Source organism: Anarhichas minor, unplaced genomic scaffold (genome assembly GCF_050575085.1).
Source record: "Anarhichas minor isolate MPS153535 unplaced genomic scaffold, ASM5057508v1 ptg000136l, whole genome shotgun sequence".
Classification (NCBI taxonomy): Eukaryota; Metazoa; Chordata; class Actinopteri; order Perciformes; family Anarhichadidae; genus Anarhichas; species Anarhichas minor.
Window position 1 is genome coordinate 6,560,532 of NW_027466582.1, and position 60,888 is coordinate 6,621,419.

General features: G+C 41.6%; 5 protein-coding genes across 8 annotated transcripts; 2 read left to right on the forward strand and 3 right to left on the reverse strand.

Annotated features, from left to right (window-relative positions):
* The first annotated feature begins 556 nt into the window (after window positions 1–556).
* On the forward strand, window positions 557–28,297 carry ylpm1 (YLP motif containing 1). 4 transcript variants are annotated; one of them, XM_076084647.1, is made up of 22 exons: window positions 560–1,523; window positions 2,153–2,368; window positions 4,088–4,276; window positions 4,530–5,041; window positions 5,793–8,336; window positions 9,288–9,411; window positions 9,550–9,685; window positions 9,783–9,872; window positions 9,975–10,155; window positions 10,266–10,289; window positions 10,402–10,592; window positions 10,758–10,912; window positions 11,008–11,070; window positions 11,228–11,347; window positions 11,465–11,641; window positions 11,734–11,817; window positions 11,924–12,007; window positions 12,097–12,171; window positions 18,236–18,287; window positions 18,795–18,916; window positions 19,263–19,438; window positions 20,010–20,324. In XM_076084647.1, exons 1-21 carry the CDS (start codon window positions 909–911, stop codon window positions 19,407–19,409), a joined length of 5,901 nt encoding a protein of 1,966 aa, XP_075940762.1. In that variant the 5' UTR covers window positions 560–908; the 3' UTR covers window positions 19,410–19,438; window positions 20,010–20,324. The 4 variants fall into 4 exon arrangements, with proteins under 4 accessions (XP_075940766.1, XP_075940762.1, XP_075940764.1 ...); XM_076084649.1 differs by having other exon boundaries at window positions 10,761–10,912; XM_076084650.1 differs by lacking the exon at window positions 10,266–10,289 and having other exon boundaries at window positions 561–1,523.
* Window positions 23,029–30,846, reverse strand: LOC142942363 (prospero homeobox protein 2-like). Its single transcript, XM_076084652.1, has 5 exons — window positions 30,792–30,846; window positions 29,135–30,533; window positions 28,601–28,702; window positions 27,829–28,020; window positions 23,029–24,492 (listed from the first exon to the last, which is right to left on the reverse strand). The coding sequence occupies exons 2-5, from the start codon at window positions 30,464–30,466 to the stop codon at window positions 24,325–24,327; spliced, it is 1,794 nt and encodes a 597-aa protein (XP_075940767.1). The 5' UTR covers window positions 30,467–30,533; window positions 30,792–30,846; the 3' UTR covers window positions 23,029–24,324.
* Window positions 30,847–31,261: 415 nt separating this feature from the next.
* Window positions 31,262–36,508, forward strand: LOC142942364 (dihydrolipoyllysine-residue succinyltransferase component of 2-oxoglutarate dehydrogenase complex, mitochondrial-like). Its single transcript, XM_076084654.1, has 15 exons — window positions 31,262–31,409; window positions 32,565–32,598; window positions 32,848–32,890; window positions 33,011–33,075; window positions 33,169–33,243; window positions 33,367–33,422; window positions 33,505–33,613; window positions 33,776–33,916; window positions 34,059–34,126; window positions 34,223–34,320; window positions 34,557–34,687; window positions 34,806–34,879; window positions 34,971–35,054; window positions 35,159–35,326; window positions 35,436–36,508. Exons 1-15 carry the CDS (start codon window positions 31,347–31,349, stop codon window positions 35,568–35,570), a joined length of 1,344 nt encoding a protein of 447 aa, XP_075940769.1. The 5' UTR covers window positions 31,262–31,346; the 3' UTR covers window positions 35,571–36,508.
* A 3,253-nt stretch (window positions 36,509–39,761) lies between these two features.
* On the reverse strand, window positions 39,762–42,881 carry LOC142942365 (uncharacterized). The gene is made up of 13 exons (XM_076084655.1): window positions 42,725–42,881; window positions 42,449–42,624; window positions 42,158–42,265; window positions 41,931–42,024; window positions 41,771–41,820; window positions 41,577–41,658; window positions 41,293–41,378; window positions 41,012–41,206; window positions 40,805–40,900; window positions 40,534–40,662; window positions 40,269–40,373; window positions 40,043–40,128; window positions 39,762–39,813 (listed from the first exon to the last, which is right to left on the reverse strand). The coding sequence occupies exons 1-13, from the start codon at window positions 42,879–42,881 to the stop codon at window positions 39,762–39,764; spliced, it is 1,416 nt and encodes a 471-aa protein (XP_075940770.1).
* A 1,222-nt stretch (window positions 42,882–44,103) lies between these two features.
* Window positions 44,104–54,448, reverse strand: LOC142942011 (jun dimerization protein 2-like). The gene is made up of 5 exons (XM_076084155.1): window positions 53,988–54,448; window positions 52,782–52,834; window positions 45,662–45,879; window positions 45,416–45,520; window positions 44,104–45,208 (listed from the first exon to the last, which is right to left on the reverse strand). Exons 3-5 carry the CDS (start codon window positions 45,854–45,856, stop codon window positions 45,017–45,019), a joined length of 492 nt encoding a protein of 163 aa, XP_075940270.1. The 5' UTR covers window positions 45,857–45,879; window positions 52,782–52,834; window positions 53,988–54,448; the 3' UTR covers window positions 44,104–45,016.
* Window positions 54,449–60,888: the final 6,440 nt, after the last annotated feature.

Consider the following 60,888-nt stretch of genomic DNA (forward strand, 5'->3'; position numbering starts at 1 on the left):
GTTATTTCAATCAGGTGCCTGACAAATTTGCATGAACATGAGATCTTTTTAGAGCTGAAAATTAGTTGGAATGGATCACTTATATCATTTATATTATCACTTTTGTGGATATGAGGCAAAGACCTATACTAAGTTTTATTTGTTTTTTTTTGTTTTTTACAGACAAAGGTTCCTAGTTGAGTAGAAATGTCTTTGTGCATGTCTCCCTCTTGTGGTGAAAGCTCAGATCCACGGTCAGCTGCTCAAAATCATATATTTGCAGTGGCCGCCTTAAAACCTAGCCTTAAAAGTATCCAGAGTAGGCTAATTACCTCTTTACATATTTTGACATACAGTTTGTGTATGTGTGTATAATAACAAAAATGATAACAATAACAATATACAAATATACAAATAATAACAACACTAATAGTTATTGTTGCTATTATTATTATAATTGTTATTATTTATATATTATTTATATATATATATATATATATATATATCCTAGAAAAACTGTATTTGTGAATAAAACATTTTCACCACTACCGGAACTGGTCGCCTGATGACTAGTGACGTATTTCCGTCATCATTGAGTGCATTGCGCTGTAGCATCAGCAACACACGTTCAACGATATCACCGTCTCGAAACGTTTTTGTAGCTTTATTTTCACAACACTAGTTCTCTTTATACACCCGTAGGTTAGACGTGCACGTTTCTTTATCTGACGGATAACAGTTTCCTGCTTCAGAGTTGGTGTTTATACTCTTTGTTTCATGCGGCCTGGCACCGTTGGGCAATGAAAATGTAACGTTAGCTATATGTTAAATACAAGGTAGGTTAACGTTAGCTGTTAGCTGCTAGCTACTCAGGCCAGGCTGTATTTAAGCACAAAGGCCGTGGACACAGCCTCGCTTTTTTTTAAACAATGTATCCTTCCTGGGGGAATTATGGGGCACCCCAGTCGCAAAACTTTGGAGGCTCTGGAGCTGGGCCCCACAGGCCGCCTCCTAGTGGCGGACACGCCGGCCCGGCACCGGGGTTCGGCGGCTTCGACGCCTCATCCGGCGGCTCGATGTTCTCCAGTCTGCAGGAGCAACACCGACAGCAGATGCAGCAGCTGCAGATGCTGCACCAGAAACAGCTCCAGTCTGTGTTGCACCACGGCAATAGTACTAATGCGTACGGTGGTGGAGGTGGCGGCGGTGGCGGTGGTGGAGGTGGACAGTCGGGTGGATATCCGGGATCAACATGGCATTCAGAAGGAGCAGGACATGCAGACAGCGGTGCTGCGGCTCAGTCGTACTTTCAAAAAGACGAGACTCCTTCTCAGCCGACCAGAGGTCCACCTGCTCCTCAGACGGGTCACCCACCGCCTCCTCCCCCTCCAACGCAACCGCACCCCAACGATCCCCAATCTGTTCCTCCTCCTCCAGAGCCCCCCTCATCCAAACCACCAGAGAACACAAGTGCTCCCAAAGCCCAAGAGGCCAACACGAAAGATGTATCCACAAAAGAAGAAGACAATTCCTCAATTTTGCAGGTATTGTATCCGTTTGTGCTCTGTGATAGTCAGCTGTTATACATTTTATATATAAATATTGATTGGATTTTGGACACGTTTTGGTATTTCTGATCAAAGACTGATCTGTTGTGCTGTGATGGACAGTAATGCAAGAAACTGTCCAAAATCTTGGATGTCATACATATGCACGCCCTTAGATTACACTAATTATTACTTAGTAATAACATTCAGGTAATTTACAAATTTTAGCTTTAAGAATTAAAACAATGTAGAACATGAATACATACAAAACAAACTACCCTAAGTAATGTTAATCAGAAATAAATGTTGACCCATTTGGTTGACTATGTATTTTTTCGTTATGTTTTCAGAAAAGTTAACTATGACCAGGTAAAAGAACATTTACTCACTGGTATGTTTAAGGTACAGTTCAAGGATTTAGTTTAAAATAAATGTGAAGCCACTGTTTGTTGCAGGCCACTGACATAACATTGTTAACTGTAATCCTATTATCGTGTCACATTGAGCTAGGATTGGCCAGGTATTACAAGGAAAGCAAGATTCCCCAAACACTTGCATCGTGCAAGTGAGAACACGGTTTCTCGTGTGCTTCGTCTGACAGATGTCCTTGTTCTTGTTTCACACAGGAGCAACAGCAACGGTGGTACAAACAACATCTTCAAAACCTACAAAAGTTGAAGCAAGAGAAAGCCAAACAGAACAAGAATGAGGGTGACGGTCCTTTGCCGCCACCACCCAAAGCGGTTCCTCCTCCTCCATCAGAACCACAAAAAGGCGCACCTCCTCCGCCCCCTCCAAAAGAGGAGCCCCCAGCACCACCTCCACCACCTGACGAGGCAGGGGTAAGCGCTACTATGTTACAGAGGTGTGGACACACAGTGTTTCCACTGGTAACGTCCCTTGTTCCCTCTTTCTCTTTTCCCCTCTCTCTCTTGATGGGTGCACTAAAGAAAAGGTCTAGAAGTGCAGTCTGGGAGTATTTTACTCAACCAACTGTATTTCTGTTCCGAATATCGGTTATCGATCTCCTTGATTAATGAAAGTATTAGTCCCCCTCTATCAAATGAATCAGCGTTGCTTGTAAGTTTACCAGACCTGTGTCGTCCGCTCCTCATCTCTGCTTGAGGCTAGCAGCCCGAGGCTACCTTAGCCGCTACTCGCGTAACACACCCAGATTTCCCAACTGTTGGTGGTCAAATTGTATTGTGGGTAATGTAGGTGCCAGGTTTTGACAAGGGCGAAGACAGAAGGTGTGAGGAGCTGCTGTTCTATTAGCACTTTTAAATCCAACTTAAAAAGTATTTTAAAAGCTGCACAACACTGCACACACTGACCTCAATTCTTGTGGTCTTTTCTGACTTGATTTTATTGACAAACACCAATTTTTGATGTGCTATTTGTGTGTAGCGTTGTATTTGGTGTCTTGTATGTTCTTTATGGTATATCTTTGTATTATGTCTTTTCCTTTTACTGTGTTATTGTCTTGTCCTTGTTGACCTGCCAAGGGACTGCAGATGCAAATTAGCTACAATCTGGTACAGTGCATTGAATGGTGACATTCATGTTTAAACTATACATGGTCCCTTTTAAATAAATAAATAATGTGTACACAAAGGCTGTGATGCAGGCTTGTGACAAATATTCTGCATTGGGCTGTGATTCTTGTGGTGAGCGATTGTAATTTTGTTGGCATTTTAAAATGAATCAGTCTTGTTAACTGTTTAAACGCAATGTCAACAACAACCGGTCAACACTGTCTTGTGATTAGTTCGGCTATTTAGTTGTGGAATAGGGCTGAATTGTTTCCGTCAAACTGTTGTGACAAAATATCCATGACTCTCAACATATTCTATTATATCTATTCTTTAATGTCCATGTAAAACTGAAAAGTTTTTTCATCTTTATTGATTTATCGGATTCATCATGGATGTATCTCTACTGGTACTGAGTCATGAAGGAACGTCAACAAAAGCACTAGATCTATTCCTGTGCTTTTGAACCATTCAGGAAGCCTAGATTGGGGAAAAATACTCTTATTTTTTATTTAAGTTTAGAATTTACAGTAACCTAATCCCAGGATTTAATTTTTTTTTGTGCAATGAATTAATTGACATTACGTTAATCATTTTTACTTTTTTTAAATGTAATATTTATGTTTTTTTGGTATTTGTTTATGTTTTTGTAGGTACTGTATTCAACCGCCTTTAAGACTGTACCAAATCCAGTTGTACTATGTACCAGACATAGAAGAGTATTGCTGCATCCAAACATAGTATATATTGTTTGCATGAATATAAAGTGTGAAAATTTAGGAGCGTCTCCTAAATATACGGACACAATAAGTTCCACGACCATCAGGTCTATAGATAATTAACCCAAATTTCTGAAATAACTGCCATGTCATTAATGTGTGAAATTCATAGTACTCGAGCACATTCATTGTAATTGTCCTACATGCACAGTGTAATTTACAGTAGTACAACCTGCCCCCAGTTATGTCAAAAATAATCTTTGTGAGTTTTTAAAGAAATGGCTTGCTCCAATCTTGTTTATGTCTAAAGCCTGAAGTCCCACAAAACCCAGAGGAGGCTGCCCGCCTACAGCAGTTACAGGCTGCAGCAGCGCAGTGGCAAAAGGTGCAGCAACAGAGAGCGGGCTTACAATACCAGGCTCTCATGCAACAACACGAAAAGCTTCAGCAGATCCTGGAAAAATACCAACAGCTGATTCCGCAACCTGCAAACCTTCAGGTAGGTAAATGGTAGTTGCTTTGACAGCTAATTTTTGTTCCTAAGATGATCGGTATATAAAATCAAAAGTGAAAAGCATAGTATGTTTAGTGGAACCAAAAGGGGACATTAGAGTGAGTTTTAGCTGCAACTACTCTGATCTGTAACCCCAGCAGCAGCTTGGAGGCCAATATGTTTTCATGTCTTAGTGATTTCTTTGTTCTGCATGTACCTGTATAATAATTAACTAAAACCAAATGTCCTTTTTTTGCAGTCAATGTCTGCTGAAATGCAACTGAGGCACTATGAAATGCAACAGCAGCAGTTCACCCCTCTATTCCAAGACTGGGATCACTCTTTCATCCTGTGGTATGAGCAGTTCAAGACTTATCCCCACAAAGACCAATTGCAGGACTATGAGCGCCAATGGAAGCAGTGGCAGGAGCAGATGAACGCCACCAATGCCCATCTTCATGAAAGGGTGGCCACTCTCACTGCCATGGTGCCATTTGCCTCAAGCCAGTTCAGTAGTGGTATGATGGGACAATTTGGCCAGTACCCTGGACAAGACATGCAAATGCAGCAGCCAGCTAAGCCGGCTATGCAGCATTCCCCACTTGGCGTTGGACCCAACGCTCAAGGTCCACGGCCCGCTGGCTTTGGGACACATTCAGAATCACCTGCTGGACCCTCTGTGAGAGGAGCGGTCCCTTCTAGCATAGGAGTCAGACCCCCAGGTCCCCCCACCATTCAGCCACCAAGCATCAACAGCGTCAGAGGTCCACGGTCAGTAGGGTGTTTTTGTATGGCTGTGATTAGGGTTTTATTTAAAGTTACTACAAGGAACTTTTGAGTAGTTATACTTATTCTTTATGTCTTGTCATTGGGTACAATACCCCACGGAATTAGACAAAACGATTTACAGGTTACGTAGGTTCACCAGAAACTCCTTAAACTCAGACTCCAGCAGGGCCGCCTTCGACCAGCAGTTGAAGCTCCGGCAGGAGGTGGGGAGCTTTGAAACCCAGCAGCAGCGGTGGCTCCACCTCCAGCCAGGAGCAGAGCATTTCCTCGCTGCTTTGCCATTCCCCACTGGCAGCCCACACCAACACCACACTGCTGAAGGCCCAGGCCGTATCGCTAGGCCTGCTGGAGGGAAGGGGGGCACGGGACAAGCAGAACCTAGACTGCACAGGGCAGAATGTCAGACCCTGCTGTAGTAAAATGGGAGGTTTCCTAAAGGGTATCTGGTACTCGGAAACACTACAGCCTTTGTCCACATGGACTGCCAAAATGAACAATAAATGAAAGTTCCTTGTAGTAGCTTAATGAAATTAAAAGAAAATTTCAAATGGAAAATGTTTCATAAAATTGGTATTTTAATTTAGGTTGGTTATTACAGTACCTCGTGTTTACAATTAATATGTATTGTTTTATATTGATAGCCTGTCACTGGGACGCTAATAGAAATCTTTCTTATTAATAATGTTATTAATAATAATTTTTTTTTTTACTTTTTTTTTTACAATTTCTCTAGTCTTGTTGGTCCCAGCGGAAGCAACCCTAGATTTGACCAGCCACAGCAAAGTTTTGATGGTCCTCCAAGATTTGAAAAGCCACAGCAAGGTTTTGATGGTCCTCCAAGATTTGACCAACCACAACAGCGCTTTGACGCTCCCCCAAGGTTCAATCAACCACAGCAGCGCTTTGATGGTCCCCCCAGATTTGACCAACCACGGCAGCGCTTTGATGGTCCCCCCAGATTTGACCAACCACGGCAGCGCTTTGATGGTCCCCCCAGATTTGACCAGCCACGGCATCGCTTTGATGGCCCCCCCAGATTTGACCAACCACGGCATCGCTTTGATGGTCCCCCCAGATTTGACCAATCACGGCAGCGTTTTGATGGTCCCCCCAGATTTGACCAACCTCGATTTGGACAGCAGCCTAGGTTTGAGCAGGCCCCAAGGCTCCCTGGCCCCCCAACTCTTTTTGAACGCCCACCTGTACCTCAGCAGAAACAACAACAACAAGGTTCCCAACCTAATGCCCAACCAGCTACTAAACAACCTGCCAGTATGGATTCCAAGACTTCTGGAAAGTCAGCTGGACCGCCTCAGTCCGAAAAAGAAAAAGTTGAATCAAAACCAGCTGATAATGCCAATGCTGAGGATTTGACAGATGACAACTTGCTTGGAACAGAGGGCTTTTTTGTCCAAAATGACCCCATTCCTCAAAAAACAAAACATCCGGAATTAGATGACAATAATGCTTCTAACGATGACAAAAAACTCAAACCTGGAAACAGCATCCCTTCTGTAACTACTCCTTCTAGTAGTGCACAAAATCCTCTCAAACCAGATGGACCAATGACAAACAACAAACCCCCACTGGTTCCAAAGCCCCCTGGAATCCAAAAGGAGCCGCAGGCATCTGGCCATATGCAGTCAAGACCAGATCCTCCAAGGCTTCCCCCAGGGAGGGGATGTGGTCAGCCCCCAGTATCTGTTCAAGTGCATGGACGAGGACGTGGGCAGAGGGGCCCTGGAGAGTTCAGGGGAACGAACACTGTACCACTTGGGGAGGGTATGGGAGAAATGTCTTATAACTACATGCCACCTGAAGAGAATGTGGAGGTACCTGAAGAGCAGGAAGAATATCGGTGGCAAGATTCTTCATACGAGCAGTGTGACGGTGAGGAATTAGAGGAACCCCCTGAAGAAATGTGGATGCCAGGCGGACATCACTTCTCAACAGAGGAAGAGTATTATGAAGAGCCATTAGGAGGACCCCCCATGGGCAGAGGAGGACCCCCCATGGGTAGAGGGGGACCCCCCATGGGTAGAGGGGGGCCTCATATGGGTAGAGGGGGGCCTCATATGGGTAGAGGAGGACCGCCTATGGGCAGAGGGGCACCTCCTATGGGCAGAGGGGGGCCTCCTATGGGAAGAGGAGGACCAATGGACAGGCACTGGGAAGAACCTGAGTCAGCAGACTACTCAGAGGAAGGGGATCCTTACTGGGGAGAAATGAGACCTCCAATGAGAGGCATGAGACCCCCGTTTCCACCTGGCCGGGGTCGTCCCCCACGTGGTCATCCTGGTTTTATGCACCAAGGACGAGGACACCCCCCTCATCCAGCACATGGGCCAATGGATCATGAACAATTAGGACATGGAATGGACATTGATGATAACGAAATGGATCCAATGCACCATGGACTTGATCCTCATAGCCATCCGATGCATTCTGACGTAGGAAGAGGCAGGCGACGTGGGCCACCACTACCTCACGAAATGATGGATCCTATGGAGGAGCCATCGTACAATGAAGGGAATGAGTTAGGGTGGCAACCGCCACATGGCAGAGGCCCTCCTATGCCTCCACATGAGATGATTGATTCGGGAGGAATGAGGAGGAGACCTATGGGTCGAGGGATGGCAAGAGGCATGTGGCGGCCAGGTCCAACACATGAGGAATATGAAGAGAGACATAATGAGGGTTTTGTTGAGGATTATGGTCATGGGGAACATGGTCATCACTGGCGGCCACCACAGGACTATCGTCCTGATGACAGTGGGCATGACGCCAAATACTATGAGTCTGAATGGGATGGAGACCGTGCTCCTCCTGAGAGGGACTATCCCCCTCGCATGCCACCATCACAGCCTTACAGAGATGGCCATTGGCCAGAGGAAAGAGGTAAGCCATATCCTCATGGTGAACATGATCGGGGAAGAGGAGAACTTAGAATTCGGGAATATGGGGCTGAGCCACCGTACCGGCAGGAAGAACCATCGTACCCACCACCCGCAGCACCTTCAGAGTGGGATAGGCCTTCAAGACTTCCTCCACCACCAGAGAGAGGGTATCCCGCTGACTATGAGGTTCGCAGAGGTCGCTATGAAGAGCCTCCTTTGGATATACGTCCACCTTTATCTCCTGCTTCAGCTGTCACAAACTTGCCAGAGAGCTCAGTTGATCCGGCATCCCAAGGAGCAGGTGGGGCGAATGTACTTGCGCTCTCCCAACGTCAGCATGAGATCATCTTGAAAGCTGCTCAGGAGCTTAAACTTATAAGGTAATTAACCCTTGATTAATGCATCATTATTTTAGGTTCACACATTCTGACTTATCCATAGTGGAATCTAGCCGTGCAGTGTTGTAAGTAATTGCTCAGGTGTGGAAATATCCACCCATAGAAATAGAAGAGAAGTAGAACTGACATTCCTATTTAAATTAACGTAGCAGGATGGTAAGAGCTGCGTCCATTTTTATGTATACCGTTGCCATTGCGTCTGTTGTAGCAGGCTTAATTCCATATAAACTAAATCAATTTATGGCAAGTGGTGGACTCATTGAGTCAAGGTTTTACAGAAACAACTGTGGACCAGTAACCGTATGAAGTGTAAATGAGTCAAATTGAACAACTTGCTGCTTCATCTACATACTCTTGTCACAGCGTAGAAGAGCACAGATGATAACTCATTATCTGTAACCAGTGTAGCATTATAGCATGGTGGAATTAAAACGCTTTATAGCTAAATAGCTGGCTAGCTTGCTAATTCCGCCATGCTTTAATGCTACACTGGTGACAGAAAATTAGCTGACTGATGGCCAGTGGTCTCCCCGGGGCCGCGTCCACCGTCTTCCTGGTTAGCTGCAACAACACCATGCGTTGCCGGGATGTGTATTGTCAACATAACAACAAACAACAATTGATATTTTAACGGAAACCAGTTAATTTTCCGCTTTACTCCTATTACATTTCTATGTATCCACCGCTGAGATTTCTGCCACCACACAAAAACGGTGGAGGTGAATGGAATATTATTTGTGGTGCTCAAATCATTCAAAAATTGTTATTATGCTTGGCCGGCCTGCCTTTGCACACCGTGATTGAAGCAGAAGGCTGTTTTATTTTAGTTGCAGCTTTGCCATTTTGCTAGCATATTACCTACTTTACTTTATGGTCAAATGGATTTTGGGGAACTTTTATGTGAACTCCACTTCTGTTATTTTGGGTCTACAGAGAGTTGCAGGAGGGGAAGACACCGGGTACCGAACCTCCGCCTGTACCAACTGACATCCTGTCTGAACTCCCAGCTGGTCTTCTTGGTTTGGAGATCCCACCAGACGTCAGGAACGTTCTGAAGGTAATATTTATGAACACTATTTAAGCCCAATTAATGAGAGTGCATTGCACAACAATATTGCTGGTTATGTTAGAGGACACTAGGGAGACTTTTACAAATTTCATTTTTTCATACATTTTCACAAATCTTCATCCTTAGGGCATGACTGCAGCCGCACAGACGGCTTTGACCAACCCTGTGTCTTGGGATACAAAGCCTGCTGCCACAGATTACCAGCAATCTCTTCCCAAACCTTCAATGATTCCAAAAACTGTGGATTACGGGCATGGGCATGGTATGTGCAGTAAGATGAACATATTTGATCATTTTAAACAGATAAAACATGGTAAGTTTCAGGACCTTGTTGGTGACATTAAAAATCAATGCTTCAGAGCCCGGAGCCACTGTTGAGCGGATGTCTTATGGTGAGAGAATTGTGTTGAGGCCTGACCCAATACCATCAGACAGGGGCTATGAAAAAGGTGAGTCTCAGTATTGTAAAGCTTAGCTTTCTCTACTCAAACAGAACTTCCTTTTGCAATTTTCTAACTATTGTTCATTTGTGAACTATTTCATTGTCCTAGAACCTCTTGGTCCCAGAGAACCTTACAGCAGAGACCCATATTTCGAAAGACGATCAGACCCGTATATGGACCGCCGGGAGTACAGCCGAGAGAGGGAATCATACAGAGAAAAGCTGCCACCTGAATATGAAAGGGACAGATATGAGAGGGAGCGATATCTCCCACGAGATAGAGATGACAGGTATGGTGTTTCCTCAGTAGCTCTGACCCCATTTTTTCCTAACTATAGGGAAGCACGCTGCTTCCGTACATATGTAATATTGTTTTCTATTTGTCTGTTTTTGGTTCAAGCACACAGTCCATGGTTGATGAAAGGTACAATATCACATTGTGTCAATACATTGTGATTAGTCGTCAGTGTGTGCCAGTTTGAATCAAAGAATTCTGACGACAAAGCAAATCTTGACAACGCTCCTCCTCTGTGTAGATCTCCACTGGCACCTCCTCCACGCTCGGCATACAGGGACAGAGAGCGGGATCTTCGAGAGAGGGAGAGAAGTGACAGTCGCGATCGAGATGAACATTATGGGAGGCCTGGCTATGATAGACCTCCATACGAGCGCACCGGACTCGATCGCAGTGGGCCTGAGCGTTACGGCCATAGCTCCTCACCTTACGGTATGTTCAATCCCGCATCTGTTTACAGATGTGTACTTTGTTTGGTAGAATTTCACTTCACACTTAAATCACAAGTTAATTTCCCAATTACTTTAAGTAAATCTACAACGGGAAAGAAATAATGCCATTTAGAGAAATGTTTGAATTGCAATGAATATCATACAGTAGAAAGAAGAAGTTATCCAGAAGACCGAGGGCCTCCCACTGCACCACCCCTCCCACCTCCACCTCAGCCACCCCCACGAGTCGAGAGGAAGCCAGAAATCAAGAATATTGACGATATCCTCAAACCACCTGGCAGATCATCTCGTCCTGAAAGGGTGCTTATTACTGCTGCAATGTTTCTTGATGTAACAATATCACTTTTTTTAGTTGTATAATATTTAGTGCTCATAAATGTGATGCATTTTAACAGATTGTCATCATAATGAGAGGGCTTCCAGGAAGCGGAAAAAGTCATGTTGCAAAGCTCATACGGGTGAGTGGTGTCCTACCAGCAAATCATAGTGTAATTATAATGTATACTCATAGAGCCTGTTTAGATGTCCTTTTTTGACTTGACAAATATCAGCTTTTGGAACAAATCAAATTGAAACATAAAAACTTTGCTTTTTAATTTTGTTGATGTTATTAAGGATAAGGAAGTCGATTGTGGCGGTGCACCTCCGAGAGTTCTTGTTTTGGATGATTATTTTATGACGGAGGTTGAAAAAGTAGAAAAAGATCCAGACACAGGGAGACGGGTCAAAAACAAGGTGAGTGCTAAAGTAGTGCTGTTGGAAATCAAATTCAGCAGTAACTGGCAGATGTATTACAATTATTATTGTGAACATTATAAACAATGTAATACAATACAAAAATCTGTGTCGCAGGTTCTTGAGTACGAGTATGAGCCAGAGATGGAAGATACCTACCGGAACAGCATGCTTAAAACATTTAAGAAAACTCTGGATGACGGCTTTTTCCCCTTCATCATTTTAGACACTATTAATGACAGGGTTAAACATTTTGATCAGTTCTGGAGCGCAGCCAAAACAAAAGGCTTTGAGGTGAGTTGTGTTTATGAATGTCTCAGAAAAAAAAAAAAAGTTTTTGTTCCTATCGGCCCTGTGCTAAAGAGGTTTGTTTTTCTTATTTCAAGGTGTATCTTGCTGAAATCACTGCAGACACTCAGACATGTACGAAGAGAAATGTCCATGGGCGCACTCTTAAGGATATATTGAAGGTCTGTAATATGTACCTTCTGTCTCAGATACATTTGTAATAAGAGGACTGTCTACTAAAGCTCATACATGTACAATACACTTCTTAATAGAGCATTCTGTCCACAGATGTCCAACAACTGGGAGACTTCGCCACGTCATATGGTGCGCTTGGATGTCCGGTCCCTGCTTCAAGACGCTGCTATAGAGGAGGTGAGGTCTTCAAGACTTAACGCTTCTTATAATATTATAGTCCTTTTTTCCAGTAACTGAGCTGAACTAACGTGTGCTTGTGTTATTAGGTTGAAATGGAAGACTTCAATCCTGATGACGAGCCCAAGGAGCTGAAGAGAGAGGAGGAAGAAGAGGGTGATCTGGTAGGACATGAAAAGCTTCAATTTATAGCCACATAGTTTCCACAATCATTTCCACTTATTTGTATTCCCATCTTCCACATAAGGCCTATCTAGTAATTAGATTTATTGTGTAGGAAATTTCAGATTCACGAGGAAGACCAGAGCAGAACAGAGAAATTATAAAAAAATATATAAGGGAGAGAGATAGAGACAGTTAAAACACTGTAGGGAATCTGTCCTGAAATGAAACGATGGGTGCAATAGTCTATTAACAAAAGGAGCAGTTTCAAGGCCTCCTGGTTAGTTTTAGTTTAGTAGATTTCGTTGTTAAGAAGTTCAATTTTCATCTTCACTTCAAAAGGTTTTACAAAAAAGTTGGACGTTTAAAAATTCATATTCTTGTTAAATTACCACCATCAAGCAAAGTGTTCCAAAACTTTATCCTCCATCATTGTGGATGACTCTGGACCATTCTGCCGAGTTTAGATTTCCATTCAAGGAAAGACAAAACTTTTTATTTTATTAAAAGACATGAATTTAATTTAAATCCAAAAATCTAGTTGAAAAAATAATAATGTGTTTATTAAATCATGTGCGAAACATACTCATGGGTAATACATTTCTAATTAATTTTGATTATGAAAACACCACATTTTTCTAAATTCTGTGATTTTAATCATATGCCAAATTTTAATCATATGCCAAATTAAGGTAAATATTGCCTTTGACATAAAGGAAAATGTTTACAGACGCATTTATAATAAGATTGTTTTGGAGCTCAGATTTTAAAACATTTTTAAAGCAGATAATGTGATTATTTATCCAGCTCTAAAGATGTTGTGCAACTACTCCGGTGAAATTTTAACAAACTTTAAAAAAAGTAAAAAAATTGCCATTGGTGTTGATAAAATCAGAGTGATGGACTTTCTAATATCCACCAGGCTTCAGTGAAAGATTCTCTTCTTGTGTCGACATTTTGATGAAATCTTTAAAGCTGAAGAAACACATTTTGAAAGTTTCACAATTTAAATGTTTCCTACGGTACCACCTTCAGGGGGATTGTCTCCACATGGAGTACACAAAGCTTGGGACCAAAGTGGACAGCGTGGGAAAAGTTAATTCATTTGTGACCATTTAAGTGATTTCATCAGGAAGATAAAAGGATCTGCAGAAACAATATGCAACTGGCCTCAATAGCACAGTTACCTAATAATCAAAGGCCTAACAACAAATCTGCTTTACCTTGAAGCAGCTATTATCAATTCTATAATAATGTATCACATGTCGATGCAAAAAGATGTGGAGTCCCTTGTAGTGATCAACCAAATCTGCAGCCTGCAGCTTTACTGTTTCTGTTCACTCTCACTGTTCTCATACCCCACTGTGTACTACCTGCTCAGCAGCAAACATCACACACAGTTGACGACTAGCTAGTGAACATGGCGGAGAATTTAGCATTCAAAGAGACAGAGTTTTCATTCAGGAGTTGGTGGAGACAAAGAAGCAGAAGAAATATAAAAATCAAGAGATTCATCCCATTAAGGTTCAAGCAGTGCCGTGAAGCACCATCTGTTAGCACGGTACAGCACTAGCATGATATCCACTGGTGAGAGATCACATACTCAAGCTCTGCACTGACTGTTTATTATATGCCTTATTATTTACAAACCAAAAAAACAGATTTCACAAGTTGGCCTTTACATGACTAGTTTGTGTAAACAAAATGTTTGTAAAAGTCCACTGTGAAGTTTGAGATAGAATTTGTTGGAGAACAAAGTGTTGGTATGGTCAATGAACACAACAAAGTTGAAAATGTCTGATGTTTTAGAGACGTGTTAGTTATTCTTTGATATATGATATAATGATACTGCAATTGCTACATCGTCATCATCATTGATTTAACTGTGCAAAACCTCTTTGTGGATGGTCCTCCATTTAGTAAATTTACGGATGGAATTGGGTTTTGCACAAAATTTGAAATAGTGACAAAATGGGGGGGGGGGGGGGGGGGTATATTTAAAAGTAAAGCTGCTGTAACACAGCAGTGAGCAGTGGACGCAACACACAAGGCAGAGGTCTGGTGGTCCGTTAACAAAAGTCAAGAAAAGTATAAATTATTTGTGATAATGGCTTGTTTTAAATTGTATAAAAAGTTACAGACAGACTGATAACAAATAGTCCTGAAGCTTCACGTTAAGTGTCTGTATCTGTACTGAAGTTTTTGTCAAGCTTTCCTAAAACCCAGTCCCCCGGTGGACTTCTCCACACTTATACAAATGTGTAAATACAAAAGCAATGTTCTTGGTTTGCAGAAAGACGATATTTATATTGATGCTTTAGATGAGCAAAATCAAATCATATAAAATAGGGCTCATTTCAGTCACAACAAGAAAGTATAGGTTACATTTGAAAGCTTCACTGACATCTCCAGAACAACTTTATCCAGTGGCATAAACCACTTCACCTAATGGGGCTACCTGTGCCCTTTTGCACAAGGGGAGTCCCCAATATGTTTGGTTTCTCTAGGGATGGACTGTTTCCGCAAATATTCCCCCTATATTGCAACACGTTAAAAAGATATGACATTCCATCATGTCTGGCCCGTGCGTGTCTAGACCGGAAGCTGCCAGAAGTGTTTTTTTATTCGTCTACAGATACGCTCTCATTTTACTCTGTGATACCAGCTGTCTGCCCAGCTATTTTTCAACAATACGTGCGTTACTGCAGGGTAGATGCCCAATAAACAGGCACTGAATAATATGTTCATCCACATTCTGTAACCGTCGGAACAGAGAGGGCTGTAGTGATGCGCGGGTCAGGGTTTTATGAATTTTAACAAGATAGTAGCCTTATGTTTATAGGATTATACTTTTTTTTTAACCTTGTGTTTGGCTACACTGTGTAGAAAAAGAATGGCGTCTACAGTTAAAGGATTTAACCTATTTCTATGCGCTTCGAGCTCCGACCAGCTGAGTGGAAAGTGAGCTCTCTGGATGTTGCTGGATGCAGAGCGACGCTCTAGCCAGCATGTGGTAGCAATGGCCCACATTTCCCATCGTTCCGTGCTGGACTTAATATTGTGATTTATTTATTTTTTGTTGTTGTTGCTGTTTTATGCTCCAAAATGCAATTTTTTATTGTTAGTTTTTAGCTTGCCTGTTCAGAACATAGTGAATTGTTTTTAAACCATCAGTGAGGCAGTTGTTACATTACAGAGTTAAGTGAACAACAGTCAGTATCCTGTTGCTCACACTCTGTATGCACGAGCATCGGCGAAAACCAAATTGAATGACCTGCATTTTAATACAATGCAAGAAAATGAATTACAATAATATTAATGATAATGTTACTTTAAATAATGTTCCTATATTTAATTTATACCCACCACAACAGAGTCCACTCATATGAAATATATCGTGGTATTGTGGTTTTAGCTGGCTAATGTTAGCTAACATTTGCTTGTTTGCTAACGCGGACAAATTGCTAGCTAGCTAATGTAGCAAAAATACAGTCTTGAGTAGATAACGTCAGTTAATTCATCCACACTCTCGGGGCCGGCCTGGCTGTTAAATTGGCTATTGCTGTTTGCAAAATACTTTATTTGCTAACGTTATGAAGCAACACTTAATTTAAAATCACTCCACAGGCTGTCACAGGCAAGCAAGAAAGTCGGGGAAGGTTTCATTTTTTTAGTACGTTACTATCCATTAGCCCTTTGTCAATAAACAAAAAACAATGAATACATGTGATAAGTTACACACAGAACCTTTTAATATACACTACATTTGAGCTATTTTAATTTACCTCACCTGACATCACAGTTGGATGTGGTCAGATCTTGTTTGTTGTACCTGCGACTACATCCAACGGTGATGTGGTGCTACTCAGTGTGTCCACACAGATATTCATCCTGAAAGTCTGTCGAGAGACAATTTGTCATCTATGTGTATGATATATTACTGAATAACCTGAACCGACCTTTGAGTCTGTTATCTTGTGGAGCAACAGGTTGCCTTCTTTTTATCAGCTTTCATCATCAACCTTCGGTTTGTATGTGAAACTCTGGAATCCAGAGCGCCTGAACTTGGATTAAAACTGAGATCCTGCTGCAGCAGCTTATCTTCATCATTCATGTTTTGGTTTGTCGTCCTATGTCACGGATATATTCACCATCATTTTACACACTTTCAATATTCCATTCCATTTTCCAAACCGCTTATTGGGCGAAGGCAGAAAACACCCTGGACAGGTCGCCAGTTTATCGCAACATTCACACCTACGGGCAATTTCGAGTCTGCAAATAACCAATAAGCTGCATGTCTTTGGACTGTGGGAGGAAGCCGGAGAACCCGGAGAGAACCCACGCTGCCACAGGGAGAACGTGCAAACTCCACACAGAAGGACCACCGGGGATCGAACCCGGGCCCCTCTTGCTGTGAGGTGACAGTGCTAGCCACTACACCACCGTGCAGCCCACTTTCAATATTGTTCCAAATAAATTATAATAAGCGCCTTAAATATGCCAAATAAAATGACTGACTTCTTAAAGCTGCTACCCACCAAATGTCCACCCGTCTAATCAAGCACAGTGAGTTTTCCCTTTCTGTGCTTAATCAGACTTCTGTCAGGACTGAGTGGGCGTTGACGTCCTACTAAAGCTTTGGCCATCTTAAACCTGAGCAGGGGTCTAATGTCTAATCAGAAGAAGTTTTAAACCAAATTTAAAAAGGGTACAAAAATACACATTGACGCTGATGTAAATTACATCCCGAGAAACCCAAATCATAAAATAACACAGCACAAAAACAAATGTCACAAATATACAACACAAATAAATGCATAAAAATAAATGTATTTTCGAATACATATCTAATGTGGAAATCAGCAACTTACCAAAGACTCTTCTGTGAACAGATTTTTAGATCCAGTGTTCTTTTCAGAAAGAGGAAAAATGGTATGTAGGGACAAAAAGCTATGGCAATGAAAAATCAAAACAAATTCAAACTTGGTATTTAATCATAACATTTTGACAGATGGGCCACTGATGCAACTATAATAATTTAATTTCATAGCGTGTTGCAGAGGCCTGTTTATCCGTCATATTGCTCTGTTTAGTGGTTTTGGCAGGGTTTCATTGTCAAGCACGTTAAATTAACGTCATCTCAGCTGGAGACAAACGATGTCCTCTCTTTAAGTAATGTACAGTCGGTACACACAGGACACTCACACGCTGCTCATGATGTTGACTGTTGTGTTGCTCTTCCTCCAAGATTAACACATTATCGTGCGAGGTGTAATTGCACTTATTTTGAATATATTGTAAGTTCCTTTAAAAAAAAAAAAAAATACAATGCGTGTGGTTGACAATATTATCTCCCAAATTTCACTTTTCAGCTTCAATTAGGTCTTAAGAGAGTCAAACGAATACAGGGGAGTGTCTTTACTTAGGAACTGGCTAGTGCTAGCCAGCCAAATAGCATCAGTATGATTTGACAGGTGAGGATTGGTGAGGTGAGGGAGAAGTAATGCTATGTCAAAAAACCAGGAACATTTACATGTTTAGTTAATATTCATGTCAAAGTTTGTGCAGCAGCACTGCAAACTCGTACATAGGTGTATTGTTGTTTGTAATGTAAACTGTGTAGATAACATGATCATTAGCTCACACAGACAAACTACATGACGAGAGACTGAAGTGCTTCTTTTGCTTTTTTATCTTCTGAGAGCAGAGAGAGGTTTGCTTGATGATCTTTTTTTGAAGGAAAGCACTTTGTGTTCTCCAAAGCAGAGCATACCTATTATCCATTCTTTCTTCTTCTTTTTTTGTTGCATGTAGCCAAGAACAAAGGCTTAGTCTCAACACAGTAGTTTCTCTCAACTTGCCAGATGTCAATATTTGCATGCTACTGTTACATTACGTCTTAATCCGATAAGTCCTCACGCAGTCTCATCCTTCGGTAGTTTCTGTTGTCTTTCCACTTCTGATAAACCAGTCTGCTCTCTTTTCAGCCACCCCCTGTTTTCTCTCTCCCTCTCCCTGTCACCCAGATGTTTAACCATTGTAGTGTTTCTTTATAAAATATAGGGCTACATTCCAAAAAGCAAATGGGAGATGGACACGTCGGAGGCGAAACTTGGTAGGTATTCCCCTTTGTTAGTCTTCATTTTATGAGTAAAAGGCTGATTATATTGGTTTGATTACATGGTTATGGTGTCTTATGTGTGTGTGTGTGTATCTGTGCACACAGCATGACAACAACCTAAACTATTAATGTATTGATTGACAGATGCTTCAATTTGAAGCCCACTTTTGTTTTCCTCTGAAGAAAACATGTCTTTAATGTACGGGTAAATCTACAAAGAGAATGAGAAGAGGAGGTTCTGCATATAAAAACCAAAACATGCATATAAATGTAAACATAGTTATAACTTCTACAAATCCCAAGCCAGTCAAATGAGGAGGAAAAGTAGTATAGTGTTGATGTGATTGCACTTTATGTGAGTGTGAAGGAGGACATTTGCTAAATCAGATGATGCTGATTGACTTGCTGGCTTTTCGTGGACAAATTGATGTTTGGATGATGGAGTTAAAGTGTTCATGGGGGAGGAGAACTGATCACTACAGTGATCTTCCATTTATACAGACAAGTTGGACGGTCTGGGGAGCAGTGGGAAGAGGAAACGTGAAGACATAGAGCACCTGGAGGACTACCTTCAGCTGCCAGACGACTATGCCACGCGCATGTCTGAACCAGGAAAGAAGCGGGTAAATATCCTCTGCTGCACAGCTGTTGCTTTGGTCATCTTAACATCGCATGTCGATGTGTCCTTAAGCAAGACACTTAACCCCAAAATTGCTCCCGTAATTGTGCCTACGGTATAGAAATGTGATAGAATCTGAATTGTAAGTCGCTTTGGATAAAAGCATCTGCTAAATGACTGTAATGTAATGTAACATTAATTCGTTTGCCAGTGAGGCAAAATATGAATTGTAAAGATCCAGCTAGTCCAGGTTGTTTTTATGATGTTAAATAATGTAACAGATTTATGTTAAATGATGCCCTGTCATCCACTTCCTGGTCATAACGCAAAACCGCGGTTGCTTTGTCAAGGTCCGTTGGGCTGATCTCGAGGAGCAGAAGGAAGCCGATCGAAAGCGTGCTATCGGCTTTGTGGTGGGTCAAACAGACTGGGAGAGAATAACGGATGAGAGCGGGCAGCTGGCACAAAGAGCTCTCAACCGTACCAAGTATTTCTAAAGATCCCCCTTTTCTCCCTTCATTGAAAGGTATGTACAGTATGTTACTCCTTTGTATAATGTTGTTAGGATGGCTGTAGACGTTACCGATAGCTGTTAAAAGTAAGAAGTCGTCATATCGGTGTTTTGAAAATACATATTTAACCTTTAATGACTTGATGAGGACATGTTTAAGGCCTTTTCTTATTACATGTCCTGGTTTGAAAATGTACTTTATAGTTTCTTTAATGCAAGTGAATGGACCGGTCTCATCTCACCTTTTTTTCAGCAAGCCGATTCTTCAAAAAAAGCTTGTCTTTACATTTCTTCGCTTAATCGCAATAAATAGTCAATAAAATGCCGAGGGAGAAACCTCACTAAGTTTGCGGGCATGTATGTTTTACAGCTGTAATGCCTTTTATAGTGATACGAATACAGTTGTAACTTTGTTCTGCATAATGTGTTACCACAATACCTGAATGTAACTGAATTTACAAAACCTAAGTTTATTAGGAATGTATTTTCCTAGTTATCACATAAGTTAAACGCATAAAAGTTCAACTTGATCACAAACAAATCTACCTTTGGCCAAATTATCAATGATCTCTTTTTCTTTCTGCAGGTTTCCAGAATGTGAAAACACTGAAGCTTACTTGTGGTGAAACAAGAGACTCTCATCTATACCAGCAATGGTTATCAGATTCTTAGTTATTTCATTGATAAAGATGCAGTATAGTTTTTTGTTTTTTTTCTCGTTTTTAAACAGGAACTCTGGTTATTCACTGATCAATTTGTAGGTTGTAACTTCTTCTGGTCATGTATTCCATGATTCTTGCTGTTTTATACTCTTCATGCTTTATGTACCGTTTACCTGTAGTAATGTTTTTTTGATCCATGTATACTTGAAAAAAAACACAATAAAACATTCACAAAATCACCAACCTGGGGGAGTGTTTCTTGCATTAGCTTGATGAACAAGAGGGCCGAAGAGTTTTTGAAGCAGAATGTGCTGTAAATGAATCATTGGGGCCTGTGAATAACTATTTACATCCGCCTGACATCACTTGTTTAGCCCCCTGTGTTTTAAGACTGTTATCAGGTTTATGATTATGTATGGTTAAATTAGGAGAACAGAAGTAAGAATAAATGGTTGGTTGAATGCCGTGGCGGGCCGTGGATTTTATACCTGGGTCTTCTGTGCTGTCCTACTAGTTGAATTACCTCCTAATAACCTCATTATGACACAGCAAACCTGCAGCGGATCCACGCATTCCACCACACAAGAGCCATTCAAATATTATTCATGAAAACGGCACGATAGACAAATGAACAGTCATAACGTTACTATGTAAAAAAACAAAGACAGTTTGTCACTTACCGAAACTTAAAGAGTTTAATCCCAGTACATCGTTTCAGTTCCAGTAAGAAGTCCTTCTCAATTCATGGACGCCAGTGACAGTCGAGCCTCCCCAGTTGTATTTCGCTGGTCTGCTGCGGCAGGCCGCGGTTGTGGAGCTGTTTCCCTGCGAACGTGTTCGTTGAGTTGTAGATCTACTTGAGTCTCTCCAAAAGTTTTCAAATGCTATGGCGTCCTCAGGTTAGCGTAGCTCCAAACACCAAGAGCTCACTTAAAATGAAACGCATTCCCAGCCATAAAATGTGCAACACTTCTCCGACGCTGTCAGCAAGAAATACCGTTCATACAAATCCTTTTCCTGGCTGAGTCAGGGCTGCCAGCTGTGGCGTTGACTGGCCATTTCTTACGATGTCCAGCTTTTCCTGAAATGGCGTTGTCAGTAACTCCGCCACTAAATCCGTTTCTCCTCCTCCTTCAGCCATTGAGTGTTAAAAAAACAAAGCTAGGTAAAAAAATAAATGAATTACACCAAGCAAAACCCTAAAAATGTTATAATTTCTTCCATATCTTTCAATTTGAATTATTGTGCTGCGTTCACACCAAACGCGGCGCGAGTAGATTACATACAAAGTCTATGCACAGATGCGAGTAGATTACATACAAAGTCTACGCACAGACTGGCGCGGCGCGAATTTACGATGGCGCGATGGACGCGAATTTGCGGCGCGAGCCTATCAGCGTTGAGTTGCTCCCCTGTCATCACTGACTTCCTGCCGTTGAATCAGGAAATAAATCCTGTAGCCGTCTGTGTTCACCCAGAGCTCTACGATACCTCATATCAATAGAGACCGGACCAAACTATGTGTATAAATGTGTGTGTGTGAACCATATGGTACAAACAATGAATAGACGCTTCCGTATTTACGTCTACATGACGTTATTGAGCACCGATCCATCAGAGCTCCATTGAGAAGACAAGTGGCCTACAAATCGGCATCATTACGTAGTTATTTTGGAGTCCCTTTTTGTCGGTTTATTGCCGTTAAATCACAGCCAAATCAGTTTATTTTGTGTTCATACAGCTGTAGTAAACAGCGACGTGTGGCTTGCTAGACACAGTGAATACAGCTCGATAAAATCCAATGAACAATGTTATGAACCCAGACATGACGGTGTTTAGTTTCCCGGGATATCTGTGACTTCCACAACACGTACTAAGCCGAAATAGAGGTTCTTTTTTTCATGGTTAATAGCGGACAGTTGAACGGTTTTCAGGGCGATAAGCCCCGCCCCCTCTCCAGCGCGATTCGCGCGAATGTACACAAATGGTCCCCGGCGAGACCGGCGGCGCGATGGACGCGAATTTGTGGCGCGTTTGGTTTGAACACGGCATTACTCCTCCAACTAAGCTCTGCTGGCAAGTTCAGTTTCGTTTTGCGATAGTCACGTGCTCGCCCACTGATCAATCACAGCGCACCTCACTGCAGCGCTGCTCCTGAAAACTGAGCTGCCCGTTAATCCTGACATAGTTGTAGGCCAGCTAGCAGGCTCTGGCACGTCAAAGAATACGCCCAACATGTCAAACTAAAAATCTGATTGGTTGAACACTGTGACAATCAACAATATCGTCCCCATTCACTTAAACTGCACATGGATGCACTTGTGAGTCTGCAGGCCTCGGGCCTCTCTTCTTACCTAGAGACACAGAGGTGAAATCTGATTGGATAAAAGCTCTCCTTAAAACAAGCTGCACTGGAAGCAGAGCAACTGAGGAAGACAGTAGCTGTGCATTGAGAAAATAAGATAATGGGAAAATATTTTTATAAATTACAATACATGTAGTGTTTTTAAGAAAAATTATTAAATTATAAAATAGCTATAACTTTGTGATTCTGTTTAGGCCAGCAGAGAAGGCCTTGCAGGCCCTGACGGCCCACCGCTGGTTGAATGTATTCCCTACATCTTTGCAAATATCATTGCAAATCTATCGCACCCCTTGACTGTTTTACACCTCTGTGAGTTGCATCCCAGTCTCATGATGGTGGTGTGTGTGCCATTCTCTCCTTGTCTTTTTATTTGTTTAAATCATTTAAAAATAAATACGATGAGGTAATTGCACAGACAGCTGCCAATTTCACCTCAACTTGTGGCTTGAATATGAAGTGTGATGTGAGTGCATGATTGTAGGACTGAAAACCACCTCACTGTGTTTTTAACCTTTTAAGTGTAATTTAAAATTAACTTAAGGTTGTCGACAACAAAGTAAGCCCACAGTGGCTTTTCATGACCAGAATAGTATTTTATTTTTGTCTCATTTGAGTTTTTGTCATTGTTTTAACACATGTTTACATTCAAAGACAAGATATACATATGTTACCTGTAACACATTCAGCTGATTACTATCTGATCACTAATGCACATCATCAAAGCTCACAATTAACCATAATATGTATTTAAGTGAGGAAGAACAAGGCACATTAATTGCTTTTATTGTTGTGTCTGTCTCACAAGTCAGTTAAACTTCAACAAGCTTAACAGCTGGTTGTTTTATACAAAATATCTTCTCTGACTGCTTAGCTCAATACTTTCTCAATACATTGGCACACTTAATATGTAAAGACCTTAATATGTAAAGTCCTGCCTGTTTGACTTTTGTTCTCACAGCAAGTTAATTGAAAAGAAAACATCACACAGAGGCGTAGTTATATTGCTGTTGAGTTTTCAAATGCCTATGTGCACACTTCATATCGGTATTTAAAGAACCAAATTCAGTCTCAGTGAGTGACGACATCATGGTCAATATGGAAGCCGATGTATTCAGTATTTAAGATGCATTTTACAGTCACAAATTTTTTGCACTTGTGAAGCAAATCCTCCAGAATTTTAACTCATGAGAATTTTCATATGGATTTCTAACGCTGTTACTGAAGACGAGGATCCCCAGTTATGACCGAACACACAGATCCACTGAAGAAGACGTTTGATTTGCCCGTGGACAGCCAGCCACAGTGAACCCTTTAGAAAGTGGATGATGCATCTTCATGGTGAGTATGGAAGTGAAGCTGATATTTTACCAACTGAGTTTGTAAGGAGCAGATGAGAGACATCATTTACTGTCATTTTAACATTGTTGTAATTTTCATTTTGTCCTGTACATACATATGAGCTCTGCTGAATATTAAATTATTTTTTCTTCTCCTGGTGTGGCGTGGACCTTTTTTTGCTGCTTAATAAAGAAGTATGCTTCTTAAAAAACAGAAAATGTGTTGCACTTGAAGATAATCACAGATTAAATAGTTGTACAATACAAACTGTGTTATTGCTATATAATATGGTTGATATAGCAAAAATACAAATGCTGTCAAACGACCTCATGCTGCAACAAGCCAGTAAAGCATAAACTCAGACATCAGTCTGCCATATGTGTGGAGATTGAATATGTGCGGGCATGCTCGTCACTATTCTATTTTACAACATGTCCGGTGCTTCATTAGAAACTAAATAGTTTGCTATTCAAGGCACGAGTGAGTCCACATTGTGACAGTAACCACTGTGGCACACGATGTCGTCTGGTTGGTTCTCATCCAGAGGGATGACTTTTGAATTCAGCTGGAACGTCACTGTCCAGTTTACAGATCACTTTGTAGATTGCTTTCTTCCAAGATGGATCGCAATCTCTTCCCATTGAAACGGCAACGTAGAATTCTCTCAATGTAATCTCGGCAACCTCCAAGAATCTATCAGGGACCTGTGAATCCACAGAAGATTAGAAATGTTACAGCTTTTACACACAAACTGTTTTCACATATTTAGAATCGGGCTCGGAAAATCAAGGTAAGTAACGAGGTGAAACATGGCAACGGCACGACGGTTGATTGAGAGCAATATTAAACAAGTTCTGTTGATCAACAACAAATGCATCAACACACATCAGGGACACCTGACTCGGCTTTTTTTTTTACTTTTCTGTGTTTTTCATATTCCTAAATACCTTCACAAATGTATGTTGGGACTGTAACATTGTTGAATTATAATGATACTGGAGCTGGTAAGCAGTATTATGTTGCCAAGTTAAAAATCAATCTCAAGATCTTAATTACACAAGGAGACCCTGCATCGGTGCGGTTTGGAACAGTTATGCTCACTTTTAGAAAAGAAAATTTAAAATAGCCTAAAATTGTTCATAATTTTCTTGATTTAATTGTTGACTATTTGGGATACGTCTGTAATTGTCAGTTCTTAAAAGCTGTTTAAAGCGTTATATATTTAAGGCAACGCATATTAAATTAGTATTAAAACCATTTATGGAAGCACTTTGTGGAGTAAATTGATTGATTAATGAAAAACTGATCTCATAGCATTTTTATTTCTCACTCATAATTATTAAATGGGTTAAAATTCAATGAGATTTGCATTTTCCCTGCTAGCATTGGCATCCTCTGACATGAAAATGGAAAAGTCCAACAGCTTTATGATTGACAATATTCAAATGTTATTTCAAATTTTAAAATAGTAATGCAACATATACATTTTTATTTAATTTTGCATTTACCGATGCATCATCTAGGTCACAATTGAAATTAAAATGGGATAATCAGTTTCCATTTTAATTTTTGCTTTTATGCAAATTCTCATAAAGCGTAGTTGGTCAAATGGCTTTTCCATTTTCACATTAATATTGTCAGTAAATGAGCACAGCTACTTATCATAATGCAAATTGCTTTGTTGAATTTTAATTTTAGTCCAATTAATGCACATGTCATGGGAAATTAAAATGTTATTGTGAGATTACATTTTAATTTAGTCCATCAAATGCTATAAAAGACCCCGTGACCTCTTTCCTCACCATTATTTGGTCAAAAGGCTCACTTGTACAAATATCAGAATCTAACAAGTAAATCTACCATGAAATCTTGTGTGCACATCTGTGCTCCCCAGAGGATGAACCCTTTCTATTTTGGATATTCAATGTGCTCAGCTTTGCACACTTTGTTAGAATCTAGAAGGCAAATGTCCTACAGTTTGTTGAGGCCTTTTCTCTAACTCAAGGCAAACTTTTAGTTTTTAGCGCCACCACTTCTAAGAACTACAGAATCTTCTCTACTATGTCTGATGTGTTGTGATATATTGCATCTAAAAGGGATGTTTGATTTCCGCTCTCACACTCGACATCACTGCTGAGTGTGTTCATGTGTGTAATCTGTTTGACTTGAGACCAAACAGGGAAATAATTGTTTCATGAGAAGAAACCACAAGTGTCTCCGTCACTCAGTAGGAGAAAAAAAAACTAAACCTAGCAGCCGAATGGTTGACAGCTAACTTAGTGTTTTGGCCTTTTGATTTTGAATGTTTGAATTTTCTCGTGTAGATTTTATTTTTTTGCCTGGAATCTGTGATTGTGTGTAATCACAATGATTTTCAAAGCACTGTTTGATTTGAAAAAAAGTATTTAATTTACAAAATATTAAACATTTAAATGTTTTTTATTTTAATCTATTCCTTCATTTTTGATGTTACCGTTTATCTGCCAACAATTTAAATAAGAGTAAATTAATTGTAGCATCAGGAACTATAGTTATATGCTGCTGTGAACTATTGAGAAAAAAAGTTATATAATACTAAATATTTGTAGGCCATAATGTCACTCGGCTCTCCGTCATGCTTTCATACACTAGCCAGTATGATCGTGAAACTGGTATTAAATTGCATTTTGAGTGGTATTAAAAATGTCTTAAATGTAACCTGCACCCTGCAGAAACCCAGCTTAAACATTTAAAGCTGTGTTCAACTGAACTAAAAGTCTAAGCATTTTGCTTTTTTTTTTTTTTTTTTTAATGAAGGGGAAAAAGCACATATAAATTTGTAAATATTAAAAACGTTTGCATCAGAAAAATAATAGGCTGCGTTTTACATTATAGTCTGCAAGTCTTATTACATGTGTTAATCAGCTGTGTTCGTCATGATGCCTTTCACTCTTATTAATTATGAAATTCAGAAATGTTAATTATCATTTTTGCAGCAAATCCTTATTTAAAGATCTTAGTGTTTAGTTCCTTTTACTTCTGAAACTCATCTTCAGTCACACTTCTCACTGCTGGGTTATTATGGGATAGTAGTTGTACTAGTTAGTAGAATTAGTATTAAAGCTAAGTTACTATATATTAAATATGTGTCACTCTGTGGAGTAGTACACATGTAGGCTGGTTAATATGTGGTTAATGTATATAAACAGGGAAACTTTTTAACCGTTATAAATTCCCAGATTAAGGACAAAATAAGAATCAGTGACTCATAATCCTTTTATTACAGCATGTATACATACATATGAATACACTTTGACTATATTCTGCCTAGTGTTCACAAACTTAATAACTTGTTACGGCTTCATGCAGTTATAGTAGGTTTTCCTCATATTAATATTTATGTGGGTTCACTATTGTTACAAACTGGATGAAAGTGAAATAATCTAAATGTGGCTCAACCAGACAATTTATTTAAACTTTCGGAGCCTTTTCGCACTTCGAACTAAATATTTGTATCTGATCATAAAGCACATGGTTCCCTGAGCTGCTTTCTGTATATCCGTCCGCCCTCCTCAGTGTACAGTATGAGCCTGTTTCATGTGTGTCCATCTGTGCATCATCTTGGAATTATCTGTACGCATCTATTATAGCCAATGGCGTGTGTTGACACATGCAGGAGCTTCAATTTATTTATTTTACCTCTGTACTTACAATAAATAGCAAACATTTCTGAAGCAATTCACATTTTCTACATGTGTGCATTATATAACCTGCAAATTATTAGGAACCGTGATATTGATTTAGTCTTGTAAAGCCACTATAATCTTTACCCGAAACAAATATGCAGATGCAGCGAATCCGACAGATTCAAAAATGATGCTTTGAGACTGTTGAGAAATGTGTGCTACACACATCTAACAAAAGTAAATTGTGTGTTGGACTCAACATCAAAATGAGACAATAAAATAACCTCACTGGAGGCTCCCAAAGCAAAAAAACAAACAAATAACTGACGTTAGTAAGATATCACCAGTAAGGATTATAGTGTAGCATCAGTTTACCTGGAAGTCGTTGGCTTTGTTGTAGTGCATGTTGAGAGCTCTGAAAAGTTCTGATTCTCTGCCCACAGTCAGACTCCTCACGTCAGCCACTCCTATGAGAGCGTGCCGGGCGAACTTCTCCATCTGGATGTAGTAGAACTCCCTGAAGTTGCTGAACCACTTGATGAGCTGAGAGGTGATGCAGCGCGTGAACTGAGGACGAGACAGAGACGGGTAAGTGAGATGGTCAATGTGGAATTTGATGCATTGTAATAAATGTGTCTTTATATGAGAGAGAAGCTGCTAAGCTTGTTTCACGATATAAACAAAATATAAAGAAAATCAAATATGAATAAACTCTATTTTAGCACATCTCTGTGTTGCCGTGTTTATACATTTTGGGTTTTTACAGAAATGCTATCATGACGTAAAGTTCTTAATCCTGATCTGATTGCTTGATTGTAATGTCAATTAAAAAAGAAAAACTATTCGCTTGTCTGGAACTGATTCTTTATTCTGTGGCGACAAAGATGCATTTTGAAAAGATAAACTGGTTTGGGATCATAAAACATGCCGCACATAAACGTCCATAGAAGAGTTTCTCTCAGAAACAGCAGGAAACATGTCTGCTTGAATGCAAAATACAGCAACTTTTCCAAGATTGTTATAGTTGCTACACATCTGTAATTTTTGACGGTAATATTAACTCATGTTTTGTAAATATAATCTATTCAAATGACACAAATGTGTGGATGAAGTGGAGTGGTGCTCAATATTGCAAGTATTTCCTCACCTGCACATCATAGAAACACATCTTCAGTACCAGTGAGCTCGGGTAGCGGGTGTAGAAGAACATGTGCTTTGCTTTCTTCAGATGGTTTGTGGTCAGACCCTCCTAAACACACCGGTGTTAAGGGTAAAACACACATCCGGGACATAAGAAACGGTAGTTTTCTTTGTTAATGAGGATGGATACATGTTCTCTCAAAGAAATCATTACAGCTCAATGAGAGACTGCTATTTTCTGCAAGTTTGGAAGATGAAAGGGAGTACGTATTGGATTCTGTAAGGTGCAAACTTGCTGTCCTCTTTAAAAACACAATTTTTTGTTGATGAGCAGACTTATTTTATAGCACATACCTGTGAGGGGTGAAAAGGTTTGTGACATAATGGGTTGTAATTTGGACCTCAAATAAACAAAGGAAGAGTTATTGTATTGTTGGAAAGAAATATTTTCTGCCACTATTGACTGCTTCTTAAAGCCACAATAAATCATACAAAACTTCAATTATTAGACTACATCAGAATAAAAACTTGTAAAGGATACATTCAGCATGTATAGGTTGTTCTTCCTCAGGCAATCGGACTCAATCTTGACATGAGACGGGCTTTCCACCAGCGTGGGACCCACCGACACAGTGTGAGTCTGTGGGCTTCTGACGGATCTGGAGTTCACCTTCGATCTCACTTTGACCGAGTTCCAACGCGTGTCAAACGTCTCAAACTTTGCTCGACTGACCTCAGAGCATTCCTTTCGCGGGCACCTGAGGGAATGTCCAGTGTTGTGATCCTTCTCTGACGGCTGATCTTCATGCAGAGCAGCGTCGTGGCCGAAGGGGACCAGAGGTTTGGGGCGATGGGGAGCTCTTGATCTGGACTGGAGGATGAAGTTGTCGGCTCTTTCCAGCCGAGGCTTTTGCACAACCAGAGACAGAGCTTCGGTTTGAACATCTGGGACTTCTTGCGTCTCATCTTTACCAACCGATGACTGAAGAGACATATCAGTCTCTACGTTCCCCTCGTCATTCGGAGATGTCTGTAGAAGTGGCACGCTTCTAAAGATCGAGTCAACGCTCCTGCTGACAGCTCTGCTCAGTTCGTGCTTCAAAACATCTGCCATCAGCTTTATCCTCTCAGGCTTCGACTGGAAGTAGTTCATCAGCTTCACCTTCTTCCATCCTTGATATTTTCTGCTTGAGCTGCTCTGGAACTCACTGTATGAATCTGTAAATGTTGGAGATGTTTCAGGAGAACTGTTCCAGGTGGGATATTTACTGTCCCCAATGTCGGTTACTCCACCCACATGGTTTAAACTTGTCCTGAGCTGTCTGAGGTGCTGATGCTGACTCTCAAGCTGCTTTCTTGTCGTCTGACAGCCAGATCCACGATCCACGAGCTCCCGATCTTGAGTCCTTTCATTTTCCTGCATGCCGTCTGACTCCTCGTGCTGATTCGCCATCCCATCTGTGCAGCGCATACCAGGAGAGCTGGTCATGCCTTTGATGATATGTTCTACTCTGGCACGCTTTGCTTGATGGCCACTGTTTAAGTTCCACTCATGGTGACCACGAGAACTGGATGCAGGAGATGAGTGCATGCTCGTGGGTAAATGTAAAGCGGTGTTGTCTCTCGATGGACTGAGCTCCAGCCGGCTCGAACAGATCAAACTTGAACCAGCATCATCGTGGCTGTAATATGCACTCTCCGGTGGGAGTGTTATGTCCTCACTGTCTTTGTGTAAGGACACAGAAACACCTGGAAATTCTGAATTTAACAGCTCGGGGTCCAGTTGAAAAGAGGAGACGTGCTCTGCAGGGTAGCCGTCGAGGCAAATGCTGCTGGAAGAATACATACCTTTGCTCCAAACACTTGGATCCATGCTTGTTGGATGAAGAAAAAAGAGCGATGGAAAAAAACCTCAAAGAAATTGAAAATGAAATTGCCTCCTGGAATAACAAATGAAGACTTTGTTTGTTGCACAAACATAGATCTTAATTGTCTTGCACATGAATCCTAAGAAAGTAAAAATATTTAACTTAAAATAGTGAGTGAACTGTACAACTTTAAAGAATGAAACCACAATAATACATATTGTCCAGATAAGAAAGATCATTTTGATATTAACTATTTGGTTAGTTTTATATGAGAGTAAAAACTCAAAATAAGAAGCACATCTACTTACAGGAGCCTTTTATGTAACCCACCTGTTGCCTGTCGAGAAGGACCCGAGGAGGCTGCAGGTCTGGAGCTTGCAGGAGGAGGAATGACTCAAGTATTTGTAGTGGTCCAGCTGAGAGCCCCTCCGAAAAAACAGGAGGTGTGGTCAAATATGCCAACCTATCCCATCCTACCTGCACACAATAACATGTTATTTAAATCGCACAACCCACTCTTAATGGGACTATATGAAAAATACATTCAAATTGTATTTAATTTATCCTTTTTCCAAAACAGTGGTTGTGCCATGGATGTTTATTGTGAAATAATTCTAAAGAATTTAAAAAATATGGATCCCTACTTAATACAGACAGTGGTATAGCCCTGTTACCTCTACATGAATGTTTTTATTTTGTTATCTGAAGAAAAAGTACTTTTATTTCGCCCTATTCTCGATGTTATAGGACGCACACACCCCCGCCAGCCAACCGCAGTGGTTCGTCCCGCCTGCACCGCCCTCGCGCTTCGGAGCGAGCTTCCGTACCGCTCCTTCAACCGCTGTCAAATTGAGCTAAAGAGGACACAGCTACACTGCTAGCGTTATGTTATCGCGATCCAGATGTGCATACCGGACGCTCGGTCGTTCTCTGTCAGCGGTGAGCCAGGTAGGTTGGACACTTAACTGAGCCGGTGTATTAACTCTGAAACGATTTGGTACTTATTAAAACGAGATACAGCTAATTAGCTGAATGCTAACGTTAGCATTGTGAAGCAGGGCCTCACCAAAGTTAAACAAGGGCAGACAGTCAGACACTGACAGTGAGCTCAAGAAGAAGACAACACTATCCCAATAACTATCTGACTATAGAAAAAGGGGGTCTTTGTTTCGTGCCCCCTAGAAGCTACATCATTGTTTTTTTTCTGTAACTGGTTTTGATGCTAATGCTAGCATGTTATGGTGTCGTGTTTGTAAGACTGAGGCGTGTGTAGCTGACATGATAGAAATAGCCCTTGTCATGTTTGACATATATGTGCTCAAGCTTCAGGTTTCAGCTGTCTGTCCAGTGCTTTAATCCGCAGGTAGTGACGCTGAAACATAATCCCCACGGTAGTTACTTACTCGTGTGTCTTGCTCACTTCAAAGGAGGCTGTTGTGCTCGTGTCTCCAGTGGACTATGTGTTGCATTGGGGTGTTTAGAAATACAGTCAGTTGACAGTTTATTAAGTACACTTGGCTAAAAGTAATGTAGTCTAAAACAACAGATCTGCAAGCATACATTCACGAAGCTTACAATGTCCATGCTTGTGTCAAGAGTCCTGGAGAGAGGTGCTTAGTGTGGTGCAGTTATATATATATATATATATATATATATATATATATATATATATATATATATATATATATATATATATATATATATATATATATATATATATATATGCATGCCTGTACATGCTTCGATGTACTGTAGAAGATTGATCTCTGACTGCTCCACCCTCCTCCGGCATCCCACTTCAGTCGGGTTTAGTCGGTAACGAGCGACTCCATCAGACAAAGCAGCCAGAACCAACCGTCTTCACTCGAGGCCCTGCCCTCAACATACCCACAGACGTAACTCATAACATGCAGCGCAGTTAACTTTACAGTCAGCGCTGGAGAATCCAGTGGTTTCCCTGAAAGCTGAGGCAACGGAGGTTCCTCATTTACTGTTGAATTTATTTATTTATTAGTTAGAAGGCTTCCAAAACCATTAGAAATTCACAAACACATATAAATAGATGCATATGAAACTAATTTTTCCTTTTTTTTTTCCTTTCAGGCAAATAATGTGCTGGTCCGACGAAGTGTTTCAGGTAAGAGTGCTTCTGATGAAGGAGACTTGACCTTCAGCTTGGTTTGAGAACCTCGTCAGTAATGCAACATCTAAAACCTGCGGTTTTAATGTTTACTGCTCATGAATAAACAAGCTTTATGAGTGGATCATCCAAAGCAGAATAAGTGAACCACAAGTGGTTAATTGCAGCTCTGAGAGAACTCCTCTCATGTTACAGCCTCGGGAGAAGCAGTTGTTGATTTTCTTTCTCTCTTTTTTTCCTCTTAAGGTCTTCCCGTCTGCAGCCAACTAGTTTACACAAATTCTCAACCGTAAGTGCTTTCCCCCTTTTCTGTTGTGTGTGTGTTTGAACACGACAATTTGGTTTGTATAATTGCGTTTGTCAAAAAAATACAAGTAACTGTTTGTTTTTTGTTTTTCTTGACATTTAGATGTGAATTTCCATCCTCAGCAAATGTCTTCCACATCAGATACTTCAAGACATCTGCTGTCCACAGTATGTATTGCAACGCTTCTCAACATTATGCATTGAAGACCACTGTGTGCTTCAGTTAAAGCAGTGGTTGTTTTGGGGGTTTCTTTCGTACAGGGGATGAGGTTGTCACGGTCAAAACGCCGGCATTTGCAGAATCTGTTTCAGAGGGGGATGTGAGGTGGGAGAAAGGTGAGTCAGCTTATCTCAGGTAAAATGTTGCTATTATATGTCCTGTTACCAATGAGCCAAATGTTTAAAGTAATCATATTTCTGCAAAATCAAATCCAAGTGCTTTCATTGATTGTGTTTTAGCGGTGGGCGACTCGGTGAATGAAGATGAAGTGGTGTGTGAAATTGAGACTGACAAGGTATGAACAAGAAAGACCATCAACCCTAAAATCATCTCTGGTATTTATTTATTCCTTCTTAACTTTACTTTACTACTTTCAGACCTCGGTACAAGTCCCCGCTCCAGCAGCTGGTGTAATTGAGGAACTGTTGGTGCCCGATGGCGGAAGGGTAGAACCAGGGATGCCCCTCTTCAAACTCCGGAAAGGAGGTGAGCTTAGTTATCATTCTATCACTGAAGTAAACAAGGCGGAGGCGGTGTTTCAGGACCATTACCAAAACAGTACATTTTTGATACTTGACGTCTGATGTGATAGTTGTGAATCATTACACTCGTACTACATGTGTCCTTCTTTTACTTGTGTTTCCACAGCTGTTCCTGCCAAAGCTGCTCCCTCCCCAGCAGCAGAGGCACCGGCTGCAGCACCTCCTCCTCCTCCTCCTCCAGCTTCAGCTCCCACTGCAATGCCTCCAGTGCCTCCAGTGCCACAACAGGCTGCACAAGCCAAACCTGGTGTGTTTCCTTTCTTTATCATATGAATACACATTCTGCAGAAAGCATTTGTTTCATGTAACTGTGCAGGATGTATCTGAGTAGGCCACCAGCACTGTGTCTGGCTCTTATTGTCACATTCTGTCTTTCCACCTTCATCAAGTTTCTGCCATCAAGCCCACAGCTGCAGCACCAGCCCCTGTAACATCAGCAGGGAGAGGAGAAAACAGGGTAACACACCTGCTGCAGACACACTTGTTATGTTGCATGTTTTGTTTCTTTCATGACATTAATATTGGAAACAGTGAAGTTTGTTCTTCTGTCCAGGTGAAGATGAACCGTATGAGGTTGAGGATCGCCCAGAGGCTAAAGGAGGCTCAGACCACCTGCGCCATGTTGACCACCTTCAATGAGGTGGACATGGGGTGAGCCGCAGCTCCTCAACAGATTGTTCCAACTGTCTTCATAGTATTTACATTGGTCTGAACTTTAGCTAGTTAGGACTACAAGCCTCCGCACTGAACAACCCGGCTCACAGTTCAAGTGTGACATTTTTCACGCCACCGTCTCATTTACAATCATCGGATGTATTTGACTCCACAGATTAAAATGCGTCTCCTCACTGAACACATGCTCTAACGCCTTCTCAATTATGCTTCAGCAACATTCAGGACATGAGGACAATCTATAAGGATGCTTTCTTAAAGAAGCACAACATCAAACTGGGTTTCATGTCGGCGTTTGTGAAGGCTGCTGCTCACGCTCTGACTGACCAACCTGCCGTCAATGCCGGTAAGACGACGCCGGCTTACTTCCACTGTTTTTATCTTTTACTTAAAATTAAACTTAGCCAACTATTATAGTTTTTATGTGTGTTTTTCTAAACTTTCTCCCCGTTGTTTTCCTGCAGTTATTGACGATTCAACCAAAGAGATCGTCTACAGGGATTATGTAGACATTAGCGTCGCTGTGGCTACTCCAAAGGTAGGACTTTTGCTCCGATAAAACTTTACATTTTTGTGTTAAAAACTGTTGCTGCTGAATTCTGGGTAACAGTGAATACATGTTTGTTTAGGGGCTTGTTGTACCGGTGATCCGCAACGTGGAGACCATGAACTTCGCTGACATTGAGAAAACCATTAATGCGTTGGGAGAAAAGGTAAAAAGATGCAATAGGTGTCCCAGATCATTTTAGACTGCAATGCAATTTTGATTAAACCAATATCTACTTAATGAGAGAGCCATTTGTGTTGTGTGCCTCAGGCTCGTAACAACGCGTTGGCTGTTGAAGACATGGACGGAGGCACCTTCACCATCAGCAACGGTGGCGTGTTTGGCTCCATGTTCGGCACGCCCATCATCAACCCGCCACAGTCTGCCATCCTGGGCATGCACGGCATCTTCGACCGACCCATGGCCGTCAATGGCAAGGTGAGCGTTGCGTGTCCATGGACGAAGAAACATTGTTTCAATGATCTGACATACTGATATGGATCTATTGCTTTTCCAAATTCCAAACTTCCTTTTTTTGCTTCTGCAGGTTGAGATCCGGCCCATGATGTACATAGCGCTGACGTACGACCACCGACTGGTTGACGGCAGAGAAGCGGTCACTTTCCTACGCAAGATCAAAGCGGTGGTGGAAGATCCCCGCGTGCTGCTTCTGGACATGTGATGTTTCTACCACCTCATTACTCGTATTTAAAGCTGCATAAAACGAACTCCACGTCACAAAACACGCACAAGTCGTACAAAAAAAATAAATCTTTTGCTGTCTCCTTTAAATGTTCAGTCAGACCTCTCGGGTATAACGAGGTTGAGTTGACACACTCATATCGAGCTTAAATACGTGGTATTATCTGTAGAGACTGCTTGCCATCTTCTGTCGGTTATTGTTTTTGCTACATTTGAATTTACTCACATTTACGTTACACGTCTTAGGACAGAAATTGGCACACGGGCTTAAAAAGTTGAAGATAACGCTCACATGTGTTGTTGTACCCGTGAGCTCTTCAGGTGAAAATACGAGGCAGTAGATAAACACTCGCTGCATCCTTGTCACATTGGTGCAATCGTAAAACTAAATGGCTTTTCCAGGCAGCATTTGGCTGCGTGACTTTCTCCCCTGCTCGTTAGTCGCTGCCCCCTTTTAGCCCCTTTTTCCCACAGCCGGGCCAAGCGGAGCTCACACAAATTAATTCAAGATGTTTTAATGTTAACACGGGATTGAAAGAATTTCTTGGTTTGCTGATAGTAATTGTTACTAGCAAGGAACCGGTGACCGGGACATCGGGCTTTTTGTATGGAACATATTCGTCCGTGTCCTGTATCATTTTGATTTTGCTTTAAAACTCCCTCGCAGATTCTTTGACCATCAAAGTCTTGAAATGTTGATTAAACTACTACGAGCTCTAAGTAAAAAAAACACTCAAACTGTACAAAACACTTCAATATGTTGGGAATCGTGTTCAAAAAGCACAATTTGGCAGCAGCAGGTTTTTATGTTGAGATTTTCATTATGCTATCCGATATAAATATATATATATATATAAAATACTTGTATCTATTTAAAGAAACAATTTTAAACATTAAACATCTCAAGAGTTTTCTTTACTGAATCTGTCTTGCACATTTACTTCACAGACTTTGTACATGCTGTATTTCAAACGATGGTTTACTGGAGTTGAAACATTACGTCGACTCTTTTTCTATCAAGTGACTAATCCAATGATTGCTAACGATTTAGATCATCAATGAATCTTTAAAGTCTTACGGTTCCAGTTTCCTGCTTTAGTTTAGTTTGTATGATTTTTACATTGAATCTCTTTGGGTTGTGAATATCGTTATTCACACAACACAAGACCTTTGAATGTGTCTTATTGAGCTCGTGATGAGCATTTTACGTGTTTCCTGAAAATGTCTGAAGACCAAACAATGGCAATAGCACAACGAGAGAAACTGAACTTTTCACCGTAAGCCTCACCCTCTAAGAACAAACTCAAAATCTATCGATGTCCTAATCAAAGCACAAGGCGGAGGCAGGGACGGTCTTCACGGCCGGTCTTGGCTGAAGCATTTTATCTCGTGCCAACTCTTATTTTGCTCCCCGAAATTCTCTGCTGCGGATGAATTCTGTGCCGTAAGACCGATCTTCAAAGCCTCATCAGCCGGCCCGCCGCTCGGCCCTTGAGAAGCTCCAAATAATGGGATGGTCCCTGACGAAGTCTTCAGGGTTGCTTGGCCCTTTTCTCCCACTTCACAAACACAGGCTCAAGTGTGTGCAGCTGTGTGCGACGCCCCTTCAGTATTTCTGTTTACTTTAATAATCACAGGGGACAAAGAGTCCCGATGTACGTCTTTGTTTCTCTGCCAGCACCTACACAAATGTCTGAACAACACTGTTTGGAGGAAAAAAACAGAATTCATTATGAGAACACAAAAAAAACCAAAACATTAGATTACCATGAGAATACTGGAGGTCCTAATGGGCCTGAATACAGCAAACAATGATACAAGGGTCCCTTTTAATTTAATTATTTACTTTATTACCGCTCAAGATTCCATTAGCGCTTTCGAGATCATGTTAATTGGCAACCTGTGCCAGTGGGTGCATAGATATCTGAAGGGTTTGTTGGCAGGTTTTTTGTTTCGTCTTCAAAATTTGGCCAAAATTGTGAATTTCCAATTGCGCTGCTCGATAAGATGTGTGGGGTTTTAAGTCTTTGTGTCCATTCACATGAAAGATGGCCCATTAGAAATTGGCAGCTAGCTGTTTGTTTTCATTAAGCCACATCAGAGGGATCATTTACCTAAATTATTCTCTTATTTTTTTCCTGTCTTTTAAATCGCTAATTATATCAATTTTATATAAAGAATTGTGTTTTAGTCCAATTGGGGAAAAAAAAAGTGTGCTTTGAGTTTAAGTTTACACTTAAACTCATTGAGTACACCATGTACAGTTAAAGAGTAAAGGCTTTGATGTGCTCTACATCATCACACATTTAGTCAAATGAATAACCCTCGTAAGCATGTACCAACTAATTCTAACTAACATCCTGTTGTTTTACGTGAGTTTGATCATTCTGAACGCATCCCTCATGAATGCAGTCGGGCCAAATTAATCACAACAGCTTTTCCAGCAACAAATGGACCAAAAGCATAACGGCATTAGGTGTATTGTTATTATCTGGACTCTAGTCGGATATGAACAGAAAAGCATGAAATAGCGGCAGGAGTTCCAGTTCCATGAAGGAAAGTAAAACTCCCCCAGCCAGGACTCACATCTCATACGTTACTGCTGGTTATGAGAAGGATCCACTCACTGTGTACCACGAGAGGCTCGTAAGATAAGGTGAGTTTAGAGTCCTTCATCATTCTATCGTTTCTGAATAATCTAGTTGACGTAGAGTTGAATTTTCCACACTTCTCTCTGAGCCAGACAACAAATGTTCTACTAATATTTGGTGTTAATATCTTGTGCACATGCGATGAAACTTTTTTTTAATCAACACTAATCAAATCTATCTGCTGGTGTGAATTTACAAGATTACCGGTGTAGTGTAAACTCTTTAAATACCACAAAGCTGTTGTATGAAGTTATTTCTTACTTGTTTCATACTGTAGTTCAAGTTATCTTGAAAGTAACTTACACCGCTCATAACCTGTATTCCTACTGTTCATCCACCACTACGGTCATTTACACTGCAAGTCTGAGTATATTTAAAAATCTGACGGTGCACGATGGTCTGATTTTATTTATTTTTATTTTTTTCAGTGGGTGAATGAAGGGATGAGGAGACGGAAGAGAGGGACAAGGTCAGGATGCGGAGAGGAAGTTGAGACAAACATGGAGGAAATTAACAAAGTGTTTGATTTGATTAAAATAAAAGGATGAGGGAGGAATTTAAGATGACTCATTTCTTTGCCTCGGCTTTTTATTGAGACGCAGGAACAAGGAGACGGGCCGTGCTCACATCAGGGTAAGCACAAGTTTCAACATTTCACATACAGACAGACATGTCTTCCCTTTAAGAAAAACTATATAATCATATATAAATGAAATGCGATGTTAGTTTAAAAGAGTTGTCCCGTGTCCTCGTGACCCACAATATTAGGTGTCAAGCCGTTTACACACGAGTCAATGAAGAGGTGCGGGTGAGACGGTGCGTCCTGTCTTTGTCTCCTCTGTGGTTACCGCTGGAGCCACCAGACGGAAACAAAATGCACTGTGGGATATCGCACCTTGAGACAATTCCCGCTTAATAAACCCACTCTGCAGGGCCTGCATAAGCTGATGCATATTCATAACGGTGCCGTTTCCTTTACAGGGCCGCTTCATTCAAAGCTAACCAGTGTGGCGAAAACAACTAGCTTGCATCTGGCCCTATTCTTTTTCTCCTCTCGCTCCTTTGATATGGACGCCAGCGCTCTTCTTCTTCCTCCTCTGTTCTGTTGTCATACCAGAAGATTATTTTTGGACGGAGAGAATGAGGCAGAGGACCCTGTGGCCCAGCCGCAGGCACAGCTGGCGGTGCTCAGGTGGGTGCAGCTGGTTGGTGTCAGAGGTTCAAGTATTCATGCCGCACAGAATTAGGTTGAGCTAAGGACCACGGTGGAAGGAGAGGGGAGGGGATATTATTAGGATACACCTGTCAGTGGTGCACATTACCATTGGGTTTGTGAGGTCAGTTGAACCTCCTTTTGAGTATCTCTAATTATGCTAAAATTATTTTTGCAAAAAAATGTGAAATTGAGAGTTGTAATGGCGGGAAAAAAGGAGGATGTACTGCATTTGCAAAGTCCCACTGCTAGCATATAGAGAACACAATCAAATAAGAAGAATTCTGTTTTATTTGAAGACGTCTACCTAATCCTCCTCAGCGTGCCGTACGTCTCTGCGTCTATGACAGCTCGGCAAACTGACTGCAACGAAGAGAGATGACAACTGAGCAAACTCCATGCACTGAAGACCAGGAGTTCTGTTTACAAGCTCTACAAAAAGCTTGTAAGTGAACCTTGAGTTAGGATTGTTTTTAATGGAAAAAGTTACTATGGTTTGTGTTTCTTCCTGACTAGCATAAACAGTACTTTTCATGGTAAATAATGGATGACTACAATGATGCTACGTACACCCGTTCACAGACTAACCTGTAGATGATGGTGGCTGTGCAGTTCTTATCAAACTTCTTGATCAACCACTCAAGCTGCCGCTGATCCAGAGGTGCGTTAGCTTCCTGCACGCACGACAACATCATCTGCTCCATTGCTCATCCATACAATAGTGAATATCTGAATACTTCAGACCAGCTTCAAAGTACTTTTTCTGTGATAGACTTGTTGTACTTATTAATGATATATATGAATATATGATGACCTTTACAGCGTTCCTGAAGGCAGAGGTGGGGACATTCTTGGTTCCTTCTTTATCCAACGCTTGGAAGAAGTCCATGATGCTCTCATTTCGCTCTGCAAGGAATTTCTAGGGAAGAAACCGGATCATGTTTCATGAGTACACATGCACAGACGATATCCCTTTTTTTTAAGATGCTTTAGACAATTTTTGCTTAAACGCAGTCTTGTTAGTATCCCAGTTATAAACGTATCCGTCACCAGATTTCTCTGTCTTCCCGACCGCTCACCTGAAAGACCTGGAGGGCCGATATGTTCCTGGTGACGGAGCTCATGACGTTGTGCCGAACATCCAGACCAGGACGCCTCTGACGGGCTTCTCCCAACAGCTCCACAAAGGTCTCACAAACAAAAACTGTCTGCACGACACACACACACACACACACACACACACACATGGTCAGAATGTATAAAAAGTACTGCGGACAGATGAAATCATCACATATTCACATACAGACAAGATTCATATGCTGAGGTGAAAATAGTTTTTCATGCACTTACAGACATATCCATCTCCTCCACGGCTGAGTTCTTGTTTTCTGTAACTGTTTTGAGCAGCGACAGAGCTCCGATATTTGTCAGTGGGTTGTGGGAGAGCTGAACAGAATACAGAAACACCGAACCTCACATTTAACATGCATGAATTTACAGATCGCAATGATGCCGATCAAACGCAACATAGCGACACCAGTGCGTCACGATTCCCACCTTGAGGACCCTGAGGGTGCCGTTGGTGGCCAGGCCCGGGCAGAGGAGCGCCGCCGCCTGATCGTCTATGAGGTTGCTGCTGAGATCCAGCAGCACCAGCGTGCTGTTGAGTTTCAGCGCTTCACCCAGTGACTCCGCCTCGACGGGGCCAAAACCGTTCCACGACAGCTGGAGCTGCTTCAGAGTCGAGTTCCCCTGAAGAAGAAAAGGAAAATGTGAGTGACAAACCGGCTGTGATGGGGAAACGGGCCGTTGAATATACACTCAAGGCTGTTTGTCACCTTCAGTCCAGCACTCAAAGCCACAGCACCGTCCTTACACAGATGGTTCCAGCTCAAATTTAGGACTTCCATACCTACATTTGTGGCTTTGAGAAAGAGGAAACAAATGTAAAAGGTCGCATTAAATTTTAAACTTGAACCGGTGTCTGTGTCGACGTTTTATCCTCTTTTGGAAGGTGTAAAAATATGCACAATAACTTTAATATCGCTTTAGTTTATATCGTGTGTGTGAGCTTTGTGGGATAAATACTTTTCTTAATACAGTCAGAGATGAACTACTGTACCTAACATGTCACGCAGGTTTTGTCCTTCTGTACCACAGATCTGGTTGTGACTGAGGTCCAGCTCCTTGACTACGTAGTCACCCTAACAATAACAGAAAACGATGAAGCTGTGAGCTAATTTTCATCCGATGGGATGTGTTCATGAGCTCAAACGTTCTTTTGCATGGATTCAACGGATCACTCTTTGTACTAACATTTAAAGCATCAGCAAGGCATTTAGCAGAAGAATCATCAAAACCATTGCCTAAGTGAAGAAGTGGAAATGAATTGAATTAGTTCTAGCTCACTTATTTCCATTGTGTTACAGAGGTGCACATACAAATGTGTTGACGGGTGAAAGACTTGGTTGATCACCTGAGAGTTTGATGGATGTTATGTAGTAATTGTCTGATAGCATTTTGGAGATGCTTTTTGCTCCTTCAAGGTGCAGCTGGTTGTTGGAAAGATTCTGACATGAAGACATTCAGTCATTTTGAGACGGAAATGAGCATTAGTATAAATAGCATCGATCAAATTTAAAAAAACGAGCCGTTCCTCTTGCAGTTGAGAACGGATGTATTCGATAGTTTGAGAATAGTTACTAGACTCTGGATGGTCGTGTTGGTTTCAAGCATTTCCATCAGATACTGTGTCCCCTCGGCCTGAAGTGCGTTGTCCTCCAGCTCAAGGTTTGTAACGTCAGTGTCATTCTAAAACATGAAAAAACACATGTTTTCTCTGTACACAGCTATAGCGTCAATAAAAAATGTACAAAGGGAACAAACTCTTACCTGAACCCATCCATAACTTAATAAAAATGACTGTAATTTTGGTGATTATTGTTCTAAAATCTGTCATTATAGTGAATGTAGATGAAGAGATGTAAGCCCTACTTGCAGAGCTATGGCCAGAGCTTTGGCTCCCAGCGGTCCCACCCCATAGTGGTTCAGGTTGAGATTGGCTTCACCCAAGAGACGGAGGAAGGAGGACACGGGAACGGAGCCCGTCCGCCGACAGGCCTGCAGGTACTGCTCTGAACGGGTCAAACTCTGGTTCTGATGGGTGTCATCTAAAAGAAACAACAAAAGAGGACGACAGCAGAAAGAGGTGAATGGGTTGAAGACCATAGGCATCTATTATCAATGAGTTTATGGTTTATTTGAACCTACTGTCTGTTTCCAGATCAGTGTCCCACTCATCTCCACTGTCTTGACCCTCGGTTGGCTTCTCCTCCTGGTCCTGGTTTCCGGTGGCCAGGCCTGTCTGATCAGATGGCTGCTCCTCCTCCTCTCGCTGCTCCTCGGTGACCTCCTCACTGTCATCCATCACCAGCTCACCTGTAGCTGCACTACGCCTGCGCCCAATCCGAGGAGAGAGGTGTGAGCTTTTACTCAAGGTTTTCTGTTGCAGTGTGAGCCGAAATAGAAATACAGTACGAGACCGTTTAAACTCACTTTATACCGAGTTACAAATCGATATTTAATCGCAGCTAACATGCGTTGTGCGACCACGGAGGCAAGTTAAGCAGACCAACGTCTAAAGAGGGGACCTTTACATACATTTAAAACGAATTAGGATCCGTATTTTAAAACGCTTTCATGTTAAACTGTATCGTTACACTTTCTTTCTTGTTCAGAAAAGAGAAACCAGCAGCTTACCTGAGCGAGTTTTGTCACTTTCTCAAGTGCAACGTGTTAAAAGAAAGACGAGGGTTTAACCAGAGCAAACCAACGGTTCTTACTCATATCTTCGAAGGATATAACGGTTGAAAAGTATACGGATATGTAAATATTAGCCGTTACGTTTGTCTTTATAGTATCTGGCCAGTATTGTGAAGTCAAATTGATTTATCGGACTAGAAACCATGCAGTTCACAGAAGGTTCCACTAGATGGCGCTGTAGACCGCAGTGTGACTTGAGGCCTGCATACAGTAGATACCACGCAGGACAATACCCGCTTAAAAGATAACTTTATGTTCTTATTTAGCTCCATCCAAATAATAAGAGTATAATAATAAAGTATGAATGTGGTGAATACAAAATCATTTTTAGGATATTAACCTGTCCTGCTGTCTAAATTAATATTTCATCAGAGTAGGTGAGGTTCTGTTGTCCTCCTTCAGCAGTATTTTGACTAGTGTAAGTACATTATAATATAAACGGTGCTAGTATGTGTTCTCTAAAGAACTAAGATCAAGGCATGGACGGGGTTTAAGTAATTAAATTCAATGATAATTAAAACAATGAGAGAAAGATCTTTCTTAAAGCTTTAAAGAAAGTAAGAATATCTTTCAAATTTGCAATAATGCAGCGATAATCGAGCCTTGAAGAAGTAATTGCGTTGCGAGTTTTGCAAATGAAAGTAAAGCCCCGCTTTTGGCAATGTGCCTCAGCTGAAGAAACACGATTGCACAACTTCTGTCACTTGATAGTTCTGCTGTTATGACTGGGAGGAGCAAACACAAGGACTTTGACTAATTTCACTGAAAAACACTTGAGATTGTTGCACCTCTGATTTTGTAATCCAAAAAAACAACAAGACGTGCCCTTCCTTGTACTTAGAAAATAAATTTTAATCTATTCATGGTAACAGAGTCATACATAGCAGGTACAGGCCCAGAACAGACTCTGGATTACTGCTCATCTGAAAAGAGTTCTGCTTGTTTTCACAGCTGTTTGACAGCACAACGTGACAGACACAGACTGGACAGATCGGGAAAAGGACAAATCACATCAAGTGACTAACAAGCATTTCATATATGTTTATGTATACAAAGCAGTATAAAACAAGTACAATAATGGACAGACAACAAGTCCAAAAAACACGGGTGTAAACATTTTGTGTATATGTGCTTTTCATGACGCCAGCGTCACCACAAATCGGATCAACCGGTTACTGCCATCGTCGAGGCAGAGTATAGAAATCAACATTATAAAAAAAAAACTCCGTCGGGTGTACTTGTATTGAGTATTGTATCCTAAAAACTCTACACCTGTATATGTCGGCTAGCATACAAAAAAAAAAAAAAAAGCTGCAGAACACTAAGCCTCTGCATTGAAACAATGTCACACAATCTATTCAGGGCTTTTGTAACAGAGCACCATATTGATATTAGTGTGTTTCCTCAGCGTTGTTTCCAGTCGTACTCTACTGTTTCCATTGGTCCCTTTTTATGTAGAGATGGTTGAAGTCACAACTAGGCACAGCGGGTGTCAACAACAACACTTAATGCGGAGATGAAACTGGGTATTTCCAGTCTTCCAATGGACAGAGCCAGCTCCATGTAGCAGTACTAAGGAAGCCCGACAAACCTCAGGTCTTTGGGCAGAGTCTCCAAAAGTCTTCAGCTTGGAGCTCAAGTGCTTGTTTAGAAACGTATTGCCAGTTATGTTTTTATTTTTTTTAAAAGGCTGGCACTTTGCGTCAGGGACTTTCTGCGTCCCCCCGGTGTTTCCTGGTTTCACTTGGCGTCCTCGGCCAGCTGCTCCAACAGCGGGTTGGCCTCGCTCTCGGGTGTTTTGACACTGTCGGTCCGCACGATGCAGGTGGGCCGGTGGAGGTTGAGCATCACCATTAGCTGCTGCCTCTCCATACGGAGCTCCTCAATCTGGGCCTTCAGGTCGGAGTTCACCATCTCCAGACGCTCTGATTCCTGGACGGAGAAGTCGAATTATTAGAAACTACAAGGCAGATACATCATTCAGAGCATTTCTAAGTGTAAACCTCGTGTTAGCTCCGAGTTGGGTTGAATGGCCAAAATCAGCTGTTCAGGTTAACTTGTAGTCGGGCTATTTTTGGGCTGCCACTCCTCGCTGCTCTGCTTCTGCTTCTCAGTATGTTTGCAGTGTCGTGAACTCACCCTTTGAAGGAAGTCGGTCCGTTCCTTCTTTTTGTTTCGGCATCGTGCTGCTGCTACCTTGTTTTTCTCTCGTCTCCGTTTCCTCCTATCGTCATCTTCATCCATCTGCAAAACACAATGTATTGTCAATGTGAGAAACGGGTGTTACATAATGTCATTTCTCCTCTCTGACCCTCTGTGACCCTCTGATGTACATCCTCCTCACACCCTGCCACTGCACACTTCCTCTTTTCTCTCCCTCCTCACCTCGGTCTTGATGGCCAGCGGCCTCTTCCCTAGCCTCCCCAGGAAGTGCAGCGGGGACAGCATGGTACCCAGCTGGCGGAAGTCCGCCAGCTTGAGTTGATCGGTGAGCGTGGTGGCCGAGATGCCCGCCAGCGGGCCCAGGCAGGGCAGGGAGCCCGCCGCCAGCGAAGGGTCAGGGATCTGTCCCGGCATCATGTCCGACTCGGCCACCACCGCTGCTGTGGGGGAGAGAGAGAAAAGAGGAAGGATTAGCACTAGAGAACCGAAAATGTAACGTTATTAGTACATAAAAAAGCAAAGTGTACACACACATTTAAATATTCTTCACAGTTTAGATCTCTCTTTTTGTATTTTTTTGGGGGGGGGGGTTTGTATAGATTTACTTCTCATTCTTCTATTCTCTTGTCGTAACATGAGCTGTACATTTATAACGTTCCTTATCATGTTGCAGTCCTCTGACAGTATCTCTTATGTTTGCTATGATCTTACGGTGTTGGCATTCCATCCACAAAAAGATTAATTTACGGGGTTGCTGTTTCCAAGAATGAGTTCAAACGTTGACAGCTTTGACAGCTGTGTTATCTTCTTAGTCAGCAGCCGGCGAAAAAACAAACTTCCCACTGTCAGCAGCGACACGCTCATCTCTGTAGTTTCACACACAAAGAGAAGCCACGAAACCCTTCGGTATGATCACATGAATTGAAGACTTTCTACACTTGGATGTCTTATAATTTATCGAGTGGTTTTCATCCTGAATGTTCATTCGGGTTTTCGTAAAAGACGATTCACAGGGCATCAAAAGCACTCGTGTCGAGAGGGAGCGGGTAACGCTCGGGCATTCCACTGCCACCCTCTTTCAACAGTTTTGGGTTGTTTAAAAGGGGGTTTACCACAGCACTTCTTAATGTAATCAGGGAGGAATGAGGTACAGCGGGGAGAAAAAGGCCTAAAGGAAGTGGCTGGAGAATTAAGAAGTCTCTCTAATTACTGTTCGACCAAGAGTTGGAAAACTTCTGATGGGCCAAATAAAAAACAAATGTTACAGATGGGAACAGTGAAACACGAGCCGGCCGTACCCTGCCCATCCCTGCAGAGTGAGACCAGTGAATTCTAGAAAAGTCTGAAATTGTTTCTCTTGCTGTTCAGTGTTTATGTACCGACAGTAAATGCAGTAGAATAAAATGTCCAGTTAGGTAAAAGATGGGTAGTCGAGGCAAATTACACATTTTCTGCTGATGAAATGTTACACTGAATAGAAACAGAAACTCTTTGTGGATCAAATTTAGTTTTTGACAAACAAAAAAAAACCTGCATGACTGATACGAAAGAATAACTGATACTTCAATAACTTTGGCAAGCTGACAGACTGCCGGCTAGGATTACCCGAACAACCCACAGCTACGAGGAGTTGTTAAAAAAAAAGATTGATGATATCGGTGTGACTTCTACGTTAACATCTTGAATCACATTTGCCTTGTGAGTAGCTGAACCGCCACAGGTTTGGAACAAAGCCCCTCTCATATGGAACCAACAAAGACGAGTATTGTGAGGTGGTTCGGAAACAGCTGACTTTGCTGGTGGGTGACTAGCTGACAGGCCGACCGTATTGTAAGTTAAACCAGGTTGTTAGGTTGTTGTTTTTCTTCGCTGCTCTCCTTTGCGGGGCTGAAAAGACTCGCTCTATTACAAAAGTCACAGAGGAGCTAATGAAAAAAAGCAAGGTTTTGTAACTCTATTCTAATGTACTCCGCCCTGGTTATGGGCTGGTCTCACAGTGTTTTTACAGTTGGACTGGAGTTTACTGTCGAGCATGGTGGAAACCAAATCAGCCCACTTGTATCGAGAGGGATTGAATTCCGATGTGCAATAGCCTTTCTTCTCTGCTGCATAATTTAGACTGAGCTACATCTGTCACATAATGCTTTGATTTTATTTGTATTACCGTCTCGTCTACATTATAACTCGTAAGATTTACCTCTTAAGTTTAACAATCTGTAGGGGCACAAAGTGAGGGTTACTTATTGCTGTTGCATCTGCATATTAATTACCACAAACACGGAGCATTACAGTACATCGACTGTCAAGCGTGTCACACCTCCACGCTGCTTTTGACCTGTTCCTTACTGCCTCCAGCCTGCATGATTTATTCGCTCCAAGGACAAGCTGGTGTGTGGAGCCACTGTCCAATGAGGCATTTTATTATTTAAATCCCGGCTGCCCCCTCCCTCCCTCTTCTCCCTGCCTCCTTCTCTCCCACTGTATGTATACTCCCATTTACACTGCACTTGGCAGCAGCCTGTTGTTTTTGCTGGAGAGGAAAAGAACAAGACAGCCCTGGTAAAAAAAAATCGCTCAGACAAAATTCTCTCTCTCTCTCTCTCTCTCTCTCTCTCTCTCTCTCTCTCTCTCTCTCTCTCTCTTTTACAAACCCCTGGGAGAGGTGGAGGAATGGAAGGTGCCAAGGCCTTCTCTCTCTCTCTCTGCAGATAGACTGTCTAAGAACAAGGCAAACCATATGGCAGCTAATCCAGGAGGGCGACTGAGAAGGAGAGCTCTCAAATAGGCTGATGGCCAAACCAGAAATTGTTGGGCTGAAGTGACTGCGTTTACTTTAAAGTCTTTAGACTATTAGATTATGGTCTTAAGTTTCACATCAGATTGGATGGCTTGTGATAAAAGACATTGCTCATTCCTGACCAGTAACCGTGCTGGAATTCAAAAGATGCGATGCAAACTAACCCCTGGGCTGAGAGAACAGCCACAGGAAACTGAAGCACCCATTAGGAATGACTGAGCAAATCGCTTTCAGAGCCAAAATGGAGCGTGGCCAGACACTCGGTACTAGTTTACAGACTCAGGTTAGGCTCGGCCCTGGACAAACACGTTTTTTTTTTCAATGGAAATTGACACAAAAAAAAAAAGAAGTCAGTCCGGGAATAATGATATTGTATGCCTATCAGACTGGCTTGTATACAGTACTTTGTAATGCAAGCCTCCTCAGTCAGACATATTGCAAGGAAAGCCCCCATTCCATACAATGGCTTGTCGAAGCATGCAGCCCGAGACCAGACTTCAACACACGCGCAGAAATACTTCAGCACATAAACATACATAAAATATCTCTCTGCATGACATCCGATCACACAAATCAAAATAACCCTTAGAAGTAGTTTTACTTGCGGCCTCCAAACAAAAGGTCAAATGATGTCTGACGCAAGACGCCTTCAATTATGAGACAAAAACTTCAAGTGCAGCTGCAAACTCAAGCACATAATAGTTGGTGTGACTTTTAAGTCGAGTAGAAAGTTAGTTTTATGTTCGAGCTGTTCCGTCTCTTTCAACCTGCCACACAAGTGTGTTGAAATCCCCCCTTGCAAACTTAACACCCCGTCAAGCCCTGAGACATGAAAGCCTCAAGAAGCATCATCTGTACAAGACAGGGAAAGTTTGCTGATTCATGTCTCGCTCCGTGTAATTATACCCAAAAGCATGAGTCAAAAGTGATTTTTTTACATTTTTCAAAAGAGGGGTATTTTTTCTCTTCTTCTTCTTTTTTTTTTCTTTCGGCAGCAGCCTGCAGCCGAGGATTAGTGGTCAGCGTTTGATGATGCAACGTGGTTACTGTGCTTTTGCAGTGGAGCAGAAAGGCCAGCGCCACAGCTTTTAGGCCCACACTAGCCTCAAACAAAGACACCTACACAGCCCAGCGCCGCTGCCTCTCAGGGCTGACTGAGAGGAGACGAGCTGAAGCCAAGCGGCGGGGAGGGGGAAATGTCATTTATTAAGTATGAATTATAGGAGCGTATACTCTACGCAGGTTCTGGCTTCAGCCCAACACTAATCGAACTGCATGTGAGCGGTAGATAGCTGGAGGTGTGTGTGAAGAGTGTGTGTGTGTGTGTGTGTATGTGAGGGTTCCTATATGTAATGTGTAGGCAGTCAGTGTGCCCGATACTCCACACATCTACAATTGGCTGCTTTCTCTGCTCACATACTCTATCTGTCTTCGGCTCAACCAAATGTGTCCATTTCCTGTGTCATTCCTGAGACCAATTAACAGTGTGGAGGAATTCAGCCAGTCACCAATAGCTTGCAGCAGGACTGGAGGCCCTATTATCCTCGTCCCCTATAGAGACGGTGAAGGTGGGGGGTTACAGGGGGTTTTCAAAGGCCACTCATTACCTTCATAGACTGCTGCTTTTTTTTAAAAAGGAGCCCACTAACATTCGACCTCTACCAGCCGCAGTCATTTTGGAGACAGGGTTTGAAAGTATATTCTTGCTAATTTATCTTTGCTTCACATACAAAGTTAAATCTTTGTGCTGCCAGACCACTCAACTTTAAATCACTGGATCATCGGGAGCATTATGGGAAAGACGCGCACACTTTCCAAGATTCCATTTGACCACTTTTTGTCAGTGTACTTTATTAAAGTCTAATTTTTGGACTAATAATGCGTTGCACGGCCCACACACACACCAGCATCTTGCAAAACTCTTTTAAACGGCGTCTACAGCGCTGGAAATGAACAATGAGCGCGAAGGCTCGGGCCAAGGCATGCTCGCTCAATCTCTGGCCAAGGTCTCGGCGATCATCATTACCGTCTGCACTCAGTCAGGCTGTGTGTGTTGAGTTACAGCATTTTCGCAATCCTCTGAGGAAACCAGGGGAATTTGGCACCGACTATCCTTGAGGACAGTTTTGGACAGTCCAAATATACAGCATCGGCATTCCTCGAACCCCCCTCATTATATTTTCATTGGAGGGACAAGACACGGGCATGAGAGGGGAAGAGACGGTAATAATGGATGTTGTTCGGATCGTACGGCGGTCATCTCTGGCCATTAGACTCAGGGGTGACGGTGTGTGGGAGTGGAAGTGATTATCACAACAGAAAACGGGATCTCTTTTCATTTCAGCTTTCATTTCTCTTTTGACAGTTCTTAAAGGCTAAACAGCTGCCGCAGATATAAGGAACCTTTCACGACTCCTCTTGTGAAGATAACTAAACCTTCCCAAAGCAATTCAACGCGATTACGAACATTTGACCTTGCAATATCGTCAATGATGATGAGACCCTCAGCTGCAGCGGTAATGAGCCAGCCTAATTTCCCCTCACAATTACAGTTTGGATGTCTCAGCAGTGAGCAAGCTTGAAGTACAATGCATGCAGAAGGTAATCAAAGTTACACAAGAGAGCGGGTAGTTTAACTTTTGCATTTTTTATTGTGTAGACTTCAGCCTGAGAATGAAAACATTGTTCAGGCAAATCGAAACACAAAGCACCTGCAGATATGCACGAGGACTGTGGCTGCCTTCATTCAAACGTTACTATGTGATCATTGGCTGGATTCCTGCTCGGCCTGCTTCATGCCATTCAAACAGTCGCACATCTATATTCTGCATCTGGGTGGTCCTGCTTGAATTATTATATTGTTACAAATTTTTTTTTTTCTTCACGTTGTAAATCAGGATTAGACTTTGTTTGGCTCTGAGCTTTTTTTTCTCTTGGCTCAGACATGGAATAAATGAATCAAAATGCAGACAACAGACATTTCAAATGTATGGACTTCACGTCTATGACAGATCCAAGGCAAGATATGCGCAATCCCTGACAATAAGATATTGGCCAACCAAGTCCTGAAAGTCTGATATAATGCCGCCTGTTGAAGCAATCGTGGTTTTTTTAACGTAACGTGTGGTTGTCATACTTTGTCCTCTGATGCTAAACGTCAATGCTGAGGTCGACATTTAGTGACAATTTCTGTGCAAATAGAAAAAAAAAACTGGCCTCAAGTAGCAACGAAATTCAGGAAATCTGGAAATCATAACCATGTAAAGGAGCTTTTACTGTGCTGAGAAACACTGGCTTCTAATGTCTCTTCTCAGTTACACCTTTGGACATGTGGGTGTTTGCTTCCACGGTGCACATCGAGTCTGTTCCTGACACACTGTTTCAAAAAACCATGTGGAAAGGCTTATGGGGGGGGGGGGGGGGGGGGGGACTACAATGTGATACACAGAGCAGTGAATAGCTGCTCCCCCAGCATTAGTATTAGTATCATTGAGCCTAGCTGTTGCATAGTTGGCTCGCTCTCCTGCAATGCGTCTGCTGTCTATTCAGTGTACTGGGGTGCAGCTTGGCAATTCCAGCTCTCCAGAGACGCACTGGAAGGCATTTCTACTTAAAATAAACCCTGTGCGCCCACGTCCAGCCTCTCAGCCCTGTCGGCCCTGTGCTGCTTGCTTGTCGGCTCGCCAGCCCTTCCCCATTAATCCACTGCAGCGTTCCATTTATGCAGAAACCATCCTACGGATGTGCCCGGGCAGCCGCTGGGGCATTTAAACCCTCTGCAACACACGCGCTTGTTCACTTCATGCAAACACAAATAAAGAGACAAAGGAAACACATATATAAAGAACACTCCCCTGCTGCATGGCGTGTTGTTGTGCTGCACCAGCTGAAGAGCATGCACTCACTAAATAGGAAAACACTGAACCCATGAACTTGCAGGTCACAAACCCGCAAACATGATCCGCCAATACCCATCATATTTCCCATTCCATGATTGGCCTTTAACCTTCAGGCCAGCAAGGGCAGATAACTAAAGCTGCCTGTGGTCTCGATGAGGCTCCGGTTACACAGTGAAGTGTAAATCTTTTAAAAGATCCTGATATGGACAGAAGGGCGCTATTTACCGGCTCATCACAACAAGACGGGGGGGAAAGCAAAAGATGCCTGTGGCAATCAAGAAGAAGTGTAATATTGGGGTCTGTTTGTAGTATATGCAAGTTCACATGTAACGCCAGCACACACACACACACACACACACACACACAGACACACAGACTCACACACACACAGAATGTCCCTTATCCAGTGTGGTTAAACATACAGAGCATGTGCACTGTTATGGGCCAACACGAGTACATCGGAGTGCACATTATTTGTTGTACTCACATGCTGCCAAACAAACTTCACACTTCATTTACATCACTTACGTTTCAAGGTGAACCGGCTTTACAAAAAATACAAAACAAACATGCAGCAGAAGGCGATACTCAAGAGAGCATCTCTCATTAATTCAATGTAAAGCTGATTTAAATGAGCAAGACTTACTCAGAGAAAAGTTGTCAGTCGTCGTCTGTCAATGATGCAACTGTGTTTGGACGCTGTAGAGAGGGATGAAGGATATGTATTACTATTCATAGTACAAGTCTTAGTATTGTTATGAGAGCTGATGCAAATAATTCTCATAGTTGATTAAGTGAAAGTGAATTATTGAACAAAAGTTCTCTGGTTCCTGTTTCTCAAATATGAGGATATTCTTTTTTTCTATTTCATGCCACTGTGTATATATCTTTGTGGTTGATCTGACAAAACTACTAGACGCCCCCTCAGGCTCTGAGAAACTGCGATGGGCAGTGTTTAGTTTATAGCCTGAATAATTGATTAATTAATCAAGAAATAACGATACATTATTATGATGATATGATGACAACAAGGGCTGCAACTAATGATTATTGTCATTATAAATAATCATAATAATCAGTAGTTGCAGCCCTTATTATCATTTCATCCATACCAGCAGAGACACACTGCTATCTTTTGCAAATCTGGTCTCAAAGGCAGATGAACTGGAAGAGCGAGCCGTACAGTCTAGACAAGTACATGATTGCACGGTGGTGACAAAGTTTCATTCGCATGTTTATTTGAATGTGAAAAGTGTAAAAACCCAGCAGAGTGCGCACAGTTTGGTGCAGCAGACTATAGCTTAGCGCTGCAGTAACATTGAAGCCCCACAGTGTGCAGCATGTGTAGCGTTACATAACAGTCTCCACAGGGCTAACCGACACTTCTCCTGTTTAGCAACACTCAAATTAAGACTCACGAGATATTAAAAAAAAAAAAAAAACACCCTCAATGCGACACGAGCTGCAGTTTAATTTAGTTCGTGGGTCTGTAAATAACGAGCTGGCGAGGAGACAGTTGCTATAACAATGTATTTACCGGTTGTAAGCAACACATTGACACATTTGTCTGCTGTGAGAGCATGGGGCAACTTTAAAACTATTAAAACATCAGACTTTTTTTCCAGCAATTTTGTTCAAATACATCTTCATATATTCATATTATGACCGATGCAAAAAAAAAAAAAAACTCGTCTAACAAACCAAATCCAGCGTGTTGAGCCTCTGACGTTACAACGTGGTGAGAGAAGTGCAAAAAAAAAAAAAAAATATATATATATATATATATATATGCAAGTAAGCTTGCAATTACAAACAATAGCGACACAGCTCGACGGCTCACGCGCAGTCTTACCTGTTGTGCGTCCGAAAATCCGCAGTAATAATGGGACGGAGCGGGAGTGGAGTCGGATGTGAGCTTTGGGACTAACAACTGAAGCCGTTGCATCAGCCCGTTTAAGTACTGATCGTGTCTGTGAGAGCTCAGGAATGCGGAACTGCTGTCCCAGACGTAAGCATGGATGAAAATACTGTGAGAGGAGGGCTGAAGATGTTTGCTCCACCCCTAGCAACCAAATAACATACACAGACTGGAGGAGAGGAAAGTTTCGGCTTGAGAGAGAGAGAGAGAGATAGACGGAGAGTAAATGCACGAGGCAATAAATAAAGGCATGGCTATAAACACACATACTCTAGTCTTAGCTGCAGGGGGTTTATTGTTTGACAGCTGGGGGTGAGGCAATTGAGCTCTTGCCAAAAATACAATGCTTCATAAGTATATCAGTCCAATTTGTTATTTATTTATGACCTGTAATCAGTGGTGGAAGTCCTCTTCACACCCCTAAATACAAGTAATAATAGTATTATATTATAATAGTATTATCAGTAAAGTGTATAGGCTTACTTAAAGTATCAAAGGTAAATGTACTCATGACGCAGAAACACTCCTTTTACATTATTATCAGTTATCATAACTTGTAAGTTTTCAATGTGCAGCCCATTTTAAATACTTTATACACCATAGTGGCGAGTGAAGCGCTGCATCACAATTTATAAGCTCCTCTCCTCGTGTGTTCTGTTCGTAAAGTCTGACGATGACAAGTTATTAGTAAATATAGCTGTCAAATAAATGTAGTACAATATTTATCGCTGGAATATAGTGAACTAAAGTAGCATAAAATGGAAATACTCAATGCAGACCTACCACGAAATTGTACTAAGCTACAGTACTTAAATACATGTACTTATTTACTCTCCACTACGGGAACCTCTGGTGTGGAGGATTGACACTAGGACACTTTACCCTGCAGCACTATTCTATTATTAGTCTTTATTATATTTAAATGGCATTTAAATCCCTCAGAACACACTACTTGTGATGATTTATGGGGAGGGATGTGGCTTTAAGCCTGATTACTTTCAGAAGAAGTTTAACTTGTTAAATAACTGCGAAACCTAAGAATAAGGAAATTAGCCATTTTGGCTCGTACAGGGAATTTGGTTTGTCAACAGCCCATAATGGTTCAAGACGTCAAATTACTCTTTTAAGGATCAAATAAAATTCACCAGCCAAATAAAATTTGCAGCCTCCAAGTGACAAAAACAAACTAATTTAACACCTAGTATAGTTCCAAATCAAACATTTATTTCTGACAAGTTATGGTTTTATTTTCCAGTACAAAGAAGAGCCATCACTTCCTGTTTAATCAGGTTATTTACCTTTCAAAAAAGACTAACTTTGTTTATACATGCAAAGATAAAAAATGAAAGTACAGAACTGTTATGAAAGATTTTCATTGGTTTTATTTCCCTAAAGTCCTTTGGTCTTCAAACTTGCATTCAGATGTTTGCAGAGATTTATTCCAAATGTGCCTATTACACATATGTGTAAGGCTGAAAGAGAATTACTCCTTTGCTTTTTCTCAGACAAACTCACAATATGGAAATCGTATTATTTCAGGTGGTAGAGGAAGTATAATGCCTAAAGTAATGCAGTAAATCCTGCAGGCTATTCGCACATGTAGCTTTAGCTGCTGTGAAACCCGATTTTATTCTCTCTCCCTAATAATGCTCTCCCTGTGACTTGATTCATAACACGTAAGAACTAAAACACACGTGCACAAAATCACGTCTAAGTATTTCTGATGGAGGTCTCAGAAAGTTCCAGAAACCTGAATCTGAATTCCTCCTCTTGCTGCTTCCCTCTAGTGTGAGCAGTTGTAACTACCTCCCACTGTTGTGCTCTTACAAAACTGGAATGTGTCGGTTTAAAGGGGCAGTCCTTAAGATTTCAGTCCTGGTTGATTTACAATTTATATTTCAGTGAGAACAATGGCATTGAGCTTGTTGTTGATACACAACATGTACAAGTTTTCAGAATTGTGTGCAAAGTCTAAAATAAATCTTTTGTTTGTATACAATGGAGAAAAACAGTAATAGACTATTTTTTCCCCTGGAAATGTCACCACAGACGCGCAGTTAGTAAAACTGCAAATATATAAATATTGCAATACTTGACTGACATTTATTTAAATGAAAATCTTTGAGATTGCCACTTTAAAGCCCATTATAGGGACATTCATTTATACTTTTAATGAACTAAAAACTACCCTTGGAAATGCTGAATAGCTTCTCACTCGATCTGTCTTTAATTTTTATTTGAATGCTTAAAGTTGTGCATGACTGTAATGTATTGTTTGATGCAGCCGCATATCAATTTAACCAAGAATAACCCATTCATCCTGTGCATCTTTTATTATGTCTCAGGTTATTATCATTACCTTTTCATTTTACACGATGCCATCTCAACTGTTCCACCTCGAACAAGCGCATGAGTTATTGGAGGCTCACTAAAATACCCCACTCAGTTCCTTTTTTTAGACTCTAATTTGGTTCTGCTGTGATTTATGTCTCGCATCTGAGGGGAGGTCGGGGGGGCAGGGGGGGGGGGGGGGGGGGGGGTGAGCTGTGCGTCACAGTTGCTCCTAACATAGATGACAAATTTTAGGGGAGGCATTTGAGGTTAATAAAGCAGAACTGAGCCAACAGGCAGACAGATTTCATAAACAGGAGGGTCCTGGACGTCTGTAAGACATGTTCAGGGGTTTTCCCCTTTTGCAGGTGTAGACTTTCAGCTGGATTCCTCCGTGCCTGCAGGACGGCAGCCGAGATGTCACTCAGTACAGGAACACATATGGTGCAGGCACATTTGGCACTTTAAGCCTTTAAGAGGGAATTGTCCCTGCCAAGAACAATAAGCTTTGATAATGGCACTGTGAAAAATATATATACCAGTCTGGATATGCGGCCAAAATATGCAGAGCTTGTTAATTTGTTCAACAATAGTACCAAGTTGTGAATGTGTAAGAATCCACTGGAATCACTAGAAGCACTGCTGTTTTGTTAGGTGTTTGAAGCATGTAGTTCCTTTGCTCTACTTAAAAGTTCAGAATCATGTCTCATCATACGTATCGAGATCCATCTTTATTTGTGTCTTTTCCAAGCTTCCAGAAAGTCTTTGCTTTAACAAATAATCTCCTGTGCACTTTTCACCAGCGGCCCAAATGATGAATGGAGACGGAGAGCAGCTTGTGGTTTTGCAGCTTTGCCAAACTCATGCAGAGTTCTTGCTGTTCGGGCGTCAGAAGTCAAGGTAAAAACAACAAAATCGCTTTTTGCACAACCAAGCATTATGTTTTTCTGTCTCTTTATTTATTCATTTTTAGACATTTACACAAGTATTTGTAATAATATCTGATGCTAAAACAACAGCTTCTTATTCATACTTTGCATTCCTGTTGGCTACTTAATAAAAAGGATGTAAACAAGTCATATTTTCTCATTTGTTCACCCTGATTGAAATCTGTATGTTAAGTTTAAGTGTTTTGTCGTAGTATTATCCAATACCACATCTTTGGGAAGTACCCACAAAACCAGACACCTCCAGACACAATCCTGACTCATCGTCCACCACACTGCAGACAGTACAAACTTTATTTTTGCCACCACTCCATTGAGTTCTCTTCCTTCCTTCCTTTTTTTCTTCTTTCAAAATAATCTCAGACAGTTGTAGAACACGTCACAATATGTCTAGTAATATGTAAAGATGCAGGTTATTTAAAACTTCAGGACAGATCTCCTACAGTTTGCCATTTGGTGCGTTATACCACAGAATGATATTTCCCCTTTTCTGACAACAAATGGTTCAGGAGCAAATCTGAGTTTAAATCAAATCTTGGAAATAGTAACATGCATTAAAATACTCTGCATGATAAATACAATCGGTGTCTCAAGTGCTACTTACGTGACACTCCTGTGCATTAAACACACACACAGATAAGATACACGCCCTTCCTGATGGATTGATTTGTGACGCTGTAGCAGACTCCCATCAACTCCATTCACAATATCAAATCAATCACTTAATGCACCAATTGCATGCTGGTGCTGACTTTAAACCCCCCCCCCCCCCCCCCCCCCTCTTCATCTTCATCTCCCTCTCACAACACAAGGCTGCTGTTGTGAGCTCCCGTTTCCATTTGAGTCAAAGCTCCCATTGTTGTGCTGTCAGACATGGATTCACCAGAATCATAGCATCACAGTCTTTAAATAACGCATTATTTAGTTCAAAGAAATAGATTTTTTTGCAGTTGTATACATATCAATTATTTAATGGTATGATAGTCATGAAAGAAAAGTGTTTTTTTCTAAATAAAGTATCAAATCAGATCGTTTTGTCCCTTCTATTGTATCATTGAATATGCCCTCTACAGTTTGAATATTACAGTATTGTTTGGCTTCATGTTTGAATACCATCTTTACTGTTACAGCGTTGCTCTCTCATAGCGTTAGTCATGTCAGGTGACCCAGTCTTCCCAAACCCGTATGACATTGATTTATTCCTGTAAATATAGCACTTCCTTGGGAATATCACAGCAAGCAGGAAAGCAAGTGGTCAGGAGGTGCATGAGCATGAGATAAGAGGTGGAAACAGTGAGCACACAACAAATAATAGAAAGATAGGGATCTGTAACCAGGCAATGTGAGACATATTACAGAGTGCTGGTGTTGCTGGGAGTAATCTCGTCCTGAAACATAAGGGGCAGTAAGCAAACTTCTCCATGTTTTGCATCTTATTAATTAGAAAGGGCAAGCCGATGCTTTACAATGCACAATTCATGTTTGTTCAAGGTGCTATACGTAGAAAAAACATGAAAACATACCCACAAACGACAATATATGTAGGCTATGTGTACATAGACTGCCAGTATGACAAAACAAAAAGTATGGAGGCTTAGACTAAGCTCTACCAAATGGAAACAACTAAGAACTTACAGTTGTGCAGTGCGTCGATATTGATAAGTGTGTGTGATAAGTGTGTCGATTTAGGAGTAGGTCATCATATTTAACAGCCGCAACGCTGCAGGCCTATTGTTTTCACCTTGTGAGTCTGTGTCTGAGTCATCAGGGAAAAATGTGAATACTTCACCAGGTGTTTATATGTCTGAGGACAGATTTCGTCACCGCAATTGAATCACAAACATGCAAGATGCAGACACAACACTTTGCAGGTGTGTAGGTCAAAATGATGCTGGGTGTGGTCCGACCTAGTTCTGTGCAATCATGGGTAGAAGGTGGGGAAGGCGGAGTTATGATTTGAATTACATCAGGTCACCAAACTGCATGACTGAATAATAAAGGTGAAAGTTGTCCTATGTCACAGGTGCAACCAATGTAACAGGACAGTGAGAGAGAACACAATCCTGACAAGAGCTGTAATCAGCTAAAATAATGCAATGACCTGTGCACTGTACTTGAGTATTTCCATTTTATAAAACTATGTTACCACTACCTTTTAGACTGAAATATTGCACTTTTTATTTTGCTACACTTAACTTAACAACCATAGTTACTAAATGATTACTAAATACAGTCTATATGATCAGTTTATGAAATGCAATTCATTTCTTTCACCCAACAGCATATCAATTAACTAAAATGGTTCCGCTTAAAACAGCTACAATCTTTGATGGAAGCTTAGAAAATATTGCGACATTAATGATTATTCAACAATGTAATAATATAACAATAACATTCATCTGCCTGCAGAGTACTTTTACTTTTTCTACATTAAGTGCATTGTTCTTTTACTTGTGTACAATTCTGAATGTATGAGTGCTACATTGTGATAGTGGCACTTTAAGTAAACGGTCTGAATACCTCATCCACCACTGCCACATTCTCCATGGTCCAAACCTTAGAATAACCCCGCACCCGTGCACGCTCACATCTCCTGCAGTCAGGCTGCGGCTTGATGGTTGGTTGTGAACAACGTGAACTATGTGATATTCTACAACTCTGAAACAGGCTGTGGAGTGCATCACCCTGCTGGACACACACAGTCTGATGGGACAAGTGGACAAAGAGTGAGTCAGTGGACATCAGATCTGTTGACAGGCCCATCCATCATCACTCTAAAATAGCCTGGCACCAAGACATCACGCGCGCGCGCGCACACACACACACACACACACACACACACACACACACACACACACACACACACACACACACACACACACACACGAGGCTGAATACAATGAAGAGAAACTCCGTGGTTTGGTGCTCACGCTGTAGCTCCCCCTACTGACGGAAAAGAGAGACTGCACTTCTCACATACACTCCTGTCACTCCTACGATACGGGAACATGGCAGATGTTGCAAAACGCTCAGCAAAGGCGCTCTGAGCCATTCGCACATGAATAAAATGGACTGATTGTGGTTGCATTAAGTGCATCCACTGACCGCTGCAGTGAGGACCGAAACCAAACAGGCTGTGGTCATTAAATGCCTCGTTTGCTCTTCCGAGAAAAGGCTTTTGGCACCGTTAAATTACTAATTAGACCACTTTATCACCGCGCACGTGATACCCAGCTCTGTAATTTATGAGAAAGTGTTGGTCTGTTTGCGATCAACAGCACTGCTGCTCGCGCCTGCTTCGAGCTTTTCCGGTAACATCCTGGACCTCGGGCATCGAAATATGACACCCGTCGCCGTGGAAACAAAACAACTGCAATTACCCAAACATGGTCAACGGAAGTGACGCGTAACACGGCTACCGCGTGTTGACGTTCACGCACGCACTGCTGGCTTGCTGCTGTAGAACCGGATTCCCTTGACCGTGACAATAGCGGAGCCGAGAACGAGCTATGAATAAATAATTAACCTGCTGTTTCTGCAGCTCCCACTTGTTTTAA

What these genes read in the sequence shown, in the direction of transcription:
- LOC142942011 (XM_076084155.1), bottom strand. Translation starts at nt 45,856, where the DNA reads ATGATGCCGGGACAGATCCCTGACCCTTCGCTGGCGGCGGGCTCCCTG. An exon ending in CGCTGGCCATCAAGACCGAG is followed by an intron (nt 45,521 to 45,661) that starts GTGAGGAGGGAG and finishes TGTGTTTTGCAG; the next exon opens with ATGGATGAAGATGACGATAG. An exon ending in GGACCGACTTCCTTCAAAGG is followed by an intron (nt 45,209 to 45,415) that starts GTGAGTTCACGA and finishes TTCTCCGTCCAG; the next exon opens with GAATCAGAGCGTCTGGAGAT.
- LOC142942363 (XM_076084652.1), bottom strand. Translation starts at nt 30,466, where the DNA reads ATGGATCCAAGTGTTTGGAGCAAAGGTATGTATTCTTCCAGCAGCATT. An exon ending in ACAACCTATACATGCTGAAT is followed by an intron (nt 28,703 to 29,134) that starts GTATCCTTTACA and finishes CGGTGTGTTTAG; the next exon opens with GAGGGTCTGACCACAAACCA. An exon ending in TGTGTTTCTATGATGTGCAG is followed by an intron (nt 28,021 to 28,600) that starts GTGAGGAAATAC and finishes TCTCGTCCTCAG; the next exon opens with TTCACGCGCTGCATCACCTC.
- LOC142942365 (XM_076084655.1), bottom strand. Translation starts at nt 42,881, where the DNA reads ATGGATGACAGTGAGGAGGTCACCGAGGAGCAGCGAGAGGAGGAGGAG. An exon ending in CACTGATCTGGAAACAGACA is followed by an intron (nt 42,625 to 42,724) that starts GTAGGTTCAAAT and finishes TGTTTCTTTTAG; the next exon opens with ATGACACCCATCAGAACCAG. An exon ending in ACACGACCATCCAGAGTCTA is followed by an intron (nt 42,025 to 42,157) that starts GTAACTATTCTC and finishes TCTTCATGTCAG; the next exon opens with AATCTTTCCAACAACCAGCT.
- ylpm1 (XM_076084647.1), top strand. Translation starts at nt 909, where the DNA reads ATGTATCCTTCCTGGGGGAATTATGGGGCACCCCAGTCGCAAAACTTT. An exon ending in ATGTTGCAAAGCTCATACGG is followed by an intron (nt 11,071 to 11,227) that starts GTGAGTGGTGTC and finishes GATGTTATTAAG; the next exon opens with GATAAGGAAGTCGATTGTGG. An exon ending in AAGACGCTGCTATAGAGGAG is followed by an intron (nt 12,008 to 12,096) that starts GTGAGGTCTTCA and finishes TTGTGTTATTAG; the next exon opens with GTTGAAATGGAAGACTTCAA.
- LOC142942364 (XM_076084654.1), top strand. Translation starts at nt 31,347, where the DNA reads ATGTTATCGCGATCCAGATGTGCATACCGGACGCTCGGTCGTTCTCTG. An exon ending in GGTCCGACGAAGTGTTTCAG is followed by an intron (nt 32,599 to 32,847) that starts GTAAGAGTGCTT and finishes TTTCCTCTTAAG; the next exon opens with GTCTTCCCGTCTGCAGCCAA. An exon ending in GTTTACACAAATTCTCAACC is followed by an intron (nt 32,891 to 33,010) that starts GTAAGTGCTTTC and finishes CTTGACATTTAG; the next exon opens with ATGTGAATTTCCATCCTCAG.